General features: G+C 35.1%; 1 protein-coding gene across 1 annotated transcript; it reads right to left on the bottom strand.

Annotated features, from left to right (window-relative positions):
* Positions 1–38628: 38628 nt before the first annotated feature.
* LOC131153588 (protein TIC 100) lies at positions 38629–67726 on the bottom strand. Its single transcript, XM_058106002.1, has 11 exons — positions 66949–67726; positions 53802–53873; positions 53502–53591; positions 52748–52921; positions 44196–44286; positions 43632–43697; positions 43424–43490; positions 42192–42295; positions 41986–42112; positions 39462–40204; positions 38629–39194 (listed from the first exon to the last, which is right to left on the bottom strand). The coding sequence occupies exons 1-11, from the start codon at positions 67584–67586 to the stop codon at positions 38796–38798; spliced, it is 2571 nt and encodes an 856-aa protein (XP_057961985.1). The 5' UTR covers positions 67587–67726; the 3' UTR covers positions 38629–38795.
* Between the last annotated feature and the right edge of the window lie 4363 nt (positions 67727–72089).

Below are 72089 nucleotides of genomic sequence, written 5' to 3'. Positions count from 1 at the left end.
GAATTTTTGCCCAAAAGTCTGATTTTTGCACATTAAAGGTGGTTGGCCATATGGCTTCATCGACGAGACACATGGACTCATTAACGAACCTGAAGAAAAGAGTCTTTCAACGAAGGTGATGAGCTCGTTGATGAACCAAAAGGGTCTGAATTACCCCTCTCGGTATCACTTCGTCGACGAGACACTAAAGCTCGTCTACGAACAGTATATGGGCGTTCGTCGACAAAACCAGGGTGTTCATCGACGAATCCTGCTTTTATTTCTTTTGAATTTTCCTTTTTATTTTTCAAGTCTCTACATTCTCCCCTCATAAAATTTTGTCCTCGAAATTTTCTATCTATGCTATGCTTCATCCTCTGAGGAAAACTTGTTACTTATTTTATTAATTACCCTCACTTATGTAGAGGAATACCGTGGTTACAATTAGGGTTCTAGGAGATTACAAATATACTCATAAAAGAAAATTATCCCAAAACCAAAACACAACCTATCCTATAGCCTAATTTACAACTTATACATCATTTACCTTATACTATATAAACAGTATCAAAATAAAACTTACCTTATCCAAACTATTGCTGTTTCTTTTCCTGATTAACACCAATCTCCACTAAATAGATGTGGCAACTTCTGTCGTGTTTCCTTCTCAAGCTCCCACGACGCCTCTTCTACTGCATGATTCTTCCATTGTACTTTTACTAGTGGAATTTTCTTGGTGCTCAACTCCTATTTTTTTCTATCTAGAATATGTACTAGTGTTTCTTCATATGCTAAAGTATCTCTAAGCTCTATCTCCTCGTAGCTAATCACATGGGAGGGATTTGAGACGTATTTCCTCAATATGGAAACATGAAATACGTCATGAATCTTGGATAGAGCTGGTGGTAAGGTTAGCATGTAAGCGATTGACCACTCTTTTGAGTATCTCAAATGGGCCAATAAACCTAGGGTTCAGCTTACCCTTCTTTCCAAACCTCATAACTCCTCTCAGCGGTGCTACTTTCAAAAATACCTGATCTCCCACATCAAATTCTAACTTTTGGTGGTGAGTATTTGAATAACCTTTATGCCAACTTTAAGCTACACTTGTTTAATAAGTTGGACTTTATCATACGCTTGCTGCACCAACTCTAGTCCCAAAACTCACTTCTCACCCATTTCATCCCAGTATAGTAGAGAACAACACCTTCTACCATATAATGCCTTGTATGGTGCCACCCCAATGCTGGCCTGATTACTGTTATTATACGCGAACTCTACCAGCAGCATATACTAGGTCCAACTGTCCCCAAAATCCAGCACATATTCTTACAGCATATCTTCAAGTATCTGGATCATCCTTTCTGTCTGCCCATCAGTCTGAGGATGAAAAGTTATGCTGAATGATAACTAAGACCCTAAAGCTTGCTGCAAACTCTTCCAAAATCGTGATGTAAATCGTGGGTCTTGGTCTAAAACTATGGATACTAGCACACCATGGGGTCGAACTATCTCCTGTATGTATAACTCTACCAGTTTTTTCATTGATTAATTGGTCTTAATTAGGAGAAAATGAGCGGTCTTTATCAATCGATCAATGGCCACCCAAATGGCATTCTATCCATGCAGTGTCGGCAGTAACCCTATAACAAAATCCATGGATATATGATCTTACTTTCACTTAGGGATATGGAGTGGTTGTAACTGTCCTTTCGGTGTCTGGTGCTTAGTCTTTCTCTGCTGGCACGTCAAACACTACTCTACGAACTTAGTTATTTCCCTCTTCATGCCGCTCCACCAGAAGGACTCCTGGAGATCCCTAGGTATTCCTCGGTGCCTACTTTGGGACCGAGATGTTATAGTAGATTTTTATCAGGGGTATCAGAGTAATATGCAGTATAATAATAATAATAATAATAATAATAATAATAATAATAATAATAATAATAATAATAATAATAATAATAATAAATTGTATGAATTTTCAGGTCATTACGCATAATTTCCCTGATAACATACTTTTGGCTCATTATAGCCCATTTTCATAAATTACATATATGAATAGTGAACCTTCCTTATTGGGCCATCATAAACATCATGAATAAGCCCCATGATTGGATTGTGTGATTCGAAGACTGGACTTAGCCATGACTGACCTATCACCAAGCTAAGTCAAACATGTATGTCTGCAAGTACAATTTGCCTACCCAGCCTGGTCTAGACTCTAGGGGGGTACAACAACTCTACGCAGCCAAATTAACAATCCCCAAGGCCTGCCCTTCCACTACAATGTGGCTGCACTAACATATCATACTAGCTGCAGTACCAAGCTTCCATAAGAGCTAGTCCCTCAAGGTTCATAAATCATATATATATAATTTACATAGTAAAAACTGTAACATGATTTCATTTTCATAAATCAATATAAACTGTCATGTTCATTAATCTGTATAAAACTTGTCATCTCATAATTTGGTGTAAAACTGGCATATCATAACTCAGTGTAAAACCGGCATATCATAACTCAATATGAAACTGACATATTCATAATTCTTTATAAAACTTGTCATATCATAACTTGGTATAAAAATTGTCATTTCATAATTCTATAGAGAAACTAGTCATATCATCAAAACCATTAGGTTTAATTATGTAATAATAATAAACATTCTCATGCCACACGATTTAAGTGATATATTATAATATAAGAAACTTCCTGAGGAAAATATACTTTGTTGAAAATAGGGGTATGATCATCTCCATAATTTTATTTAACTCATAATATAGGTTTTATTGGAAAAAGGAGATGATTACCCTTACTCACTTTAGTTTTCCCCAAATACGTATATAATACCAAAACTCTCATTTTTTGTATGCCTTGTACTTAGCATTCCTGTATACATATACTTCAGTTTAATCTGTTCATATTTTGAAAATAACTGACATAATCTAATCCCCTTACCTGCTTCTGAAAAATTTGCCTACAATGTTCCCTAGAACGAACACTAGCCCTTCCTTAAATTTGACAAGGAGAGAGGTGCCAGCAAACTAAGAGGAAGGAGAGAATGATCGGAGAGCAAGAGAGAACTCCGGGTGAGCTTAGGTGAGAGAGACACGCATGAGAGTGAAAAAGGATGGTGTACTCCCAAGAGGGGGTGAATTGGGATTTTAAAATTTTCTTCAAATCCTTTTTAATAGACATTTTCTCAATCCTATTTAGTTTTAACAATTACACATGTAAGATTGATTATCAATAATAAGTACAGTAGAAGATTAAATTAGTTATCAACTTTAATGAATAAGTATACTTACTTTGAGTGCTTTATGGATTAGTCAAGAAATCTTTTAACAATTATCCAACAAACCAATCCAACCAAGGTAACCAAGATATGATTCACAATATGAAATAATAACACAATCTCAGAAATGCTTTCAAGATTCAATTTTTATGTATGTAACTAACAAAAACCCTATTATTAATACACAAGATACACTTGATTTTTCAATATGAAACACAATAGAAATTTCCAACCATTCTTCCAAAACTCAAATTTCAAACAAATCACTTTCAAGATTAAAGATCATTGTTGATTTTCTTTTAATGATTTTTGTGTCTTGGGTGTTAATCAATCAACGTGCTCTATTATGGTTTCTGCAATAAGATTTGATCAACCAACGTACTCCCTTTTGGTTTCCGCAATCCCAATATCAAATTAATTTTCAGCTTTGTTTATTTCAAAACCACACTGTGTATATGAACTGAAAAAATAAACAATCAACCTCACAGTTAATATGAACAAAAAATTAAAGAGAGTAAGGAAGAGAGTGAGACCGAGTTTTGACGAGGTTTGGCTATACCCGCATGCATCCTCGCCTTAGGCAACACACTTAAGGATTCCACTATACCACTCCTTTATGGTTGGAGCAAACCTTTTACAACACCCCTTCAATAAGATAGAGCCCTCCTCTCCAAGCGATACCCCACCCTCGGTTACATAAGAATTCCTCCTCTTACAAATCCAACGATCCAACAATCCTGAATTGTCACAAAAACAAAAAAAAAAATGGTATACAATGACACTCTCTACAATAGCAAATTAGTACAATAATTTAGCACTAAAATATACTTCAATTCAAAATAATAATTGAAAGAGTTTGAAGCCTTTAGAAGTATATCATCGTGAGTTTTTTTTTCTTGATTAAAAGAATTCAGTATAGAATCAAAATTGTGTAAGAGATTCCCAGCAAACCTCAATAGAGAATTTCATAAAGTAATTGCACAAGAGAACTTTTGAGAGTATTGAGAGTTTTAAGAGCAAAAAGGCTTGGTTGCTGTAATTGCTTGGTGTGTTTGAATCCTTAGGCTTGGGGAGGGTTTTATAGATGATTAATCAAGAGTATTTTGTGTTCTCCAAGTTACTTGGAGTGTTTCTCAAATTTTCATAACGGTTAGAATTTAAAAAATCAAATTTGGAAAGTACGAGTTGTGTTTAAAATTTAAAATCTCGATGAGTCAGTCGACTAGGAAATAGGAGTCAGACACCTATATCCATTTAAAACACTGATATTTTCAAACACAGAATGAGTAAGTTGACTGGGTCGTCTCGAGTTGTTTCAAAATCAATTCAAATATTTGTCAGTCAATTGGGAAAACCTTGTCAATCGCCTGAAAAGACAAAAAATTGATTTTTCAATTTGTTTCCAAATTCTTTTTGCTCTTTTGCTTTCCCTAAAATAATTTAAGATTTTTGAAAAGTATTTTCCAGGGTTTCTAAAAACATGGTCTCTAAGTCACTGAGATTCGTAATGAGCTTCAAATTCAATCAATTTATCATCTGAATGAAGTACTTACATTGAGATTCTCTTAAGACATTAAAACATTTTAAGCTTGTCTTTTGTTTTGTCCATCTTGACTTTGAGCTTCAAATTCTCTAAGCTTTTAGCAAGCCCACTTTGATATTCATGCTCTCATGATTTTCAAGCTTTCATTTTCCTTTTCCATGGAGTCTTGCAATCGGCTTTTGTATTCATTTGAACTTGAACTTAATGACTTGATTCCTGAAGTTTCATCACTTGCAACAAAACATGTTAAATGATATTTTATTTGTTATCATCAAAACAAGATTAGTAAGTCATATTAGGCCACCAATCTCCCCCTTTTTTATGATTACAAACAAGCAGTGCTAGCCTGACCATTATATATATATATAAGTTTGTCTAAATATATTGTCGCAAAGTCTCGAAGAGAAATTCGAAATGACGAGAAATAATAATATTTTGGCCTGTCACCATAAAAAAAAATTAATACAATTATTGATCAGTGAAAGTTTGGAGACAAAAAATATTGTTAAACTTTCCTTCACTAATTATGAACAAATACAAAAGGGAAGAGAAATTTTTGAGTATGCTACAGTATTATATCAAATATATATATAGATATATATATATATATATATATATATATATGTATGTATGTATGTATGTATGGTTGTGACGTGTTTATCCATAGTTTATGCCTAGAAATTTATAAAAAAACAAAATTCAAGATTTATTTTGATTGTGATATCGAAATAAATTTTATTTAAGTGGTACACAGTTGATTTTCAATTTATATTTTCACACAACACATAAAGAGATAATTTAAAATTTGGTGACCTTGAAAAAATGTATTTAAATTTATACACTTATTAGAAATCTTTTCTAACATAATTTTTAATTATTGTGCTTTTATTGCATGCAACCTTATTAGAAACTCATTACATGTTATTAAAACAATTCTGAATTAAGTTGCAGCTTCATATAATTAGGTTTTTAAAAACGATGATGTTCTACCATTTACCCATAGAAATAAGAAATTCGATTGTGAGGGGACTATTGGACTTTGTGACGAGCAACTTAAATTTTAAAAATTTATAACAAAAATATTATATAGAATTAGACAGTATGAGTTTTTAGTCTGAGAATTGAATTTTTATATATTTGGATAAAAATTAATAATTTTGTACTATAGTTTTTTTTCAAATTTTCACAAATCCAAATCAAAACTTGAAATCTAAACTCAGATCAAAAACTTCAAGAATCAAACTCTATACTTTTAAACACAAGATAAGTTGGGAACTTAAATATTACTTTAGTCCATAAGTTTAAACCTTATAGTTAGCTTCTTTGCCTTTTAAGGGATTTCGTTTCACATGGTCAATCGATATTTATCAGCTTAAGAGCGCAAGAAAAAATTTAGTACCCATAATGGTGCACCCAATTTCAAGAAAATCTTTATAGAAAGAAAAAAAAAAAAGTCCTGAATATGATCCATATTTAATTTATTACACTGGGGACAAAAAGAAAAAAGAGAAAAAGGGAAAAAAGAAACCCTAGCTTATTCGCTTGTAAAGAATTAAATAGTTTTCATTTCCAATAAAGGATAAAATGCTGCCTTATCTATGAATTTTTTTTCCAAAACTTTTCATATTTTATATGAAAATCTTAGAAAAAAAGTTTTTAATGTTTTTCAAACCTTCGGTACAAAACTCTGAGAAATTACTAAACAACATGACACATTATCACTACTTTTAAAATTTGTAAATAAAAGTAAAAAAAAAAAAATCACAAGCGAACAAACCCTAATTCGAACAAACTAAATCATTTTTTTGGGTGCTTGATACAAATGTAGCTACATAAACTGATTATAAGGGGGTTGCGCATGAGGATCGCTGGCGGGGTTTGGCGGGAGGCCCTTAAAAATGTCTTGCTCCGGCAAGAAATCTTTGAAGCCGGTGTGATGATCGATACCACCATGTTGAAGAACTTGATGATGAAGATGAGCATTTACGAATGCAATCTCAGCCTGGGTCTTGGCCATCTCTCTTTCTGCATTCTTTATATGCTCGAGCAGTAGAGATATGGTTCTCACACATCCATACACTGGGTCTTGTATCCTACATTGTGCCTCGAAATATAATGTTTCTGCTACTTGCCCTCTCTGGTTCACTGGGACTAGCTGGTCATTAGTAATTAACAAAAGATGAATTTAATAAAATCGATCAAATTATGCGGAAGAGAAACATGTAGTTAATCTCAAAAACTTAATTTTGAGAATTCAAGTAAATGTTTTTGCATGTAGGCTGTAGCAATGTTTTAATATTTGGGCCTACAGTGTTATTTATTTATTTTTGGTTATTTTATTCCCTCTCCGATTATTCCATTAATGCAAATTATTTTCTATGCTGTTGATTTTAAAGGGAAGATTCAATGGAATAGAAGGGGGGGAAAGAGAGAGATAAGAATAAAGTCATGGAGATGTAAAGTAACTCTGCATGCACAAGAAATCTATTAAAGCCATATATATTCTCATTTCCAATGAATCATGAAGATTGCATTGAATCTCAATAACTAGTGATTCTGTGAGTGCGTGAACTACTGCGATCATGTATATAAATACGCAATATTAATTAACCAATTATGATAGTGTTGATGAGAGAGAGAGAGAGTTTATATCATGTATACACACATAAAATTACCTGCAACATTTTTGCAACATTGCTAGCACCATAGATTCTGTGAACACATGCAAATCTTTGAGGATTATTGGAAGGAAAATAAGGAGAGAAAATGCAATCTGAAGCACATCTTCTTCTCAAATATTTGCAAGCTGCGCAGCGGCTAGAAGTCATGATTCACACCCAAAAAATCTTTGAAAAATACTCCTCACAGAGATTTTCTCTCAAACCAAAGATTTCTCGAAGCAAAGATATGATTTTCTCAATCTTATTTTCTAGGAGAAGAAATCTCATGGAGATCTTTTGTGCTGGAGGGTATTTAGTATATATATCATTGTGATAGCACGTTTGGGTGTGCAGAAAGATGCATGACTCTCTTCCAACGGCTATTTTTTAAAAAAATAAGAGCTATAAGGAAAGTTATGGCGGATTTTCTTTTTAGAGAGGGTATAAACATGGTATAGGCTGTTAGCAATATGTGCATGTCAAGAGACGTGTCTATGGGTTTATTGAAAATCCTAGAATTGAACTAATACCAAAATCTTTTTTTTTTTTTAAATAATATTAATTTTCAATTTCAAAATTTGATTATAGGTTCAATTTCAGCTTCGGTTTTGAGCTCAAACCGAATTGAAAAACTGAATATGAGATACTTTGAATTATATATTCAAATGGTTTTTCATTAATGGATGAGCTATTTCAGAATGAGAATAGCATTCCTTGAGACAGATTAATACAAGATTAATTGGCTTGAATTGAAGTTTTTTTCTTAGATTTTGTTAATTTTTTTTATTTCCTAAGAGGGAATTTTGAATACTGCAATTGGCCTAACAGGAAGAAAAATTTAAAAAGTAATAATTAAACTATTGATCTAATGTTGGAAATGTTTATCCTTTCTTGTTTGGGTGAAAATGTTTGAAATTAAAAGGGCTGAACCTTAAATTCAAATTAATTAACATATATATATATATATATATATTATTTTTATGTTTATTTTGGGGTTAACATTAATAAAAGACACTATATTTTCTTCATTTGCAAATTACTTCACTACTTTGACTCCATAATTAAAAAAAAAAACCCACTAGTTTTTTAGTTCTTATAGTTTCAAAGTAGTCCACAAATTAATTTCTGCTTGACTGCCCACTAGATATCTAAATTACCAAGATAATCCATAAATATTAATAATTTAACTTCACCAAAAAAATTAATTATATCTAAATTTTATGTATATGAAAAATATAAAATTTTCAACTTTAGAGGTTAATAATTTTTTTCACAAAATTAATATATTATGTTTGGATTGAGGAAAAGGAAAGAAAATGGAAGGATTTGGAGGAAAAGGTTTAATAGCACTTCAATTTTGTGTTTTTTTTTTTTTCAAAAAAAAAAAAAAGGATATAGATAGGAGGATTTTCAAATTCCTTTCATTTCCTTTAATTCTCTTTGCCTTAAATCTCAAAAATGAAAATTTTCTAGATCAAGTAGTTTTACATAGTAATTGATCTTCATGTAAAATTAAACTACTCCATTATTATCATACATGGTAGTATGTTATATAAAATAAAACTAAGGTTGTGTTCCTCCTATGGTTGGTTGCGAATATAGGCAAATTGTAAGATTTCGTGATAATAGAAGGATTTCGTGACACACACACACACACACAGAGAAAAGATTTGTTATCGAGGTTTGGCCAAACCAGCCTACGTCCCTGCCTTGGGCATACCTCCCAAGGATTTCACTATCCCTGCTCACTTAACCGGACGAAGCAGAAGCCGTTTACAACCTCTCCTTACGGGGCGAGGTAAACCCTAGCTCACATTCACAGGGCTAAGCCCAACCTATATAACCTCTCCTTACGAGACAAGGAATACCCCAACTCAATTACCAGGCTTAGCCCAACTGGCCCCCCTTACGAGGTAGAGACTCCCCATTTTAATTTACAGGTTGAACTCAACCGGTACATAAAAATAGTTTTTGTACAAAATATATGATTCCAATACAAGTAAAGATGTACATAGTAAAGCTCAAGAATGCACTCTCATATGATATGAAATATGCTTAGTAGAGTAAGGGTGCTTTTCTCAAAATCATATTTTCCATATTTGAAGATGATGTATAATATTAGTGCTTCAAAGATTTAAGCCCTAATAAAATTTTCTCCCAAAAATATTTTTCAAAGAATAATAAGAGAACCTAAGATTTGCTTCGAAAGAGTTTTTGCACAAATAAAAAAAAAAAAAAAAAAACAAATGATCTTTGATTAAAAAATGAAGTATGCAATGAGTACCTCAAAGATCTTCAAATCCTCAAATGAAATCTCCAAAAATATTTTCAAAATAAAGTATAGGAGATTTTAGAGTTTTAGCTCAAAAGGGGATTTGTGCAATAAAGCAAGATGAGATTATGAATCTTGTAATGGAAGTGCAAAAGATTCACAAGCAACAAAAACAAGTTCTCCTAAAAATATTTATCAAGAAAATAATCGGGAGAAACTTTAAGCCTACTCTCAAAATTTTGTTTTAAGAAATCAAAGTATATATGAGAGCAAGTGCTTTAAAAATAAATGCCCAAGTAAAATACTCTCTTCCAAAATAATTTTTGAAATGAATAAATGGAAAGAGAGTTGGAGAGAGTGTTAAAAAAAAATTTGCCCCAAAGAAAAATTTGCAAAGAAAATGTTGTTGGAGGAACTTTGATTAAAAATTAGCCCAAAATGATTAGAGAGAAAATTTGGCTAATCAAAGTTGCTAATTAAGCTAATGGAAGGGGTATTTATAAAGTTTTTAAAAATATGACCTTTTGGGGACACGCTCTGTATTTATCAAATTGTTTAATTAAAAAATTAAACGTGATTAGCTCTGGAAAATAACCGGAACCCAAGAGGTTCGGTTGATTGACGCTAGCGTCGATCGGTTGACCTCACACGGAAATTTTGAATTTCAAAGTGGTTTCGGTCGGCCGACCAAAGGGTCGATTGGTTGACCTAGGGCAATTTCCTTTCTTCATAAATTCGGTCGGCTGGCCAAATGACTGGTCGGCTGAGTCGACTGAGGCAATTTTGAACTAAAAATGTCAGTCGGCTGAGAAAGGTAAAAAAGTCAAGTTCAGAGGTCTGTCAACTGTGGAAGCTAAGCTCAAAAGATGGTCGGTCGATTGAGCCTTGTCCAACTTTGACTTCGGGCCTAAGGTGTGGTCAGTCGACTTAGGCACTTTGAACGTGCATGGGACGGTCGACCGAGGTCGGTGAAAAACTTAAGGTTGGCCCAATTTTTTACCCTAAATTATTTAATAATCTTTTCACAACATGTTCCAAGTTATAACTTTTAAACATCCCCTTAAAAATTATTTATATTATATTATATATATTACACATAGTATTTTAGTAATACTAATAATCGATTATTAGTGATGGTTTAGGAAAACCGTCACTAATAGTATTTTTATTTAAAAAATATAAAAATAATTTATTTACCTATTAGTGACGGTTTTGAAGTATTAGTGAGGGTTTTAAAACCGTCACAAATACTCTAACTTAGTAAAACCCTAAGACCCACGTGGATTTCCCATTTTCCCCCAATCTCCCTGCTTTCCTCCTCCCTCGACTTTCTTTCCTTGTCTGCGTCCTCTCTGGCCATCCTCACTGACGTCGTTGCTCAAGTGAGCTCCTCCCGCAGTCGTTGCCGCTACCGCTCTCTTGAGGTCATTCCACCGCCATTGTTACTGCCGCTCGACTAAACTATTCTTCTTCTTCTACAAATTGTGGGTTCAGCGTGTGTGAATGTGTGTGTCTGTGTGTGTGTGGGTGTCTGCATGGGTGTGTGCATGAATGTGTGCATGTGTGTGTGTGACTATGTGTGGGTGTGAGTGTGTGTGTGTTTGTGTGTGTGTGTGTGTGTGCCTGTATGTGTGTGTGTGTGCCTGTATGTGTGTGTGACAATGTGTGGGTGTGTTTGTGTGTGTATGTGTGAATGTGTGTGTCCGTGTGTGTGTGTGTGTCTGCATGGGTGTGTGTCTGTGTGTGTGTGTGTGTGCATGTGTGTGTGCGACTATGTGTGGGTGTGAGTGTGTGTGTTTGTGTGTGTGTGTGTGTGTGCGCCTGTATATGTGTGTTTGTGTGTGTGTGTGCCTGTATATGTGTGTGTGTGTGTGTGTGTGTGTGTGTGCCTATATGTGTGTGTGACTATGTGTGTGTGTGGGTGTGTGTGTGTATGTGTGTGTGTGTGCCTGTATGCGTGCGTGTGTGTGTGTGATTGTGTGTGTGTGTGTATTGAATACATCAGGGACTTGTGCTCAATTAGAGGTTCGAGGTTGAACTGAGTTCAAAATGTAGCATATGGATTTGATTAATATTTGATTTGATGGGTTAAGGTTCAATTAAGCTCAATCTAAGTAATTGAGGTTCAATTTATGAAATCGAAATTCGATTTTACCTTAATTTAAAAATGAGAGGTCAATTGTAAGTTAGTTTTGAAGGTTCATTTTGATTTTAATTTGACAATTAGAGCTTAATTAATCCTTACTTGGGGAATTTGGATTTTTTTTAGATCAATTTTGAAAGTTCTTGATTTTGAGTTTGAATATTATATAAACTCATTGCATTGTGTTTGCAAGAATTTTTGTGATTGAATTTGATGAGTTTGTGAATGTTTTGCAAATGAAAGACTAGTGGTGATTGAAGTTTAAAGTTTTTTTTTTTAATAATGTATTTTTCTAGGATTTGTTTTTTTATATTTACTTTCAGTTTATTCAGTGATGTGAATGAATGTAGGTCTTAAGCTATAGTAGGAAAGTTAGTATTTCGAAGGTGAAGATTTAATACATACACGAGTTAAGAAAAGAAACTCATTTGTTTCTGCTTTGCAATGAGATGAGAGGATGAGAATGAAGAGTGAAACGTATTGACTTAACTGGACTTTTCAATCCTGTTTTGATGATAACAAAATGAAGGATGCTTTAACATATGATGTTAAGTGATGCGTTTTAGGTAAAAGAACTCTCAAGGTTGATAAGTTGAAGCTCAATGTTAATCTAGTGAAAGTGCTTCAGAATATTGAAGGCAATGAATAACAAATAAAGAAGCTTAAGGGCAAGCAAACCCAAAGTCAAAAGTGAACCTCAAAAGGCTGAAGGAGGTTAAAGGATTTAAGAAGACAAGAACTGTTATAAGTACTTCAAAACCAAATGTCATTTAGATATGTGAAGCTCTTATAAAATCAAAAGAAACTAAGAAACACTTTGTTTTAAAAAGCTTAAAACATGTTTTTGAAATTAAAGTAACAAAGGTCTTAAAGGAAGGAAAGTGTTCAAAATAAAAAGTGAGTTTCTGATAAGCAGTGCACCTGACAGATGACTGTCTGTTTATGGACAGACGACTGACAAGTTAAAGGGTTTAATAAAAGTATTTTGGGTTTAAATTTTAACTATGACAGATGACTACCATGTCATGGTAGACGACTGCCACGTGGAGCAAATTTTAGATCTCAAAAGGAAGCTTCTTTTAAAATTTTGAATTTCAAAATTTAATCAACAATTTAATGTTTTTTCAAAATTTACGTAATTTGATATCTACAACATCTTTCAAAATTTTGAATTTCAAAATTTAGTCAACAATTTTAATGTTTTTTCAAAGTTTACCTAATTTGATGTGAATGTTGATCTTTCAAAATTTTGAAATTCAAAATTTAGTCAACAAATTAAATATTTTTTCAAAGTTTACCTAATTTGATGTGAAAGTTGATCTTTTAAATTGCCTATAAATACCTCTTTGGGTAATGAAAAAACAACACAATACTTGAAAACACAAGAAAAGAGAGAAATCAGACAAAATTTGAAATTCATCTTGTGCTGAAATTCTTCTGAAGTTCTTCTTTACTCACATCTTTTGCTGGAGAGGAATTCTACAATTCTGGTAGATTGAAAATATCAAAGTTCGATTCCGGGTTGCAATTCCATTTCTCTTTTAAACGAACCATTGAATTTATATTATATTCTTGTAGATTGTGACGATTCCAGGTTTGCTGGATCGTTGGCTAGGCAAGGGATTATCGCTTAGAGAGGTGCTGCTCTAACCTTCTGAAGGAGTGTATAAAGGTATTGTTCCACCCGATAAAGGAACAGGTTTAGTGAATCCTTTGGTGGTTTTGCCAAAGGCGAGGACGTAGGCTGTGTTGAAGCCGAACCTCGTAAAATCCTGTATCTCACTCTCTCTTTCCTTACTCTTTATTTTCAGCATATTTATATTGCGTGGATGGTTTAAATTTGAAATTATATACACTACGTTTATTTGGAAATCAAACAAACTTAAAGTTTAATTTTGATTTGGGTTGCGGAAACCGAAAGGGAGTACGTTGGTTAAACCATACTTTGCGGAAACCATACGGGAGTACGTTACTTGGTTAAAACACCTAAAGAAAATTAACTAAGAGTTTATTTGAATTCTGAATTTTGGGAAGAGTGTGGATGTGTGGTTGTAAATCATATAAAAGAAGCAAATTTATTTTAACAAGCATATCATTCAACTACAAGGCTTGATTCATATTTATAAGGCATACATAAACAAACAACCATCCTAATTTCTTACTACTGTATATCTTAATTTTGGTTTGGTTGTTTGCCTTCAAATTGTGTTTGGTTAGTTTGGATAGTGTGGTTAATTGAAAGGTTGATTGGTGATTTAGTTATTTAAGTGTTTGTGTTGTTGATTGTATAAAAGAAACCAAGTTATTGTGTGTTTGACAAATTAAACAAACAAGTAAAAGAATTAGATAAACAATAAAAGAAGTTAAGTATTCTTAAAAGGAATTAAAAAGAAAGTTTTTAAATTCCCAATTCACCCCCCTCTTGGGAAGCTATCCTAATTTCAAAACGAAATCAAGAGGTAATCTACCCATGAGAGAATGTGCCAAAACCACACTCGTGATCTATGACAAGTTGATGAAACAAGAGGTAAAGAACGGGAGCAAAATTTTAAGAGAGATTGAATACGAAAAGTCCTTAAATAGGGAAAAAGAGTAACTAAGAAGATATGGAAAAAGGACAATAAAAGGAAAAAAAAAATCTTTTTTGGTATTTTTGGAAATTTCAATTTTTTACAAAAATTGGCTTTAAAAAATTTTGACCTTTGGAAATCTTTTTTCCTTTACAATCTATTTGGATCAAGGATTTTACTTGAGAAAAGAAAATGAAAGGAAAATAAAAAAGAAATTCATTTTCCATTATATTTTTAAAACTCATTTAAAGTTTGTTTGAAGCTTATTGATGCCAAATAATGAATATGTCCTCCTCATTGTAATCACTTCCAATCAAAGAAAAAGAAAATAATATTGAAGATTTTATTGCAATTCTAAATCTAAAGGAATAATGACAAATTATAGAGCTTGTGGATAGCTTCTTAAGAAATTATAATCTATTGAAAAAATATCCTTAACCCAAGAAATTAACATTAATTCAAAAACTTGTACCATGAAGAAGAAAAAAATTTAAAGAACAATGAAAAGACACATACAAACTAGTGGAAAATTATCACAAGTTTCACTAATTAATAGTATATGCATGCATTAAATTTCTTTTAGAAGGCTTGGTATTTTTATTTGATCAACAAATATTTGGCATGTGATGAGTGATAAGTATCATATACTTCATATTAAAGGAAAAAAATTGATTGTTTTAGCTTATATTTTGAATCAAGAATGATAAATATTACAAGGTAAGAAAACTAACTAAAATATACATCATCTTACAAAAGATAGTATATCTTTCACTGAATCTGTTTCAATTCCTTGAAACTTCGAATTGAAATCGAATCATTTAAATATAACTTAAAATTTTGATTGGAATATTACAACAGGAAAATGAAGAATGTTAGTTCGGATGTCTTTTAGATGTTCCATGAGTTATTCTTTTTAGTTAGGATGTCTTTCCGGTCTATATATATGTATGATCGACTTGATATATCTAAATTTTCATTTGTGCGTTTATGTTCTATAACTTTTTGAGACAACACTGATGGATGGTTAATTTACTTAATGATTACGGCATTAACTATTGTTTGGACGTACTGATTTGAATGATATGCCTATTGATTCACTGTTTTGTATAAATGAGCATCTGCATGCTTGATGCAGAAAATGTTGTGTATGTCTTTAATTGTAGAATATACAAATGAGCATTTGCATGCTTGATGCAGACATTTTTTTTCCTGAATATACAACTGAGTATCTGTATGTTTGGTGCAAAAATTGAGAATTGCATGCTGGATAGATGACTAGGATATTGCTTGCTAGTTGAGTTGAAAGCATTTACATGTTTGATGCAGAAATTGTGAAATGCATGCTGCTTAGTTGAGTAGGATGTTACATGTCAGTTAATTGAACAAATTGAAAACTACATGTTGATTAGTTGACACTAGGTTTTTGCATGATGATTAAGCGTTGTTATGTTAAATTCAGAATATTGAATACATAAATGGAATTCATCCATTGTACAAACTGAAACCATGCACACATGCTAACACACACCAATACCTAAGCCTTATTTTGGATCCCGAATATCTTAACTGGTGTTATGTAAAACCAGTCGAGTGTCCTAATAAGTTATGAACACTTTTTGGTCTCACCTTGTTTAAAGCTTCATGTTGAACTTAAATAAGTAAGAGTATTAAAAAGGGAGTTTATCAAATATGGGAGTTGTTTAAATGATAATATTAAAATCCAAACTTCTTCGTTTATTGGCAACTGCAATACTGCTTATACCTACCTTTTTTTTTTCTAATCCAAGACTCCTAAGGTCATGCTCTATTTATTAGTTGCACCAATAGGTTCAAAGCAAGGATATGTGCTGGCATGCATCCAAGCCCATTGCTAAATAATAGGAGCAATATAAGGAAATCCTACTTATCACGAGCGGCTCATGCAAACAAAACCCATAGATACTAAATTATTAAATTTTATACATTCCTATAGTGTGTCTTCTTGGTCTGGTGGGAAACACTAACGTTTGAGATTGTGCACAGTTAGAACCCCTTCATAACAACAATGTGTACAAGACCAATGAAAGGCTGAGAACTAAATGCCACATGAAGTAAAATTTCAAATTAATTGCTATCATTTCATGTGTTCATTGAAACTTAGACCCGTTCAAGATTGGTTACTAAACATTCATGTTTCATCATACATGTGAGACAAATCAATTATTAAAATTCAATTAATTAATAGTCATACTATGTAGACTAATAATCAATTTAACATGTTAACTATTTATTTCATTTACGATTAGTGATGTTTGTATTTTAACCATTCTTGAATTGTCAAATGTGGATAGTTTAGGAAGTTGTATTTACATTGTTATCATCGTTCACGCTTTGTTCATTGTCATTATATATTTCGAGTGCATCTCTACTTGTGTTCTCTAGGTGCATAGTGGGGCGTTGTGACAATTTGTTAATGATGGAAAACTAGCAACATGTTAACTTCCCTCATCTCGTGTACTTGGAGAGCCACAAGAAGATGCTGCCGAAATTTAGAATGACTTTGACAAAGGAATTTAAGCAATTGACTGCAATGTAAATGCAACATTCCTAAATGGGATAGGATCCGTACCCTTTAGATGAAAAATGGTTGATTTTAGGATTCATGATGCATGCATCATAAACATTATGAGAATGTAATCAACACCATTTACCTGAACATGTTATGAGATCATTAATGAACATGGATAAGAGTTGAATGTAGGCTCGGGGTAGGTTTTTGGAAGAATACGTTAAAAGGGTACATGATTTCATAGAGTTCACTCGTCCTCCTGCAAACAAAGTCAATAGAATAAGGTGTCCTTACTAGAAATGTCAAAGCATGACATTCAAACACATTGATGTGGTTCATACACATTTTATTAGACTATGGAATGGAGAAAAGTTACACAACATGGGTGTTCCAAGGTGAAGATTACCAACTTCAAAGTGATGATGATGAAGATGAAGATGGGGGGCAAATATAGTAGGTGGTGATATATGTTAGCCCTAGTAGCTAAGGTCTCTCATTCCAGCTAGTTTTGATGATTTAAACACATTAGTGTCCCTCACATTATATAATCTATATTATTGAGCTCAATTCACATACACGACGACAACAAAGCAAGCACAAGGATTAGACTTATATTGAAGAAGCAATGAGCCAAGGTCATAACCAAAGCCCCCACTCATGGAAGACCCGAAGCACAACCAACGGGTGCATATATAAAGACTTATGTTATTTACATGTTTGTTGGGTTGTGTGTGAGGTACGGCTTACTTTGTAACTCTTGTGCATGTGATGTTGGTTACGCGTCAAAGTTGCGTAATTAAGTATTTAAATGCATTAATTAAATGTTATCAGTTTAATTAAATACTTAATTATGTCCAATATTTTAATCATTGAACTCATTTGGTAATTTTAAGATAATTATCCTTTTTTTTACCATAAATTTACGGATATTTTTGTTCTATTATTGCAAGATAATTTTTGAAAATTAAAGTCAAAATTAAAATGTACGTGGATAGTTCGTGAGGGAAACCGAGTCATGCATGCAAAGTGAGCCATGTACGTGAGTTGGAGTCCAAATCAAGGTCGTAAGCATGAAGAAAGGCCGTGTACATAAGTCATGCACGCATTTGTTCGAAATCGTGTGCCTGTGTAAAATTGAAGAGACTAGGCCACATGCATGTATGTGAAAAGCATGCAGAAATGGAGCTGAAGCCCAAATCAGTTAAAGCAGTGTGCTTGGGCTTGGGAACCGGGCCATGCAAGACGTGGAGTGGGTTGCCAGGAGAGTCATAGCTGGGCTGTGGCTTGAGCCAAATGCATGAGCTGGAAATTGAAGGGCCATGCAAGCTTTAAAAAAACAGTAATGGGTCGAGTGGTGCATGTGATGTGACCACGTGAAGAGAGGCCCGCCCATGCGTGAAGCCATCCCGTGCTCGTGTGGTGGAACTAAAGCAAGGGAGTTGTGCGCTGGCTTGTGGGCTTCATGAACCTGGGTGTGCGTTGGGAATGAATTAAGAGGGTAGCCTGGTTGGGTGACAAGACCACGTAGGCTGCTGTGTGCATCTCTCTCTCTCTCTCTCTCTCTCTCTCTCTCGCATTTAAAATTTGTTTATGTTATTGTTATTGTTAATTTCAAATTTGTTTTATTTAAAGTCTTTCTTTGGTATTTAAATATTTGCTGGGTTACATTTATTTTTAAGTTCAATTTATTTGAAATCTTAGTTATTATTATGTTTTAGTTATTATTTTCCATCTAAGTTGTTAAGGTGTTGAGTTCATGGCGGGATTTAGTTTTTTTAATCTGTTATTGAAGTTAAGTTTAAGTTAATTTATTTTTGTTTGAATCTATTGTTGGATTTAGTTTACTTTTCATTTAAGTTATTGATTGGGTTAAGTTTAGTTTTTGAGTTAGTGTTTAATTGAAAATTTTATGGTTGAATGCTTAATTTGAGTAATAAAGTTTTCGTCATTGAGCTTTTTTCCAAAATTTCAAATGTAAGATTTATTTCTTGCCTAATGTTTAATGTAAGATTGTTTTCTACATTTAGCTTTGTTATCATTTATCTTATTGTGTGGATGAATCACTAAGTGAGAAATATTAGTTGTGTTAATTTTTTCGTCATTTATTTACCATTACCCGTTTCTTGTCGTTAATGTTATGCATATGATGTTCGTAGTTTATGTTTTTCTTCGTTTTAATTTCGCCGCAAATTCCCAAAAATCCAGAATTACGAATCTGGACTATGTTTAGTAAAAAAAATTTCTTTTTTTCTTTCTTTTTTTTTTTTTTGTTTTACACAAGTTTGGAATTAATCTGCATTTCCTGAGGAGACGATCTGGCCTTTTGGGATAATTATTACACAACATAACTCTTATACTTTGGATAGCCTTTGCACTGTTCATTTTAGAATGAGTCAAGTTTTTGGCGTCGCTGCCGAGGAATGTCAGATTTAGTTTTAAACTAGTGGTTTTTCCTTTATTTTGATTTTTCTCATGAAAAAGAAAAAAAAAAAAGTTTTAAAGAAACTATGGCTACACCTACACCATACATTCTTATGGATTTTTTGCAGCTCACACGAACCACTGCACCATCTTGCACTGTTTTGCCTAATAATGCACCTAATTTCACAATTAAGCATGGGATGTTGTTAGTGATACCTTAATTTCATGGGATGGATTCGGAGAGCCCTTACCAGCACTTGACAGATTTTGAGTTGGCTTGTACTACCTTTATTACCAGAGCTGGCACTGATGAGTATATTAAGTTTCGTTTATTTCCTTTCTCTTTGAAGGATAAAGTGAAGATCTGGTTTAATTCTTTGAGACCAAATTCTATCTCTAGTTGGACAGATATGGAACGTGAATTTCTACATAATTTTTTTCCCTCACATAGAACTCAATTTTTGTAGAAACATATCAGTCGATTCATGCAAAGAGCTTATGAGACATTTCATGCAACCTAAGAGAGATTTAGAGATTTGGTTAACATGTGTCCTCACCATAAATTTGAATCATGGCGCCTGGTCAACTATTTATACACTACATTGACTCCTGAATCGAAAAAGTTTGTTCACACTATGTGTTCAGGAGATTTCTTCGACAAGGAACCTGATGAGACATTGGGTTTTCTTGATCATTTACATGAAAATGTTTAGCAGTGGAACACTAAGATTAACAGAAGACCAATTGTAGCTCAACTAATGAAAGCAATATATGGTGGAGGGCAGTATGAACTGCAAGATAATGTTGATGTTCAAGCACGTATGGCTGAGATCACCAGAAGATTGGATGCTATGGAGATGGAAAAGGAGAATAGTATAAAGCAACCGCATAATCAACCTCCTCAATCCTAAGCACCACCTTATCGGCCGACATATCATCAGGCTACCTTTCAGCCTCAGTATTAGCCACATTAGATTTCTCAAATCTCTTCTTTAGTAGCACACACTCCATCAAAAAAGTCTCTTAAGGATAGCATGACACAAATGGCAAATGCACTTCGGCAACTTATGCAAATTCTCTTGTCGGGGAATGTCAGAATTAGTCTCAAACTAGTGGTTTTTAATTTATTTTGATTTTTCTCATGAAAAATAAAATTAAAAAAAATTAAAAAAAAAAAAAGTTTTGAAGAAAACTGTGGTTACACTTGCACCACGCACTCTTATGGATTTTTTGCGGCCCACACGAACCATTACACCATCTTGCACTGTTTTACCTAATGATGCACCTAATTTCACGATTAAGCATGGGATGATGTTAGTGATACCTCAGTTCCACAAAATGGATTCTGAGAGTCCTTACCAGCACCTGACAGACTTTGAGTTGGCTTGCACTACTTTTATTACTAAAGTTGGAACTGATGAATTTACTAAACTTTGTTTATTTTCTTTCTCTTTAAAGGATAAAACGAAGATATGGTTTAGTTTTTTGAGGCCTAATTCTATCTCTAGTTGGACTGATATGGAACATGAATTTCTTCATAAATTTGTTCCCTTATAGAGAACTTAATTTTTGTAGGAACAGATGAGTCACTTCATGCAAAGAGCTTATGAGACCTTTCATACAAGCTGTGAAAGATTTAGAAATCTGGTTAACATGTGTCCTTACCATGGATTTTTATCATGACGTCTGGTCAACTATTTCTACACTGTGTTGACTCCTGAATCGAAACAGTTCGTCCATATTATATGTTCAGGATATTTTTTCGACAAGGAGCCTAATGACGCATTGAGTTTTATGAATTACTTGACTGAAAATGCTCAACAGTGGACTACCAAGATTAACAGAAGACCAATTGCAGCTCAATCATTGAGAGCAATACTTGGTGGAGGGCGATATGAGTTAACAGATGATGTTGATGTTCAAGCACGTCTGGCTAAAATCACAAGAAGATTAGATGCTACGGAGATGGGAAAGGAGAATAGTACAGAACAACCTCAGAATCAACCTCCTCAGTCCTATGCACCACCTACTCAACCAACATATCATCAGGCTACCTTTCAACATCAGTATCAGCCACATTAGATTTCTCAGATTTATTCTTTAGCAGCACCTACTCCACCAAAGAAGTCTATTGAGGATAGCATGGCACAGATGGCAAATACACTTCAGCAATTCATGGCAAGCCAAAATGTGATCAACACTCATACTTCTCATGTGCAGTTGTGTGCTTCGATGTGATAGAATTTAATATAATATTTGCATGAGATGTGAGCATGTTTTAGACAATTGGTCCACCCTTGGGAAAGTGTTAGTATTGAGCTCAGAGCATATTAAATTCTTTATTTGTAAATGTTACATGCTAATTTTTTTCTTTTTGAGGATATGGAACATGTAGGATGTAGTGCAAATCATAGTTTAAATCAAAAGGGAACTTTATCCATTTCACTTAGTTGTAACCAAGGGAAGGATGTTGAAAGTCTTGTTAAACACACACAACACAGGTTAGGAGACTTAGAAAGACTACCTTAGATTGTTTTTGGTTGATGTATACTTCAGTTGTTTGGGACTCTAAAGAACCATATTCTAATAGCTTAGAAATAAAAAAGATAAAAAAGAAAAAGTTTGAAGCAAATGAAAATAAGAAACAAGTCAGGGATCAATTACAAAAAGAAAAGAAGAAAAAGAGAGAAAAAAAAAAAGAGAAATAAAAAGAGGAAAACGATTGTGTATTGGAAATGACTACCTATTACTGGCGTCCTAACTAAATAATAAAGTGAGTATCTTTTAAAGTGTAGTAGCATGAAAGCCACTATTGTACATTCATACACTGGAAATGGCTACCTACTACTGAGGTCCTAACTAAACAAAAAAATGGGAACATTTTAAAGTGTAATAGTATGAAAGTCGCCAATACAATGGTTTTGAATTAGAGTAAGACCGTACGATTGTCTTAGATTAATTGTTGTAATTGAAACCGCTAATGTCTTTTGGTAGTCAATTTTGGAATTCTAGCCTTATTCTCATGCACGTGAGTTTTGTTACATTCCATTACCTTGGTTGACTTACTAAATGATGTATAAATCTCTCAATTGATACTTAACTTAGGTTAATCTGTTTCCTGTATTCCTAAACTCATTAAGCATCTTTCATGGCATGTGATTTTCATGAGTATTAAAATTTTAGTTACTACTCTTCTGATGTGATTACATTCATGTTATTTGATAGAGACTAGCAAAACGTTAGTTGGGGGGTGTGATTATACGTTGACATTGCGTAATTAAGTATTTAAAAGCATTAATTAAGTGTTACCATTTTAATTAAATACTTAATTATGTCCAATATTTTAATCATTGAGCTCATTTGATAATTTTAAGATAATTATCCTATTTTTGTCGTAAATTTAAGGATATTTGTGCTTTATTATTGCAAGACAATTTTTGCAAATTAAAGCCGAAATTAAAATGTACGTGGGTCATGCGTGAGAGAAACGTAGTCATGCATGCAAAGTGAGTCATGTATGTGAGCTAGAGTCCAAGTCAAGGTCGTGAGCATAAAAAAATGTCGTGTACGTGAGCTATGCACATAACCATGCCATGCACGCATTTGTTTGAAGTCGTGTGCGTGTGTAAAATTGAAGAGACCAGGCCACATGCATGCATGTGAAAAGCATGCAGAAATGGAGCTGAAGCCCAAATCAATTAAAGTCGTGTGCTTGGGCTTGGGAATCGGGTCATGCAAGACGTGAAGTGGGCTAGTAGGAGATTCATAGCTAGGTCGTGGTTTGTCTTGGAGAGCCAAATGAATGCATGAGCTGGAAATTGAAGGGCCATGCAAGCTTCAAAAAAAGTAATGGGCCGAGTGGTGCATGTGATGTGACCCCGGGAAGAGAGGCCCATACGTGAAGCCATCCCATTCCTGTGAGGTGGAACTAAAGCAAGGGAGTCGTGTGCTGGCTTGTGGGCTTCATGAACCTAGGTTGTGCGCTGGGAATGAATTAAGAGGGCAGCCTAGTTGGGTGACAAGACCACGTAGGAGGGTCTCGGGTTGCATCCATGTAGGCCCAAATGGAGAAGGCCCGTGCATGAGAATGCGCTAGAAGATACTAAAGCATGCGCTAAGTTGGCCATGCGATTGAGGAGCATTTTAATAAAAAGGTGTGCTAGGCTCACTTTTGGGGAGTTTTTTCCTTTTTAGGGTTTTAATAGGCTAGGGTTTGAGAGTTTTTAGTGAGAACAGCATCTCTCTCTCTCTCTCTCTCTCCCTCCCTTTAATTAATTAGTTTTGCTCCTTGTTATTTACTTTATTATTAGTTTAAGTTAATTATTGCACTGAATATTCATATTTTAAAGTTATTGTTGGGTCTCCTGCATTTAAACATTTGTTTATGTTATTGTTATTGTTAATTTCAGTTTTGTTTTTGAAATCTTAGTGTAAAGCTAGTCACTTCCCAAATGAGCATTCGCTTCTTTAAATGCTCAAAGTTTTGACGTTATTTCCTTTATGTGGCCCCAACTGCACAGTTGTGATGTTAAAACTACTCCTAGATCGATTGAACGTTGTGACTCGATGTCCGGTCGCCTTCAGCTTCCTTTTTTGCATCGCTAGCAAGATATGTAGAGTGAATGCATTTCCTCCAAATATAGCGTTACGATCAGCCTCCCGTTGGCTATTAAAATAATGTGTAACACGATAAAATGTTAGTTACACAAGGGTCATTATTGGAAGGCAACGAGCACCTTTTAGGACGGCGTTGAAACATTCCACAAGGTTAGTGGTCATTGTTGACCTTATAGGTCACACCCAATTTTGATAATTACAAATACTTAGGTATTTGATGGCTTTTGAGTGTATGTGCAGGTTCGTTTTAGCATATCAAGTAATGGCACATGAAAGCAAAGCATGAAGACCCTGAGAATTCTCTTTCATTTTGTAAATTCAATTAATGTAATACAGGTATGTAATAGTAACTAGGTATATGGTCTGTAATAATCTTTGTATGTCATGCATGTAGGTTTTTGTAAGCTCAATATGACCACAGGGACTAAATGACTTCGGTCGACCGACACTGAATTTTTCTAGTATGATAGAAAGACCTTAGGTCCCTACACAAATGCACAAAATAGTCCCCATATCACATATATTTATCAGGGAAAATAATTGAATTAAAAATTAGACTTAATAGGCAAATATGTGAGAGTCAAGCGACCGAACCCCTGGAGTTCAAAATTCCTTAGGCGCTCGAAATGCTGGAAAGTTAGCAGTTTGACCTTGGTTCGGGCTACCGAACCAGAATGAATGCATCGCCCTTAGGTGCTTGAACCCTTTGAAAAAGACATTTCACCAACTCGGGCTGCCGAGCATTTTAGTTCAAATAGGCCCCAAGCGACTGAACACGTGCGTTTGGGCTGCCGAACCTAGGACCGAGCATCCAAACTTACGAAAAAAAGTTTCTAACTTTTGTTTGGTCTACAGAACCTACACTTGGGCCGCCAAACCATTTTAAGGACTTTTATTCCTGAGTCTGTTCAGGCGACCGAACCACGATTTAGCCACTCGAACCTCAACGAGTTAAAATTGTTTTAACTATGGTAAAATTGGGTTAAGTGTGTTTAAACATTTTGAATCTTTTCTAATAATTCCCAACAAATCCCAAACGGTTATAATTTTACCTCAGCCTATAAATATAGGTTCATTTGTGAGGATTAGTGTGAGATTAGCAAAAATCATTAGCCAAAAATCTTCTCTTTTGAAAACACTCTTATTGTCTAAATACTCTCAAATTTTCATTCCTTTGTTACATTCTGAGATTGTGAGAGCTTATAAAGTGTGATTACGATTGCTAGTGACTGCTAAAACTCCCAGTATGCTTGTGTGATTGAGATATTATTTTTGGAGAGTTTAGCTTAGGTTCATCCCACAAATTTTCATACTATAAATCTTGTGTTGGGATAACCTAGTAAGCTTAGGATATTTGCATTGTTATTGCAAGTGTCCAATAGCTTTGTTTTTGGTTGTGCAAAGATATCTTCAAACAAGAAAAATATTTTCAAACTAGTAGTGTGCCTATTTCATTGAAGAAAATCTTCTTGAACTAGTTTGAATATCAAATTGATATCTTTGGAATACTGATTTGCTATTGATTTGTGCTTTGCTTAAATTCCAAGGTATTGCTTGTTTAGAACACTCTTGAACATTATTGTGATCATATCTTGTTGAGTGTTATTTGCACATATATACACATCACTGAGCTTAAATTTACCTATATTGTTGATGTGTATGTGATTGCACTTATATTGGGTACATATCTGCTTTACATGAAAGCATAAACATTGTACCATTTTATTATGAACTTACTATTGTATTTTCAGGTGTGGCCTGAGGGGGCAGTAATTCAGACCGGGAAGAATTGTGTAGGTTAAGGTCAGCCCTGTGTTAATTGACCTAGTTGTAAAAGTTGAGGTCAGCCCTGTGCTAATTGACCTGGTTGTTTAGGTGCCACTCCACCCGTTAAGTAAGCCTATAGTGGTAATCCTTGTGTTTGTTAGTCAAGGCGGGGACGTAGGCAATTTGGCCGAACCTCGTTAACATATCGCATATGTTGTTTACCTTTCTGCACTTTACTATTACTACATGTGTTTATTAATTGCATAAATTGACCCTAGGCTTGTGTAATACTGATATTAGTGACTTGACCTAGAAGATAAAATTTTTAAATACTAATTCACCCCTCCCCCCTCTTGGGAATACACCAAAACTAATAGTCATATTCTCATACCTTTTTCCATCGTCGTGGCACTAAATCCGCATATGAGGAGGGATCTGATCGAAAAACGACTTCATTGGTTCCCTACCCTCATTGAATATCCTCTCCATCACTATGTCAAATTTTCTTACCTGATGATTCCTTCCCGTTCACTCAGTCATATGCTTAAGATTGAAACTTTGTACTTTCGTATTAAACTTACTAACCACATGTCGAAGGCAGAATCGGTGGTGGGCACGTGGTGGTTGCCAATTAGGATTGCATTGCACTGCAGCGAGAATTTCTAGATGCCAACCTGATATAAGGCAAATTTCGTCTCTATCGGTAATGGAACGAACACAACACAGAAACCAATTCCATGTGTCCAGACTTTCCTCTTGGACAATAGCAAATGTAAGGGAAAATATTTGCCTATTTACATTCGAGCACGTCGCAATTTGGGGTTTGCCTTTGTACTTACCATACAAGTGTGTCCCGTCCACACATATAACATGAGGATAGTGACGAAAACCATAAATAGATGTTGTAAATTACCAAAATACGAATACAAATGTTACAATGTTCTTGCTACCTAGAACAGGAGTACACCTCCACTTGACTATAGTCCCAAGATTGTACGCGAACATCGCTTCCATCCACTTCACCAACGTTTGATAGGATGTCTCCCAATCGCAGAATACTTGGGTAGTTACATTCTATTTGCCCAACCAAACATTCTTATACGAGATCGAATAACTGAAGCGACGATCTATCAACTCTTTCAATGCAGCGATTGATGTCGAAGCATCTCCCCTTATCATATTCACTATCTCCCTAACAATGAGAGACAATGTGATTTGGTTATGGTCATGCAAGAGAAGTTCATTCAAACACGTGTGCGGACCACCATATTGGGTGATTTCGAATAATCGGTGTTTCATCTGATACATTGCATGCACTCTCCATCCGCAATCGAACTCTTTACACCTAGCAACCCATAACTCTAGAGTAGATCGCACAATGTGGAATTTATGGTGGGTTTAAAAGTGATACATTCGCACTACCACTATCAATTGATCCTTCGACCCGAATAGCATCCCCCTACTCAACTCAAAGGATTCATCCCAACAAGTCACGCGTTTAGGAAGCTCCTCTATCGCAGTTGAATCTGCAGCATCTACGTTAATATAACCGTACATCAAAGGTTCGTCCATAAACTGGGCGTCGTACGTGGCATCATTCGTTTCATGGCGGGTCGGTTCACATCATCGGGGAACTCATTTAACACTTCACCTGTTTCTTGATCGTACGTGTTTTCATCTTGAAAACTAATATCGTTCATAATGTTCATTCCCTCGTCCAATGCGAACGATCATGGACCCTCTATTGGAACTTCTTCGCAACCTCCCTGCGAATATGTGTCAGGAACAGGTGTTTCGTACGTCGATGGCTCGAACAAAGATCTCGGATATTTGTTAAAATTCACCGTAGGCATACCTCCAACCTCCGCACTCATATTTATATGACGTGTTTGTTAGGTGTCTTCCTCCACTTCACGCAAATGCTCGGCAGGCACCTCTAGCTGCCTATCCATAGCGACACCCATTTGAGGAATGGTTTCGACATATAACTGCATAATTAAATATGACCTACGCAGTGTGCATCCAACACAATGCGCATACCATAATCATCATATATAGGAACAACCTCGGAGAGGATTGTATCATTGAACCCTCGCAAAGGGTATCTTGCAGTCACCCACAATGCATATTGATCTGCATCAATATGCAAATATTTCTATATTTAAGTATATAATTTATTTAATTTACACATATGGCCAATTCGAATTGGTCGAACCGGATGAGTACTATAACTAACACCTTCTACTCCGGTAATAATCCCCCCCGCCCCCCCATATACAGCAACACTGTCACCGGAACACTGCTTGAGCTTCCTGCCATTTAGATCGACCCTCGAGATATAGTAAAGACCTATGAAAAACAAAATTGTATATATAAGCACATCGCATAAGACATTGGTTCATTTATGCTAAGCTAACCAACTATAATCACGACTCAATTCATTATGCAGTAATCCTTTAAAATAAAATTAAGCATGCAACATTTGTTAAGGATGCGGGCACATGGTTGTCCTCATCTGTTAAACTCATAAATTACCTTAACTATCTACCTCTGATAAGGAGACTTACGTATGTATGATGATAAATCTTAACCATTTACCTTGACAAAGAAACTCACGTTCCCATAATGGAAAGAAGTAGTTAGCCATGTCCAAACAAAGGGAATCTACGCCTTTAAGATAGTTATGAAAAAAGGAACCAAATAACAAAAAGAGGGTAAGTTCACGAACTATAGATAGATTCACTCTCTCCATTTTTCTCACTTTCTCTCTTTCACACTTTGACCTGAGAAGTATTGGCTAACTTAGGCATCAAAAAGATCTCCCCGATACCATGAGGATCTCCCAAGAGCCTAATCTTAATTTTTATAGATTAGAAGTGAAAAAGATTCTCCACCAACCTTCAACTTAATCAACCTCTAAAGTGGCAATCTATTTTAAGCATCAAAAGAATTGGCGAGCGCACTAGGGATGACATAGTCATCCCTACAACCTCAAATATGCAGTCAACAAAGTCAAACAAATATGCTTTCAAAGAAGAAAACCAACCTCCTAACTGAGTCACTTGAAGTTAAAAGGTAGGTGGTCCTCTACACCCCACACCATCAAAACTAGTGACTCACGATCAATTCACCACATTCCAAAGGAGGATTGAAGGGAACCTAGAGGAGATTCTTCAGAACCAATAAGCACCATCACCACATCACATGACCACTATGGCTCCTAGAAGAGAAGAAGAATTATTGACCGACTCAATTCCTTCAGTAGTTGTTGTTTCAATAAAAGAGCATTTTGATGAAACGAGCATGGCAATAGGTTACTCCTCAATCATCAATGAAAAGTTTAAAGAGATGAATGAACGATTCAAGAAGATGGCCAAGGAGACGCAAAAATAATATTTAGAGCAATAATCTTGTTATTAACATATATTTAAATATTTTCTATTAAAAAATAATATAAGATTATTATTTTTAATTAACAATAATCTTCTTATTAATGTATATTTATAGCATATTACTATGATATTAAATTATGATAAAAATAAATATTACTAATTAAATTCAACATATTAATTTATTTAATGTTAATTTAAATTAATAAATAGTTCTTGTTCAATTCACAATTGAATTATAATAACTAATATGTCATAAAACTTAGTAAAATAATATATAGTAATTTTTAAATATATTTGGAATAAAAATAATAATATTTTTATACTTAGAAACTTAAAAGCTAATTATTTTAATTTTTAATAAAAATTTAATAATTTTCTATTAGTTAAAATAATATAATATTATTTATTAATTAACAATAATATTATTAATTAAATTAGTATTTTTAATTTTTAATATTAATTTAAATTAATAAATAATTCTTATTCATCACTACATAATTGAATTAAGTTTCATTAATAATTAATATATTATAATATATAATAAAATAGTTTATGATTATCTTCAATCATATAATATATAATTTTTAAAGTTTTATATATCACACGCAATTTTTATAAATGTTAAATCATTCATATAAATTTTTCAATATTTGTCAATTATGTTGAACAAATAATATAAACTAATGTGTTAAATTATGATATTATTGTTAAAAATAAGTATCACAGAAGAGCATATCAATCTTACTAGTTGTCATTATACTCACACAAACATGTATATATTTTACTCCAAAAAATTAATGACATAGCGATGAGCAAGCATACATGTATTTATAAAAACTTAGCTTTGGGGGCTTATGTGTTCAGGGTTTCTTAGGGTCACTTCAAGGAAAGGTAGGTGGGTGGGTGTATGCGTGTGTGTGTGTGTGTGTGTGTGTGTGAGAGTGAGAGAGAGAGAGAGAGAGAGAGAGAGAGAGTTTAGCCATCGTCTCTATTTTTTTATTCTTAGAAAAATTGTTTGCTTATGTCAAGATTTAGTTTGTAGTTCATGAACTGCTGGTTTAATGTATGTAATTTACCAAAGCATTTATCAAGGGTTTTGATTGGTGTTCATGTTGAATCTATTTGATAAACATATTGCATTATTTTATTTTTCTTTGCTTGATTTTGATTTGCTGTTATGATTATTATTATTAAGTGTTATTGTTTAATATATTATAATAAGAATTTTTATAAATGCATTTCAAATTACAAGGATAAAAGTATTTGCTAACTACATTCATGAACCTTATTAACATTACATTAGAATATTCATGTTATATTGAATATGATGAATTTTTATTTCCATCAATCTTGAGAATCATGTCAAACAAAAAAATATTTTCATGAGATAGTAATTTTATTTTTCAGGTATAATATTCTTAGCAAAACAATTCTATGAACACACTTAAAATAAACTAAACCAAATCCCCACAAAAAAGTTTAATCAGTACACCAGCAAGTTGAAATGTAAATTTTACATACAAATTTTGGCATAAATATAGCATATGAATTTCGACATACATACAGCATACGAATTTTGGCATACATACAGCATACTAAAAAATAAATTTCACATAAAACATAGCAAATGAAATGAATCAAGAAAAACTCTAACCATAAATTTGGGTGTTTCCAAATGAAGCCTTCAAACGGAAAATTGAAAGAGTTACGTGGTAACTTATAAGGCACAATAAACTTTTATCAATCCAACTAACAAACTTTTCAATCAAAAATATGAATTTCCATTTTATCAACAAAGAGCAAACTATGGAAATCCACTAACCACATCTCCTCTGTTTATATAGGTATTCCTCAACATTAGCATCCTCCCATTTGACAAGCAACGGTCACCTACAACACATCCGACCTATACTACCCTCTACCTCAACAACGGTCATCTGCTCCTCTCGCTCTGCAACATCTACGTAGCCATAGGTACCCTACTCTTTGTTCACACACAAAAGGGAAGGAGAAAGGGCTATTTAAGGGATGAAACAAATCTCGCTGGATCAAGTAGCGAGATTTGCCACGCATCCAACGACAGATGGATGAGCGAATTAGCACGCATCCAAAGCCGCATCATTTTCCCAAACACCGAGATTACGTCAAAGCCATTCTGAGAATTATTTTCCCAAATACGGTTTTATTTAATATTTTTTTAAAAAAGAAAAATATAAACCGAAAAAAATTTCTCTCATCCGAACCACACTATTCCATCTTTTCGTAATTTGGAGGCATGTGTTGTGCCACTTGGCTGCTTTAAACTTGCCTGGACTGCTACCTTCCCACACCAACTAGGATTAGGCCGCCCAGCCATTGGCTCACTTCATCCACTCTCTCCTCTGTTCTTCCTCTCATCCACATCCCCATTCTTCCGCAACTGGCTCCCCTTTGAAATGACCCTTATTTTGTTTTTTTGTTTTTTCAAAAACTCCTTTCATAATTATGGAAAACAAAACAATTTTAAACTTTCCTTTTGAATTTGATTATGAAAAAATAAATATAAAACCAACCAATAAATAAAAATTATAGTTTGCAATTTAACACTCACTTTAAAATTTTTAAAATTGTGTTGAAGTATATTTTTATTTTTAGTAATATTTTATGTAAGAAATATATATATATATATATATATATATATATATAATTAATTCACCCCCCCCCCCTTTTTATCCTTTTTCTTTTGAAGAATCTCTTATTCAAATGGACCCAAGAGGGCACAAGGACTACTAAGCTGTCTGATTTGGAGAATGACATGATTGAAAATTTTATCTTCAAAAATAAATTGCACTCTCTGTTGAAATTCATATTATTAATATATATATATATATATATACACACACATATAAATGCTTGCATCATAATGGATTGAAAAAGAATTCTACATTTTTGTCCCTTTAAAAAGTACAAGTATTAAAGATTTTAAAACTTTTAGGTTATGCTTGAAAGTATGAATTTCAAGTTTCAAATTTTAATTTGTGTAAATTTAAACATGTTAAAAAAATATGTTTTTATTTATTTATTTATTGTGGCTTTTATCACAGCCGTTGAATCGTCTCTAAATCCAACGGTTGTGTAATGTCATATATATGTTTATAAGTCATGGAAAAAAGAGTATATTGTTTGTCATTTTGTGTAAGGAGAGCTAGAGGGGGCTTTCTTTCTAGGAAAATTTTTTCTTCACTGGTTTGACAGGTGAAGGGGTATACAAGGGATCTGAGATCGAGGAGAGTCTGATCAAATCTTGTACTGTCATCGTTTCATAGTGGATTTTTTCTCCAGGTACACGCTCCGTGGACGTAGGCAATCTTGTCGAACCACGTAAAATCTCTCATCTACATTTTTTTCGTGAATGTTCTTTGTGCTATTTATTTTGTTGATCGGAAGATTAAAATCGTTGCGCGTCAACAAGTGGTATCAGAACACAGTTTCGATTGGGTATAGATCTGATAGATCAGATTAGATCGAAAGAAATTTTTTGGATACTTTTCCCGCGGGAGTGCTCAAAATCAAAGTGGTTCGTTCAGATCGGATTGAAGTACGCGGATTCAAATCAGATGCCAAAAAATTATTCTGAAATGTTTTCAATTGAAGGTTGATCATTTTTCAATTGAAGGTGTGGAAAAAAAATTGAAATAAAAAAAAAAATCCACAGATAAAAAACATGAAAAATAGTGCCAGAATTGGGTGATAGACCCAGATTCAGAATCGAGCCAGGTATGGAACGCAATGGGTTGACACGCGAGTTAAGAGGCTGGGTTGTTGGTCGGATCCAAGTAGAACCCGCCAGGTCAAGGCGTGGGTCAACATTCGGGTCATCTAGAACACGTGCGAGTTGCACGTGCAATGGATCAGGGATCCAGGTCGAGCGGAACGGGTCGGGTCGAGGTGCGAATCCTCCCCGTGGAGCGTTGATGTCACGCTGACGTCTGACGTCATCCTGACAAGTGCTGACGTCAGAGGAGAGAAAAAAAAAGGAGAAAGAAAAAAAAATTAAATGGCAAGTACTTCGACGGCCAAGTTCGAGGTGGAGCCCTTTAATGGAAAAAATAATTTCAGTTTGTGACAAAACACTGTGAAGGATGTGATGGTCCAATTGGGACTAACTATGGCACTGTAAAGGAAAGACAATAAGCTAGAGACCATGTCAGATGATCAATGGGAGGAGCTGAAAATGAAAGCAATAAGTACCATTTGCTTAAGTTTAGCTCCATAAATTAAATACAATGTGTTAAATGAAACATCACCAACTGAGCTTTAGAAAAAATTGGAAAATATTTATATATCGAAGTCCTTAGCTAATAGATTGTATTTGAAGAAACAATTGAATCAGTTATGGATGATTGAGGGCACAAAAGTTAGAGACCACTTCAATTATTTCAATAAAATAATCACGCAGTTGCTGAGTATTGACGTAAAAATTGAGGAAGATAAAACACTGACTTTGTTGTATTCACTTCCCAGTTCACTTGATACTTTGAAAACCGCACTACTGCTAGGTAAGGAGACTCTTACAGATGATGAGGTAACTACGACCATTCTACACATTGATAATTTTCACAAACGAGGTTATCCCACAAGGAGAAGGGTTCGTGGCAAAGGGTGAGTCTAGCCAATAGCGGGGCAAGAGTTCTTGCAAGGGTAATTGGAATTGAGAGAAATCTCGATCCAAGTCCAGGAGTAAGAATGGGAACTAGAGGAGTAGTTGTTTTTATTGTGAAAAAGAAGGGCACATGAAGAAAGACTGTTTAAAGAGAAAAAGAGATTTAGAGGAAAAGAACAGGAAGAAGACTGAGCAGGCTATTGTAGTGGAGAGCAGTTCATTAGTTTTTTATGGGAATCTTTTGGCTATTACTATAGGTTCCAGTTACTTAGCCAATACCTGGACTTTGGATTCGGCGTGCTCATATCATATGTGTCCATACAGGGACTGGTTTGACTCCAACGAACCAATCTCTAGGATGACGTTGATGGGTAATGATGCTTCTTGTGGTATTCTTGGTATTGGAACAATCAGAATTAGGATGTTTGATGGTGTGGTTAGAACCATAAGGAATGTGAGGCATGTTACAGATCTAAAAAAGAATCTGATTTCCTTGGGTTTTTTGGACAGTAATGGTTTCTCTTTTCCAACTAAGGATGGTGTACTGAAAGTGGCTAAAGGTTCACTAGTAATAATGAAGGGTCATCTAAGGAACAATTTGTACACTCTAGTGGGTAGCACAGTGACAGTAGAGCTACAGCTAGTACCTCTTCAGATACAAATACAGATGATACTACTCTGTAGCATATGAGGCTGGGTCACATGAGTGAGCGTGGTTTGCAGGAGCTGCACAGGCGGAACTTACTAGGAGGTAATTCTTATTGTAAGCTTAAGTTCTGTAAATATTATTTGTTTGGTAAACAGCACAGGATGAGTTTCAAAACAAGAAAGCATACAAGCAAGGAGGTGCCGGAGTACATTCATTTAGATGTATGGGGTCCAATACAGGTACAGACTCACAGCGATGCTATTTATTTTGTCTTATTTATTGATGATTTTTCCAGAAAAGTCTGGATGTATTTTCTGAAACACAGGAGTGAGGTATTCAATAAGTTCAGAGAATGGAAAACTCAGGTAGAGAAACAAATAGGGAAACGAGTGAAGTTTCTGATATCTGAAAATGGACTGGAGTACAAAAACGGCCAGTTAATTGACTTATGTAAGGAAGAGGAGATCACTAGACACTATACAGTTTCACATGGGCTATAGCAAAATGGGGTGGCTAAAAGGATGAACAAAATATTACTAGAGAGGGCAAGATGTATAAGGATTCAGGCTAATCTGCCTAAGTCATTCTAGGCATAAGCAGTGAGTATGGCATGCTATCTAGTAAACAGGTCTCCTTCTGCAGCTATTGACGCAAAGATTCCTGAGGAGGTATGGACAGGTAAGCCAATAGATTACTCAGTGTTGAGAATATTTGGTTGTCCATCGTATGTGCATGTGCAGGTCCAAGAAAGATCAAAGTTGGACTCTAAGTCCAAACTGTGCGTATTTCTTGGTTTGTGGGACCCTATAGCACGGAAGGTGGTCATTAGCAGGAATGTGGTTTTCGATGAGGAAGCCATGTTGAAGGAGAATACTAATAAGAAGGTGGAGTCTGATTCAGCGGGAGTACCTATTTAGGTGGAGCTAAACAGTATTCAGAATTCAGGTATGGGTAATACTCAGACTACTGTTGTTGATTCTGTTGCACAGGATACAATGAGACAGGCCATAGTTCCTCAGGAAATTTCTCAGACAGGTGATAGACATGAGCCTACAAGGCTAACCACCGGCAGAGAAAGGAGGAATGTTAAGCCTATGGTCAGGTATGGATTTGAGGACTTAGTTGCATTTACTATGATTACTAGTAGTGGAGATCCTTCTGATTTCAGGAAGCAGTTCAGAGTTCTGAATGAGATAGTTGGCTTGGAGCCATTGTTCAGGAGATGAAGTCTCTTCATAAGAATAACACTTGGGTGTTCGTTCAAAAGCCCAAGGACAAGAAGCTAATTGGTTATAAATGGGTTTTCAGACAAAAAGAACCTACTTCAGAATTAGAAGAGATAAAATATAAGGTCCGGTTAGTAGCAAAAGGATACAAACGAGAAGAAGGTATAGATTATACCTTTTGTTAAGCATGCTTCTATTAGATCCTTGCTAGCATTGGTTGTCATGCATGATTTAGATCTAGAACAGATGGATGTAAAGACAATTTTCCTTCATGGTGAGTTGAAGGAAGATATCTTTATGGATCAACCGAAAGGGTTTGTGGAACAAGGTAAAGAACACATGATATATAAGTTGAATAAGTCTCTTTATGGTTTAAAGCAATCCCCTAGGCAATGGTATAAGAGATTTGATTCTTATATGTTGAGGATTGAGTATGTTAGAAGCAGTTATGGCAGTTGTGTTTACTTCAAATTGCTTAATAGTGGTGTATATGTGATCCTTATGCTATATGTGGATGACATGTTGATTGCCTCTAACAGTACTGATGAATTGAATGTGTTGAAAGCTAGGTTACATGATGAGTTTGAGATTAAGGATCTTGATGCAGCTAAAAAGATCCTTGGCATGGAAATCAGGAGGGACAGATAACAGAAAAAGTTGTTGTTGTCACAGGGTAAGTATATTGAGAAGGTGCTGGAAAGGTTTAATATGGATAAGGCTAAACCGGTAAGTACACCTCTAGCTACTCATTTTCAATTGTCTACTAAATTGTGTCCTTTTACTGATGAGGATAAGTTGGATATGGCTAATGTGTCTTATGCCAGTGCAGTAGGGAGTCTGACGTATGTTATGGTATGTAGTAGACCAAACTTGTCATATGCAGTTAGTTTAGTAAGCAAATATATAGCTAATCCAGGTAGAATGCATTGAAATGCGATGAAATGGATTTTCAGATATTTGTGTGGCACTTCTGATTATGGTATCTTGTTTGAAAGTACTGATGATTGTAATGTTCCCGGTTATAAGGACTCCAATTATGCAGGTGATTTGGATACGAGGAGGTCTACTTCTGGATTCATTTTTACCATGGCAGGAGGTTCCATTAGTTGGAAGGCTATGTTGCAACCTACTATAGCTTTGTCTACTACAGAAGCTGAATACATAACTTTGGTAGAGGCAGGTAAGGAGGCTTTGTGGTTAACTGGACTGATTTAGGAATTTGGTGATATGCAAGATAGGTTACACGTATTCTGTGATAGTTAGAGTGTGATCCACTTGGTAAGGAATCAGGTCTACCATTCTCGCACGAAGCATATTGACGAGTGGTACCATGCAGTTAGAAGTTGGGTTGAAGGTGGTAAGTTCCAGTTATTGAAGATCTACACAGATGGAAATGCTGCAGATATGCTCACGAAGTCTGTTACATTAGCTAAGTTCAAGCGCTATCTAGACTTAGTTAATGTAGCCTCTTGTTGATTGTTGACAAAGCATCCCAAAGCGTGGAGATGGAATGTTGTGCTTGGTTGTGATTAAAAGTCAAGATGGAGATTATTAAAAAAAAAAAAAAAATTTATTTATTGTGATTTTTATCACAACCGTTGGATCGTCTCTAAATTCAATGGTTGTGTAGTGTCATATATATGTTTGTAAGTCATGAGAAAAAGAGTATATTGTGTATCATTTTAGGCAAGGAGAGTTAGAGGGGGCTTTCTCTCTACGAAGATTTTTTCTTCACTAGTTTGACAAGTGAAAGGATGTATAGGAAATCTGGGATCAGGGAGAGTTCGATCAGATCTTGTACTACCATCATTTCATAATAGATTTTTCTCCAGATACACGCTCCGCGGACGTAGGCAATCTTATCGAACCACGTAAAACCTTCCGTCTACATTTTTTCTGTGAATGTTCTTTGTGCTAATTATTTTATTGATCGGAAGATTAAAATCGCTACGCGTCAACAAGACATAACACAATAAAATATTATATTAAATTCTGCATAAATTTACACATTAAAATTAGAGGTACATATATAGTTTGAGCTCCTACATACACACCAGTAGATTAGAGATTTGTCAGTAAATCATCTCGGAAGAATTGGGGTGGAAATTTTCTGTGGAAAGAAGGGATTGAATCTTTCAGAGGGAATACCCAGCTCCTATGGCTGGACCATTTTCTTTTTGGTTCTTTTCCTTTTTTGTCTCATGCAAAAGGGGTCCATTATTGATGAGAACTATTCATAAGAGGCGCCTAAACTACACAATCACATCTAGCCTTACCCTACCGCCACCCTGTCTGCAGTTTTCTTTATGAAATTCTGTAATTTCTGCTTGCAACATTCTGTATTGCTGAGCAGGTTTGGTCTCTGAGCCGTCTTGTGCCTACATTTCTTGGCAACGATTCATATGATTGATGTTCACATAGATTGCCTCCTTCCACCCCCCACACTTTCTTGTGAACTGGATGAAAATTGATTCCTCTTCCTCCTGTCTCTTTTTTCCAATGGAATACCAATCATCTTGTAAATAAGAAGGAAAAATCATGGGAAGCTACACGTATGATTAGTATCAGACATCCAATTATGTCAATTCTTCTATGAGGAGGTTAGCCTTTTCTAGCACATTGAAGTTGATTGCCACTATAAAAGAGCAAGTCATATACAAACTCATTACAACCACTTACATGAAATTTGAGTTTCAACTTACTGATTTGCTCGTGTAAAATTCATATTGGTTTTTAGTTAAGGGATTGTAATATTCCTCTCCATAACTCTAAGGTTGTGTTTCAAGTTTCAAAATTATGTCAATTTATGCAAAACTCAATAAAATTTTATATTATAATCTATCCGAATCCATGCAAATCCCAATACAGGGTCTAAACTGAAAAATCCTAATCAAGTTCCCTTTTTAAATGGAACCAGAAAACTTAACATTTTATTTTTATTTTTAAAAATTTTCAGTGTCATTGCTCAGTTTAGACAGGCAGGACAAAATACATGCAACAAAATTGGCCAACAGAATAGTATGACAAGCCATTAACTCTTGATACACGTCTTGAGAGGCAACAGAGATCAATATATAGTAGTTTTTGTATATGATTCCAGATTATATGTAGGGGTATGCAAGGACAGTATATTGTATGAATCTATTATTGGCACTGCATGCTGCTGGCTATGGCTGAGTGATTTATACCTTTCTAGGCTTCTTTTGGGCTCTACAGGAAATGAAAAACCCATTAATTGCCGGGACAATGCATGCAACTGAGTCATCCTCTCATTTCTTGTCCTAAATTTATGACGGGGTTGCTTTGCAGCTCTCAAGATTCCACAGCGGCCCTGTGCAAGAGGGAAATTCACAGAGTCAAATGCTTCCGAGCAGCGAACGGGATTTTGAGTACACAAACTAGGAGCCTTAGGTAGTGGTTTTCCCCCTCTCCACGACATAAATGATTGTTGTAACCTTGATGGAACCTGCAAATCCAAGGATTAAAAAAAATGTATTTACAAGATTCTCCAAGAGGCAAACAGAAAATTAATTACTTAAGAAATGAAATCAGTTTCCAGGTTCACACAAAATGGTGAAACAAGAAAAAAAGTCATGAAAAAACAAAAACAAACAAATATGTTTCCAAATCAAATGAGCTGGATTTTCACATCAAGTTTGACTTCAGCCCGTGTTCAATACTTGGTCATGAAGACTGGAATTTAACAAAGAATCTCAGGGACTGTAGAACTGACCGTCAAAACAAAGCTAGGAGCGAATGACAATGAAGATGTGGCAAAAGGAAAATTCCCAGGCTTTTTCCCATTCTGATCCTTTTTTTGGTCCGTGTCTCGGCCAACAGACCCAAAGCTCGATGGTGCGATATCGTCATCTTCATCTTCATCTTCCTCTTCCCCCTTTTCTTCTTCTTCCTCTTGAAATGAAGTTTTTTCATCTATCTTGGCCAGTTCAGAAGTAGAAGTACTTTCATCATCCACCAAACCCATTTCCATTTTCTTCTCTTCCTCTTTCTGTTTCATTTTCAATTCCTCTTCCAAGTCTTGCATGGCCTCCTCCAGGCACAGTTCTGCCTCCACTAATTCAAGCTCTTTTTCTATCACCCTTATCTTCATCTCACTAGCTTTCTTCTTCTCCTCAACCCATTTCTGTATTTTTTCACACATTGGTTTGGATGCATTCTCCACAGCTTTTATCAAACGCTTCCATATGGTCTCCTTCTCCACAATTCCACCTCGTCCATAGAATTCATCAAACCCAAGGGGGAGGAACTGAACCTTCTCTGGGTCCACATCTTCACCATCTTTCAGATGTGGCTGCCAAAATAACCGAACCCCATGCTTCTCATCCTCAATATAATTAATTATCCGTCCAGTTGGTGTGTGTAGAATGAGGGGATCTTCAGTATATATGAGCTTTGATGGATCTTCAGGATCAGGCTCTGGTTCCTTGTTAATGAGAATAAATTCTGGGGTCTCATCTGATGAAACAACATTATATAAATCAAGTGAAAAAAAAATATCCACTAAAAAAGACCTGGACACAGCCAGCAGCAGATTTAAGAAAAAAAAATGTGAGCACTAACAAAAGAGCACGACAAGTGAAACCAGAATAGAGAAAATATTAAATGCCAAACAACTTAATTGTTCAAGTGAAAATGACCAGTATACTTCGCATTTTCTGTGTTTCTTTTGCTCCAAAAGCTGCTAGTGGCTCATGACAACTGTGTGACAAGACATGAACAAAACATCTTAAACCACTTGATACCTCATTCAGGTGACAAAAAATTGGGGCAGGGTATGGAAGATCTAAGTTAATCTTATCACAAAAGGACATTAAACTGTTAACGCCCAAGGAGTCCATGAGTAGACTTGATACATATAGGTGAGCACCAACTTGACCCAAAAGCCGAAGTCTATTGGGTTTTGGGCCCAACCATGTATATAAGCACCCATCATCCACTCAATTTTTTCAATATGGGACAAACTCATAAATGGAATTCTCAACTATCTCCCCCTCACTTGTGAGTTTCAATTACTCTCCCTTGAACGGAAACCGTCTCTCTTATGGGAGTAAACTCAATTCTCCAACAATGGCTCAAGTGGGCCTTGACACCGCGCCTTACGTGCCTCGGATTGCATTCCACATGCCTCCGAACCAATCCTATCTCCCACGTCTTGACTATATTCGGATCCATCTTCCATGATTAGATGATCCTTATTAGCCTCGGTCACACACTTAGTCCTCCAACTATTAGCACGTCAGAAAAATTAGCCTCCCGCCTCCACTTTTTCTATAATGTCGCTTACTAAGAGTTACAAACTGTCGATTCTAATACCACTTGTTAGCGCCAGAGGAGTCCATGGGTAGACTTGATACACATGAGTGAGCACCAACTTGACCTAAAAGCTTAAGTCTATTGGGTCTTTTGGACCCAATCATGTATATAAGCATCCATCATCTACTTAATTTTTTCAATGTGAGACAAACTCACAAGTGAAATTCTCAACATAAACAAGCATATTTATGGTCACAAAAAGATGGGAGGGAAAAAAGGAACATATTTCCTTTAAGTTGACAACCATAAAAAAATTTGAAATAAAATTAAACGAGAAACCATAAGAAGATACTTTTCTTTCTAGATCTTCTGCTTTTGTAATTGAAGATGCTATTGCTTGTTCCTTGCTGACAGAGGGAAGAGAAGAAACTCGAAATGTTAACAAAATTTGAGCTCAGAAGGCTACCAAGATTCAATTCAAATTTCTCTTTTTATCCTCCATTTCAGCTACAACACGACGGAGGGAAAGGGTCTCTTCCAGTTATTGGAGACATGGCACCGCTGGGGGTGGGGGTGGGTGTGGGGAGTTTTTGGAGCACTGACCATGGTTCTGTGTTTATATGTTTACAGCAGCACCATAAATTCAAACACTGATAAACTCAACAAGCAGCAAAACATGAATGAAAACCAAGGTAACCTTCATTGGCACAGAATAAGTATGGTTCATCTTCCATTACAGAAAACTGCGTCAAGAATTTTATTTATCTGTTCAAGCATTTTTAACCTTCTAGTTCTTTCAGGAAACTAAACCAAGTTTAAATCCTGGTGCAAGGGAAACACAGAAAAGGTCAAGTGATGTTGTCCACCAAGGTAACCGTCCAACCATAACATTTTTTTGGATAGAACATTCAAAGTTCCAATCATATCATTAACCTGGCATGAGCAGACCCCTACAAGAGTAAAAAAGACGAGATCATTAATACCTTTTGACCACCAATGTTCAAGTTCTGCAGGCATGGGTAGTCTTAGAGGAGCTCTATAGAAGGAGTTCAACCACATTTCCCTTTCCTGATCCACCTCATGCACATATGTTTTCCAATAATCAGGGACCTGCCATTTGTGCAAATTCATTTCTCATTACTTGCATCTTCTAATAATTCAATAAGAGTCCAAATAAAATTTAACTTACTTCGTAAAACTGGTTTATAAAGCCTGGTGCCATCCACACATCATCCTCCTCGTATAAATAGGGATGTTGAGGATCACTATATAGACCCTTTTCTTCTCTAACCACTACATAAGTAAAGCAAATGAAGCATAAAAAGGAAAACAATCAGGATCATAGATATATCTACATTTAACCATCAGGAACATAGGTATATCAACATTTCTAACATTTACAAATCTCCAATTTGTCCAAATGGAAAATAAATCATGAGGAAAAAAAATGCATCCATACTGTTGGATTAGACGTGTATCACACAGCTTAGTAAGTGCTAGGCAACTACAATGTACTCAAAAGTGTTGCAATTAATGAGGTGAATGGGAGGTGTATAATGATCCTATTTTCAAAAAGAAGCCTCCACATAAATAGAAAAAGAAATAATTTTTCTCCAAGTTGAGTATTTATTAAGACAATCATCAATGGTCATCTTTCATATAGCCTTTAATTTGCCCAAGCCTATAGCATTGTATGATGACGTCATTGAAACCAATCAATTCCACCTATCCAATATTTAATAATTGGAACTAGAAAATCATAGCCACTCTAGAGATCAATTCAATTCCAAAATGAAATTATGACATAATTTTAAAAAATGGTTTTTAGAGCAATTCCAAATGAATTTCAAGGTCAATCCAAGCAACAAAACTTGATTATTTTTTTTTAAATTCTAATGAACTGTAATTCAGCATAACACAAATTCCGATAAGTCTAACTAAACACAGCCCAAAGTCATTTATCAAAATTCCAAACGTGCCCTTTCTATGCAACTGCAAGTAAAAAAGATGAAGCAATTTAAATGCTATGTAAAAAAACAATAAATTGTGCACAGATCCTGGAAAGCACAATTAACACTCCATCCCTATATGACATGCAATGATGCAAATGTCCCAGTAGCACGCATTAAATGAGATGCCATGAAATGTTCAGACTCATAACTAGGCCACCTGATGTACATTTGCCTTTAGAATGAAGACAATATTTCCCAAAAAAAAATGCACAACCAAGTTTGCACTATCCTTGCTCCACAGCCTCCACATAGCATCGAATTTCCACCCTAAGTAATCACCTCAACTACATTCACAGCAACAATTTTCCAGTTTCTAAATGGTACATGCTTTGCAACAGCTCACAATTATTAGTTATTTATTTTTATTTTTTTTAAAACAATAGTTGCTCAGGACAAAAAAGAAACATACTTCCATCAGGCTTGTTAACAAACATTCGAGCTTTAGCAGCAGCTACATCTGCTATACCTGCATGCAGCTGATACAACATAATGTAAGAGAAACACATTGGCCGACAGGATGTGTTATTGTCAATAAAAATAAAAAATAAATAAAATATCAATTGAAAAATTAAAAAAAAAAAAAAACAGAATATATCAGATGATGAAAATTGTAATACTGCTGAAGTATCTTCATCACAGCCATAAGTATCCTCCTCCAGTAGCTCTCCGAAATAGAACCTACCCTGCATACAAAATTTGCCAGTAGCTGAAGTTGGACTGGGCAAAGATGTTGGGAGAAGAGTACCAAAAAAGACAGATAATCTACATCATAGACATTATCCTCATGTTTAATGCCCATCATCCCTGCTGTTAATGAATAGTTTAATGCAGGCAACATGCATGCCATTCTAATGATTGGAACAGGACTCTGTGTTGTAGGAGAAACAAGTGGTCCTCCACAACTATTTGACAATGTGTTGAAAGACATGCCAAATGTTAAACTTCAAGGAAGGCCCATAATAGCTAATGATGAGCTAAGCTGGCTCCATCTTACAGTTGATAATGGAACGGGTTAGAAGAAAGCACAGTTCTCAAGTAGAAAATTACGGAGAATTTATAGATTTATTGTTCACAGTTTTTTAATAGAACTATCACATGCATAGTCTATAAAAAATAATAAAAACAGTATTAGCTATTCAGATTTAGCCCCTATGAAGATGGGTTATCTATCCTGCACCTACATATATGATGCGTTCATTGACTTGATACACACCACAACCATGCATTCTGCTATGCTTCCATTGACCAGCATACCGGTACCGACCTTTTTCCCTGTGAGAGAAGCAGCATCAACAATGAACCCAAAATAACAAAATGCGGAGAGCCATTATTTTGGAAATAAGAAAAATTGCATGAAACAACATATTTTTTGGATCTAAAGAGAACGGATTAAAAGAGGAAGAATGCATAAACTAAAAGGAACAAAAGAACAAAATTAAGAAAACAAAATCTTAATAGAAAACAGCACTCCAATCACACAGAACATCTTGGAAAGACAAACCCTTGAAACAACCAGCAACAACAGCAATACTGAAGCCAAATACTGAATCATATTCCAAACCAAAAGCCAAAGGCCTTATCCCCTGTGGATGGCAACCAGGTGAAAGGACCAACCTGAAAGTGCAGTTTCATTACCAAGGGCGAGGAAGATAGGAAAAGGCCTCCACAGGCTATAACTGCCTATCGATATAAGTCTTCTTCCCATTGAAAATACAGGTGTTCCTTCCCAACCAAAAACCTCACAACACAGAATACAGCCCACAACTCCAATAGTTTTATCTGTCTTTACTCCTTTCGAGACCTAAAAAAGAAATGGCCACCATATTCTCCAACTCGAGACACCCAACTTTCCCAAATAACCCCCAACAAGATTGCTCCAAATCTTCCAGGAAAAAGAACAACACAAAAGCAAATGAGAGGCAGATCCAAAACTATCAAAACAAAGAAAACACAATTTCAGGCATAAAGCCTTAGAAGACCTCCTAATCTGCAACATATTGTTAGTGTTAACTCTACCAATAACACTCAATCAAATAAGCCTTAATGGGTTTACTTGCAAATTTGGTCACCAAACATGTCACTTAACTTCAATTTGGTTATTGAACTTCAATTTGATGCAATTCATGCACTCAAGTTCTAGAATTGATCTAGATATGTTAAATGGGTGGATATGGGTCAAGGTGGGTAGGTCAAAATGGGTTGGGTCATTTGTGACCTAGTTACCCATTTAAGATCCATTTATATAAAATGTTTGACCCTACCCATTTAAACATGGGTCAACCCATTTACTCATTTCATTTTGAAACATATGAAAAACCAATGGTTGAATATTACGTGAAACTTATAGCTTCAAACATTATTATTGCCACGTCGTCCTGCCATCTTTGAAGGTTTAAAATATGTACGTAATTGTGCAATTACGTAATTACGAATTGTAATTACATACATGCATGCATGCATATTAATTGTTTGAATAATTGAACCAAACCAAATGCATACTCATAATTCCATAATTATGTACATATTTGAATTGAGGTGTCTATAATTATGAAATTACGCATATAGATTTCAAAATTATGGTATTGATTATGTAATTATGTAGTTTAATTTTAATTGATAGGTGTAACCAATACTATAACTACATTTCTATATAATAATGGACATATCTAAACCGCACCAATTACGTAATTATTTACATACATGCATGCATATTAATTGCTTTGAATAATTGAACCAAACCAATGGCATACATTCATAATTGCATAGTTACGTACATATTTGAAGGTGTCCATAATTATAAAATTATGTACATAGATTTCCAACTTACAAATATTGATTACGTAATTATGCAATTTAATTTTAATTGATATTTGTAACTAATATTATAATTACATACCCACATAACTACGGACAATGACATATCTAAACCGAACCAATTACGTAATTATGTACACACATGCATATTAATAATTGGTTTGGATAGCCAAACCAAACTAATTATGTACATATATAATAGCATAACTATGCACATATTCAAACCAAGATGTCCATGATTACAAAATTATGTACATTGGGTCTAAATTGGTCATTTGGTCACCCATTTATGACCCATATAATTACATGGTGTGTCCTAATCCATTTATTTATGATGCATATGGTATGGGTTGTGATTGTCACCATTAAATTGATCCAGTTCGATTCAAAACCTAACGCCCATTAGGAGCACTTGATGGGAGATGAAGAGGTGCCCTGGCATCCCAGTCAGCCTCCCACAATGCCCACTCATCAATTTAGTTAGCTTTGAACAGGAATGTGCCACTGCTTCATCAAGCCCCTATTATTATTGAAGAACAGTAGCACACTAACCCTAACACTTGTGGACATTTCTAAGGTGGTCAACACGATGGGGGTAGCATGGTTGTGCAATTATCTTCAATGTAATAATTCCCAAATTAAAGAAAACAGGTGGGAGAGCCCTACTCCCTCCCTTGTTTCTGATAGCCATGGGGAAAAAATATATATATCAGACGGCCCAGCTCCCTGGACATTGCTTTGACTTTTCTGGAAAGCCTATCACCAGCTTCGGTGGAGCCTCCACCGTTTTTGGCAACAAGACAGTCCATGACCCCCTTTCTCTTATTCTTTGAATTTTATTGAGAGCGTACATTGTTTACACCTTTGGATTTCACAGGCAGATGAGATGGGAGATCTCAAACTCCGTGGAAAGGGGGGACGATGCTGATGAAAGGAGTATTAAGTAGAGGGTGGGAAAGTGGAGGGTGAAAGGGATGAGGATGAAAGCAATATCACCGGAGCAGAGGATGGCAAGCGAGTGAAGGTAGGTAGTGAGGTTCAGAGCAAAGAGAAAACAGTTGGAGAAACAGAGGGTTTAGCTGGGACGAGGACAATGATGGTGGAGAGGGGAGTGGGACAGGTGCGGAGAAGGGAGAGGACATATTCAGCATTGGAGAGGGAGATGTTGGGCGGCAGAAGGGAGACAAGGGGTGCAGGCTATGGAATATCTGAGGGTTTAGGGAGAGAACCTGCTGTTGGGATCCATGTTGGGGTGGAGGGAGTTGGAGTCCGCCGTTGGCGAAATCTTGGAGGTCCTCCTAATGGCTGTTATGGTACATTACAGTCACATAACAGCTGTTACAGACTGTTATAGTCCGTTGCAGGACGTTACAAGGCGTTACAGTGTTAGATTGGCTATGAATGACTAAAATATGTTCTTGAGTCCTTTGCATTTTTTTTCTCTTTTTCCTTTATTGAAGCTTAGAAACTCAATTTTAAGTTGTTTTACTTAGTAATTTTGTTATAAATAAGAAATTAATTTTTAGGCTTATTTTCCATGACATTTTTTCTCATTAAATTACATATGCTTATATTCTTTGATCTTTCAATTCTATTTCATTTTTTTTTTTTGTGTTTTTCTTACACCTAATTTTGAAAACAAAAATACATTCTATTGCTATGCAATTTTGTCCTTTTTTAACACATTAACATTCTATATTTATTTTTTGGATAATGAAAATCCCATTAAAGGCTAAGAGTACAAGAAATGGCATTCTATATTTTTATATTTCTTTATACCTATGATTTATTAGTTTAAACTTGTGCAAATTTGTTTTTGTTTAACACATCAACATTCTATATTTATTTTTTGGATAACAAAAATTCTATTAAAAGCTAAAAGAATACAAAATATGGCATTCCATATTTTATATTTCTGTATACTTATATTTTATTAGTTTAAACTTCACTTATAGTCAATAAAATCGTGAAAAGTAGCAAACGTGTGCTTCTTCTCGCCCAACAAACAAGCAAACAAACAAATACAATTTGTAAACGACTTGCAGACAATTCAAAAATTGAAAACTTGAATTCATTACGTATATCATGGCAAGAGATAGCTATAACATTACAAAGTTCAAATTATTTTCAAGATCTAAAATACCATTCTCAATTATTCTGGAAAAGTTGAGGTTCAAGAGTTTTAGAAATCAACTCATATTACAACATTCCTTTTTATATAAACATGTAATTATAATATTCTAGCCAAATCTAACATGAGAATCACAACCAAAATGTGTAAGCCTCAACTAAAAAGGCGCAATAGGCATGACTTTTGTACAAATGCATAAGCCTCAACATGTAATGTGTTAGCCTTTTTGGAATTTGGTACTATAGATAGAACCTTAAGGCATTTTATGCAACCCTCGCCTTGAGGCAAGCCTCAATTGAGCCTTTTAAAACAGTGAGACAAACAGCCCCTCATCCAAGTCTACCCATACCCAACCCCTTTCCTCTGCAAAGCCTTATCTGAAAACTCCCAACTAACTGCATCATAAGCCTTCTCAAAATCCAATTTGAACACAATACCTCACCCCTTACTCCTCACATCCTCCACAACCTCATTAGCCACTAAAATCACACCCATAATCTTCCTTCCCCCAACAAAAGTATTCTATTACTGAACTCAGCCTATTTGCTAGCACCTACACGATAATCTTATATGCACTAGTAACCAAACTAATAGGCCAAAAATCAGAAACATTAGTAGATCCACCTTTTTAGGCACCAAGCTAATGAAATGGAGTTAGCCCCCATTTGGGGGCACTTAAAAAAAAGTCCTTATAGCACTTATCACTTAAAATAAACACTTTTACCCCGAAAAATAAAAAATAAAAAATAAAAAAAAGAAAGTGGTGTTTGCCTTATATTACAACAAACACTTATTGCAAAAATTGCTTTTTCATAACAACTTTTTTTAGAATTATGTAAGTAAATTTTGAAAAGCAATCTAAGATAGCTTTTTGACCACTAATAAGTGGCATTGTTCTTACATGGGACCAATTTTGTAAATATAAGACAATTCGGTGACTATTTTATAATTTAAAAAATACATTAGAAGATAGCCATATACTATTTTATAATGTATTAAAATATATTAATTATTTATTACATATAATTCAATTTTGGAATAAAGAAGAAGAACCACCGATTAATTTAAATTAATCTTAAAAATTAAAAATATGAATTTAATTAATAATATTATCTTAACATAAGCTAACATGATAATCATATGTTACAAATATAAATTAAGAACAAAATTATTGTTAATCAAAAAATAATATTATATTATTTTTAATTATAAAATGTTTTAATATTAATTAAAAATAACAGTTAAAAATTATTAATTGTTTAATTAAAAATTAACCATATATTATTTTATTATGCATTATAACCTATTAATTATTAATAAAATATAATTAAATTTTGGAATGAATAAAAAAACCCATCTATAAATCTAAATTAACATTAATTAAACTAAAAATATTAATTTAGTTATTAACACTATTTTTAACCTAAATTAATGTGATAATCATATGTTATAAATATACATAACAAGATTATTGCTAATTAATAAATAAAAATATCATAGTATTTTAGCTAATAGAAAATATATATAACCTATTAATTATTAATAAAATATAATTAAATTCTGGAATGAATAAAAAAAACCATCTATAAATCTAAATTAACATTAAATAAACTAAAAATATTAATTTAGTTATTAATACTACTTTCAACATAAATTAATGTGATAATCATATGTTATAAATATACATAACAAGATTATTGCTAATTAATAAATAACAATATCATATTATTTTAGCTAATAGAAAATATTTAATTTTTAATTAGAAAATTAATATAATTATTGTTTAATTTTTAATTATATAATATTAATATTTTTATTTAAATATATTTAAAAATAACAATATGTTATTTTTCTAATTCAATTCTGGATTGGACAAGAACTATATAATTTAAATTAACATTAAATAAATTAAAATTTTGAATTTAATTAATAATATTATTTTTATCATAATTTTAAATGATAGTAATATGTTATAAATATACATTAATAACAAGATTATTGTTAATTAAAAATAATAATTATAGATTCTTTTAATAGAAAATATTTAAATTTTAATTATAAAAAATTAAAATAATTATTAATGAAATTGTTAATTAGAAAATATTAATATTTGTAATCTAAAATATGTTTAAAAATAATCATATAGTACACTATAATAAAAATAAGTATTCAAATACTATTTATTTTAAATACAACCAAATACCACTTACAACTTTCAGTACTTTTCCATTTCAACACTTACTAAATTTAGCATTTTTTTTCAAAAATACTTCTGCATAAGTGGTTCCAATTGATCCCTTAATATTCTTGCCCAAAACTCCATTAAAGAAACATTTCTTAAAAATCTTCATTAAATCCACTCTAATCACATCCGAACAATCTTGAGAATATATATCTATCTATATATATATATCAAAACCATCAAGACCTAGAGCCTTATCCCCATGGTTTTAAATCACACTAGCGGGAGCGTAACGTAACGATAACGAGTGTAACGAGAAGTGGGAGTAGCAGATGTTACATAACGGGAAGCGGGTGTAACTGCCATGAATTTTTTTCAAGCATGCATAACCTTGCGCATATTAGCGTACTTGCATGTTTTAAGCTTTTAACCCTTCTTAGAAAGAGTTTTAGTGTATTTTGGATCCTTTAATTTGACTAATTTATTTGGTAAGGGCAATAAGTTTACATTTGTTTAAACCACCAATGATAGAAAAATTATGTGTGTGTGCATATTTATACTTCTCATTGTTCTTATCTATGATAAATTCTTATGTGTGCTAAATTAATTAATAAAACAAAATGCATTATACATTCCAATAATCTATTAGACACATAAGACATACAAATAATATAAATATAGAAAACCTAAAAAAGAACAAAAATATCAAATTACTAATATTATCAAAATAAAATATTTTCCTAACACGTTTGTATTTTCAAATTGTTAATTAATGTATCTCTTATGAGTATTTAAAAAAATAGTAAATTTTGTATCATTGTCATCCTCAATATAATCTTTTCCCCCTCTCGCCACATGGTATATTGAGAATGATTTATGAAAGAGAGGGTAATAGTCCTGTAGCGATTACGTAACGACCGTAACAGCCTTTACGTAACAGTCGCAGTCTGTAATGGCCATTACAAACGTGATTTTTTTTCCCACCGATTTCGCGGTGTGTAACGGTATCAATTACCCAAAAAATCGTTACGTAACAGCGTTATGTAACGGTTGCGGCCATTATTTAAAACCATGCTTATCCCTATCCATCCCAAATGCAACCTTCCTAATCTCACTTCCCTTAAAAGGTTTCTCCACCAAAGACTTCTGATCCACATAAATGGGATTCCACTCCAACCCCTCTATAATTGCCCAAGCAACATTTGTGCCATTCCCCTTAGAGAAAAAAAATGCATAAAAAAGACTACCTAGCTATTACCACATGATCAAAAGTGACCTCCCCCACCCTCACCTCCAACTGCCTAATGACATTCTTTGTCCTCTTACCATTAGCCGAAGAACGAAAAATTTTAGCGCTACAATCACCCTTTCTAACCATAAAAATACCTCCTCTAACTTTATTTTTTTGAACCTCCTCCTCCAATAAATTCTTCTACTCTTTACTATCCAAAAACTCCAATTCTCCCAAAATGCTGTTTTTCCTTTCTTTTCTTTTTTTTAAATTCTAATGTCTCCAAACTTCAATATTCCACTCCTTTGCCACTTCCTTTAACTCCTTTAGCTTTCTCATGAACACAAAACCCTTCCAACCCTTATGTAGTTATACGCCCCTTAGTCCAGGTATCCCTTACCAAAGGAATAAGAGACTTATGATCCAACAACATATTTCAAACATAAAAGGCATAGGACCCTACTAAATCTTTCTAGACTCCACCAAAATTGGAAAATGATAAAATAGACCTAGATAAAACAACTTGAGAAGAGTTGGATATTCATCTTCCCAATCGCCACCAAATAAGAACATATCTAAATGACTCACTATCACTCTCTCCTCACTCATCGACCGAAAAAAAGAGTATCTCTAAAAGGGCCGGATCCGAGCCTATAAATGAGCCCAAACAAGTCTATCTATGACTTGTTCACGAGCCTAAACGAGCCGAGCTCAACCTTGCTCAAAGTCAGCTCATTTAATAAACAAGCCCTAAAAATAGGCTTGGAAATCATAAATGAACAAGCCACCCCTAAAATATAGGCTTGGAAATCACTTGTCTAAGCAAATGAACAAGCCAGCCCTTACCAAGCTCCTGACAAATGAATTGGTTCATTGGCAGCCCTACTTCCACATAGCAAGCCGCTACTGTTCCTTTGCCTTTCACTAATATTACAGAGCTCAGTTTTTGTTATCAAAAAAAAAAAGATTACATAGTTTTCTTCTTTTCTTTACTAAAAGTATGTGTCGCCAGATTTTTATTATCACAAGAAAGCATATTTTTTCTTCAAAAGAACAAACCTTTTCTTGGTGTTTTTCTCTCCTTTAAAATTGTTCTGGCTCTTTCCTTTTTTCAACATATTTCTATCACAGCCTTCTTTTTTCTCTTTTTTTATGTTTTTATCCTCTTTATAAATTGGCATCTTGCTGCACTTCGGTTAGTGTTTTTTTAGCATCAAGCACCTCGCACAATACTATGCAAGGTTAGCAACACCTTGAAAGCATCTTTCACCTTTGACTACATTGGAATTGAACATAAAATGGAAGAAGGCAAAAGGTTAGAAACACTATGATTATGATCAAGCAGAGAAACACATCAAACAGAAAGATAGCTTACGGTTTGCTGCCAAACTGTCTGACCCACTCATCGTTCTCGTAAAATGGGGTAATATACTCCCCCCCAACTAAACGGATGCTATCTTCAATATCCATCTCCAACCATTCTTTGTCTTTTGGGGGCATGAAATCTCTTGATATTATTTTACCCTCAGCACGCATCTTCGCTTCAAGCCTGGGAACATGATAAGATGACTCATTTGAATAGCATTACAAGAAAAATCAATGCTTGGATTCTAACTGCTCAGTTTTATTATAGGCATGTTTGAGCAGCTTTACTCACTTTTTAGTTTTAATGATAATAATTTCTAATCTATCATACAACATTAGAAGGGGAGCCTTGGTGCAGCAGTAGAGTTTTCTTCATGTGACCTGGAGGTCACGCGTTCAAGGCATGGAAACAGCCTCTTGAAAAAATGCAAGATAAGGCTGCATACTATAGACCCATTGCGGTCTGCTCCTTCCCCCAGGAGCTTTGTGCACTGAACTGCTTTTTTTTTTTTTTTTTCCCATACAAGAATTTAGTATGAACAACTTTGTAGCTGGAGAATGATCCTTGAAAAAAAGCTTCAAATAACTTCCATCTTAAAGTGATTTTCTGCTCAAAATCAATTCCAAAGACAAGAATCTGGTCTGTCAACCACGTTGTTTAAGGCTAGCCCATGAATAATTTGGCACCATGAAATCGCTTTCAATTGGATTTATCCCAAACAGACTATGACTACATTGGTAAAATATACAAATCATAAACATACTTGGAACCTGGCACAGGTTCAATGTCGGGTATTTCAACTTCAACAACCCCATGACCCTCCATGTTGTTTTGAAGCCATTCACCTTCATACCTGTAAACAGGAATTGTTTCATAATAAGCACTGTAACTTTAAAAAATTGACTTGATACACATATTAAGCTTCACAAGCAATAACTTAAATACTTCCAAAAAAAAAGGTGCACGCACACACACATGCAAATCCAAAGGAAAAATATGTCCATGCACTCCTCTAGTTTCAATATTTGTAAACATGTAGCAGCTGCTAAGAGAATCAACAAACCTGACCAGCCCATGTTCAGCAACATAAACACCTTTCCCATGTGCCAAATCATCCCATACAGTACCCTCATACCTTGACATAGAAGAAATGTCAATAGAAAAGAAGATGATAAAGGGGAGGGGAAATATGCAGTAAATATGAATGCAACATGATAAACGGCATGATTTTTTCTTCCTAGGAGGAGCCCTTATCATCCTTGTACATTCTCCTATATCTCAATAAAGCTTCTTTTTCAATCCAAAATTAATGATAAAAAGCAAATAAACAAACCACTGCCAGTTAAATTGACTGCCAAGTTCAGAATCCCTCCAACTGGAACAAGAATGAAAGAAACGCTAACAGAAGAAAACCCTTTTTAAACCAACTCTAGAAGTTTCCTTATCCAATCAAATCCATCATTCATCAATTTTGAGTTCCAGGTAAATCAAAAGTAACCCATATGGCCATATGAATAGAAAATTGAGCAAGTATAATATTCACTCATATAAAGGAATATAAATTGAAAACACGGACTAATGAGAGCATAGAACCGAGAAGATGCCAGCTAGCATTCAAATGAAGTCTCTAGGGAGTTGTCACATATGATATGGAAGAATACAGAGAGAAATTCTATGGCATTTTTTAATTGACAATTGCAATTGTATATTGCTTTCATCATGGATAAAGGAGGGGGCTCCTTCCATTTCTGTACCCCAGTTAACTTTGGACAACATTTCTTTTCAAAAAATAATACTCGCTCATTATAATAGGTAATAACAGAAATGAAAACATGCTACTGGATAGGTGATCTGATGCACTGTTACTCTTTAACTAAATAAAAAGTAACCATATGAATGAAAGAAATCCTAAAAAATGAAGGTGAAGAAAGGCCAGCAGGGATCAGCAAAGTTGCAATGTTCAGTGAATTACAAAGGTAGAGATCTTAAAACGAGTTTCCCTAATTAGATTCTGTCAGTCCTTTTTTCCTTTTCCTTTGTTTCTTTTGCTTTTTTTTTGGTGGGGGGGGGTGTAATTTGCCTTCTTCTTCCTTAACATAATTCAATTTCTATAAAATAAAATAAAAATCTCCTAAAAAGAATTAACAAATCACCTGATAAAAAAGAATTATTCAATTAAAATCACCCATCAAAACGTTGCATACATAGAGGCTCTGTATGGCATCAATAAAAAGGACAACAATTTCAGTTTAAAATGTAACTCAAAAGATTTGGGCAATGGGTATCCATATGATTACAAATTTACAAAAAATTTTGCCAAAACAACTCATAAAAACTACTATTTGATCAAAATTATGGCCATTACATGATAAAAAATTACACTACATGGAGATGAGTGTTAGGCATGGATGCATGAATAACGCTAGACTCATCGAATCTAGTAATCTTGAATCTAAGGGCACAAGAGATAGCAGGAAAAAATTAAAGTCTGCGCATAGCATAACCTGTCCAAAACAGTGCCTTACTTGCATTACACAAACCAGGAATTACCCCTCTCTGAATTCAATGGAGACATCTATAGCGTGCGTACTAAAGAATATGCATGTTGAAGGCATATATCAAGCCCATATTAGTTTTTCATGCATCGTATGGGAACATGTACATATTTTGAACCATCATCATCTTGCAGATAAACCACTGATTCAACACACAATATGAAGAAACATAAAGAATAGGCTGGCATGTAGACCTGTCCCCCCCCCCCCCCACCACACCAATTTTGATCATCCTAAGTAATGGTTATCTAGAACAACAACAACAACAACAAACCAAGCCATAAGTCCAACTAGGTGGGGTGGACTACATGAACCTTTTTCCGCCAATTTACACAATCATGGGAAATTTCCTACAGCAATTTTAAGGGCTACTAAATCCTTACACACTATCTTATTCCAAGTTAATTTAGGTCTACCCCTACCCCTTCTATTGTCACTAACTATAACTAGCTCACTCCTCAATGGTGCATTATTTGGCCTATATTGCACATACCCAAACCATTTGAGTCGCCTCTCACTTACAATTGCTTAACTTACCGCAAATATGTTAATTCCTTAATTTATCTTTTAACATTATACCACTTATATACCTCAACAACTTTTACTTTTCGAATAAGTTGTTTCTATGTCATGATTATATAAATTTTAAAAATATATTGTTGTTATTGTTGTTGTTGTGTATAAAATTTGGAGGAATATGACGAGTATCTAATAAAGGCCAATATAAAATTTATTGCATAACTATCATTATCATCATCACCATCATCATCATCATCTTAATAATAATAATACTTGCAAAAATATATTAGAACATTTATTAAATAAGAAATTCAAAAATAAAATATAGAAGTTTTGCAGAACATACTCCTCAATCCTATTGATCTATTTGACTAGCAGCTTGGTAGCTTTGTCTTTGATATATGATTGGTTATGTTAGCTTGGAACTATGGCCCGAATACCTTGAACACCGCACTGAGAATTGGGATAGGATAAACCCTGATTCCCCTTCTCTATCTGCCATTTTGAGGCATTTTTAATTTCATTTAGCCATTTTTGGCCACTTCAAGGTGACTTGTAATTGTTTGAAATGGTTTGAAACAATCTAGAGAGGTTTCAAACTTTTTAAAAGAAAATCGAGAAAACCCCCATCTTTTTAAAGTTTTCCTCTTTTTTCTTGTTTTGGGTATTTTTCATTGGCCTCATTTGTGTTTTTCTTCATTTTAATAAATTAAAATTTTAAAAAATTATTTATTTATTTATTTATTTAGCGTGTGGCAACATGTGCTAGCACGTGGTTGCCCATGTAGGCATGCACCAACCAACTAAAACAACACCGTTTAAGGACATTCAATTTAACATAAAAAAATAAGTAAGCGCGTGCATAAAATGGCATTGTTCAATTTATTCACTGTTTTTTAAAAAATAATATAAAGGGAGGCAAATACAATTGTCTTTTCCCTGCACACAAACCCCCATTTGGTCACTTGTTCCCCATTGTCCAGTACCTAAACCGCCATAATTTCCAGCAATGGTCCCCCACGTGCCTCAGGCACTGCATTTCCCATTTTCCCTTCCACGTTTTCTTTTTCCCCTTCCTTCCTCCAGACTCCCAAGCCATCCCAAACCGTGAAAGTCCCCCAACCCCCATCCAACACCCAGCCTGAGACCCCATTTCTCTTGCCATGGCAACTTCATCCAGCACTCTCGCCCACCAACTCCATGACCCATCTAATCCCCCATCTACCCGTGTCTTGGTTTTTTTTCTTCTAATTTTATTCGCTTCTACTTTTTTTCCTTTTTTCCTCTTCTATATAAGGATCCCAACACTCTTGAGGAAGGGGACCCTTCGGCTATTGGAAACCTCTCGGTCATCTCTCTTTCTACCTCTCCCTCCTCTCATTTCCCTCCCTCTCTGTGTCTCTCTATACTGTATTTCACGACTGAGTTTGGGTTTTGTGGGCAATTGTTAATGCATGTGATTCTATGAACTGTATGTGAATGATGGTTATGGTGCATTTATGCATGTACGCAATGCATGTGTGCGCATGAATGAATAAGTGCAAGCATGCATGTCTATATGCATGTGTGGGTGCGTGCGCATATATGGGAACGTGCATGTGCAGGAGTATTTGCATGCATAAGTGCATGGAGGCATGCGTTTGCATGTATGTTAGATGTATCTTTAGATTCTTTACATGTTTGTTTGCAGGCATGCATGAATATGTATATACATGTGCAAGAATATATGTATGTGAACATGCATGTGTAGATATGAATGCATGCATATGGACATGTGCACATGATGAGTATGCATGCATGCGAGGATACGAACAAGTGCATGATGATCTTAGTGCATGCATTTGTACATGTGTGTTAGTGTTTGCAATTTTGCATGTGTAGTGGATGTGTTAATGCGTTAATGTGCATGCATATAGTCTAGTTGTAAATGCATGTAAGGCATGTGTTGATGTGCATACATAAATTCATGATGCGTATGTAGGTGTGTATGTGTCAATGCATGTACATGAATGCTATAGTAGGCACAGTGTGTAAGTAAATGTATGATGGGAATGTGTGTACATGCATATGACTTAGCAACTTAGCATATTACGTGCAGGTGCATGCATATGTGTGTGTATGAGTGCATGTATGAATGTTCAAGTATGTAGGCGTGCATATGTTTGGAAATGCATGAATGACATATGAATGTAAATGTACGTGCAAGTGCTAGCATGCATGATTAGGTATATGTGCGATTGCATACGATTTAATATGAACGCCTGACAAGTGCATGTTTGCATGTATGTTATACATGTGAGTGTATTTGTTGGTGACTTGGAGCATGAAAGCATATGTTTACATCTAAGCCAGATATGCATGTATGGGTGTCTTTGTATGCGAGCATGGATATGTTAGGATGAATGTGATTTTGCACGTATCAATGAATGTGCTGGTAATTGGTATATGTGCACGAGTATGTGTGTATTGTGTGAGTGAGTGTATCTACACATGCATACATGTATACTTAACTTGTATTGTTATAAGTATTACTGTTATAATTGCATGTTTCCAATTCTAGGTGTTTGTTGTTATCTTTATAGTGTTAGTTCACCCAAAAAAAATTTGTTCAACCAATTTTTTGTGACATTATTTTACCATATTTTACGTGTAAAAACTCCCCAATGATAGAGAACTAGAGATGAGGCATTTTAAGCCTCACCTATTTAACTCTTAGAGAAATTTGTTTAGTTCACTCACTTTGAGCTACCTTGGTGGTTGTATAAGAAAATGTGTGGCATTTTATGCATGGTTTACGTATCTTCTCTTTTGTTAGCATTTCTATTTGCATTTTTTTCTATGTTCTACATGAGTGTTACTCTTTTCTACTCGTTGAATTGTTAATTGTTAATTAATCCGACAATGGAACTTGAAAGTGGGGCAATGGCGTCCTTTTAAGACTCCCGAAGTGATAGCAATCTTCACAATAGGAGTATTCAATATTTAAAAGGCTGGCAAATCAAATATACATGGAAGATTTAAAGAATCTTGTTTAGTTAAATTCAAAAGGGTAATCATTGGTTAATCAAATACTGTCACAAAAAACTGGTTGAACAATTTTTGGGTGAACTAACACAATAAAGATAACAGAAAACACCTAGAATAGTAGGGTTATTCATTGGTTAATCAGATACTGTTGGTGGAATAGGTGTGTCAGTGGCACTGATACCTTCCCCTCACATAACCATACTCTCAAACCCTACTCTTGTTACATACATGAAGACAACTAGTTCTTGCACCTATGCAGTAGTAATTAGGTTATCTAACCGCCCTTAGGACAAAACAGGTTAGTGGTGACTCTGTTGAACCTTAAAAACCCATAATCTCACATTTCAAATCACTTGGATCAGCCGACATCCAGGTCAATGCAGTTCCTCCTTCAGAATGAGCTCAACAAGTTAAATAAATTAGAAGCAAACTGTAAGAAAATTCAAGGAAAAAACACCATTAAATCTAACAAAACAAATATAAACCGAAAACAAAACCATCAAATGAAAGCCACAAACACCATTGTTTTATTTGAAAAGAAAAGGGTAAAAAGCAGCTAACACCATAAACTACATTAAAAAATAAAGCCTATCGCGTTCTTCAATCATTGACTATAAGCCTAACATATAGCAATAGTCAATTATGTAAAAGTTAACCCACATTAAAAAAAAATAAAGGAATGTAAGTAACACAATGGATGGGAAAACTATTTTTAATTAAAAAAAAAGTATATTCATAGACAAAGAATGTGCAAAACAAGGGAATAAGAAGCCATGACAGAACATCCTTTTTTACATATATTAAAAAAAAAACACGAAACTAGAAAAACAAAACAATTCATGCAAAATAGCAAACCCATCCCACAGACCATCTTCAAAACACACTCCCATGAAACAACCAGCAGCAACTGCCCATAAAGAAGCCAAATACTGAATATTACCCAAAACCAAAACCCAAGAAGTCTTCTTCCCCTTAAAAATGTGATTGTTCCTTTCCATTCAAATACCCCACAACACAACAAACAAACCATATTTCCATATAGCAAGCATACTTGTCTTTACTCCTGCCAAAACCCAAAAAGAAATAGCTAGTATTATCCTACACAGTCTAGACAAACCCAACTTTCCCCAATTAAACCAAACAGCTTGTTCCAAATCCTCCAAGAGAAAGAATAATGCAAAAAAACAAATAGAGGCAGATTCAGAACTATCAAAACAAAGAACATACGCATCCGAGTTAATAACCTTCAATTTGCAATAGATTATTAGTGTTGACTCTATTAAGATCAACCAACCAAATAAACACCTTAGGTTCCTTTTGTTATCATTTCAATCTTCTATTATTGTTTTTGTATGGTGAAGAAACAAATTATGAAAACGCATTTGTTTATATTGCCAGTTTTCTATTTCTATTGTTAGTTTTCAGTTGTTTTTGAAAAAATTGAAAACTAGATTTTATGGTTCAATTGCTTGCAATCATCAATTTAATATTTAGAATTAGCTTTGGTGGATTAAATCATACACTTTACACATAATTTTAAATTAAAATCAAAATTAAATGATAATCTGAATTTAAAATATGATTAAAAAATATCCACAAAAATTCAAAAAATATTTAAAAACAATAAAAATCATTTTAAAAAATATTTTACTATTTTTAATTGTCATGTACAAAAAGATTGCTCTTGTAAAGTGAATTATGAAATATAATAATTACATAATTTTCCAACTATCATGCACAATAAGATTATTTGTATAAAGTGAATTTTTGAAATGCAATAATTAAGAAAATTTCTTAAAATAATTTTTATTTTTATTATAATATTCTTAATTTGTATTATGTTTGTACTTTATTATTTTAATCATATTTTCTAATTGTTATTTGAGTCGAGGACAAAAATGAACATTTGTTTGATCAAGTTTTTAAATTGTTTTAGTTTTAGAAACATTAACCAAATAGGTTGTTGGTTTTTTATTTTTAGTTTCCATCTCTAGTTATCAATTTTTGTTTTCGCTTTTCATTTTCATAATTTTTTTAAAGTGATATCAATCGCCCCTTTATTTAAGAGGGAATTTTGACCTTCCAAATTATATGAAAGAAAGAAAAGGACATGTTCTCCAAGGTCAGAAACTCAAAGAAAGAATTGTAAGAAAATTCTCCAAAAGACTCCAACACTCACTCCCTCACAACCTCCCTAGGACACAACCGTCCAACAAACTGAACAAAAAACAAGAAATAACCCCATTACATAATGAAGAAAGATGGTAAAACGATGAAAAGACATGAAATGAGTTGAACCTCCGCCCAAGGGACTTCCTAGAAACATGTACATCCCATTATTCGCCCCAAAATTGGTGTAAGGAATAAAACATGAATAAAGCTGAGATATAAATCACCAAGCACTCTCAAAAGAAGATCTAAAACCTATATTGGTATCCAATGCATTTTCTTGTGTGCAAAATTTACTTTTATGTCTCCTTACATCCTCCACAACCTCATTAGCAACTAAAATAGCATCTACAATCAAGCACTCTAAGCCTAAGAAATTGAACTTCTTATTATTAAACTCAACCTATCCGCAAGCACCTTTGCAATAATCTTATATACATTGGCAACTAGACTAACAGGCCGAAAATTAGCAACATGAATAGATTTACCCTTCCTAGGCAATAAAGTGATGAAGGTAGAATTAATGCCCAAGTTCAAAATATGACTAAAGAACTCCTTAACAATCTCCACTAAATCCGCTCTATCAGCATTCCAAAAAATCCTAGAAAAAATCCATATTGAACCTATCCAGACCCAGAGCCTTATCCCTATCCATCTCAAAAACAATCTGCCTGACCTCACTTTTGTCAAAAGATCTCCCCAAACAAGACTGCTGTCAAAGAAATGGGATTCCACTCCAAGCCCTTAATCACCGGCCTTCCTCCATCCTCCTTAGAAGAAAAGATTTGCAAAAAAATATATAAACTCGCTAGCTATCACACCAGGATCAGATATAGCATCTCCCTTACTCATCTCCAACTCCCTAATAACACCCCTTCTCCTCTTACTATTAATCAAACTATGAAAGAATTTAGAATTACAATCACCCTTCCCAGCCCGTTTGTTTGTAGTCTTGGCCTCAAACTCCCCACTTCCCTTAAAATAACCTCCTTTAACTCATTTATTAAACCTGCTCTCTTGACCACCAAAAGCATCCCTTCCTCCTTTTTCCTATCTAGTAAATCTAATTCCCCCAAATACTATTTTTTCTTAATCTATTATCTCAAAAATCCTTCAAATTCCACCTCTTCAATACAACCTAAAGCCTTTTGAGATTTCTTATAAATCAGACAGGCTAAAATCCTCCCACCCCCCATCAACCTCCTAATTCTAGGAATCTCCCACCAAAGAGAGAAGAGACTTATGATCCAACTGCATATTTTCAAACATAAAATGCATAAGACCCCATCTAACCGTTCTAGACTCTAATAAAATAGGAAAACGATCATACATAAGCCTAGACAAAACCACTTGTGAATGATTCAAACATTCATCTTACCAAACACCATTAAATAAGAACCTATCGAAACGACTAGCAACAAACAAAACCACTCGCGAATGATTTGGAAATTCATCTTACCACTCACCACGAAATAAGAACCTATCCAAATGGCTAGCAACAACCCTTTCCCACCCACTAACCAAGAAAATAAAGTGGTATCCATTTGAAAGTCCCTTAACCAACACTCCCAAACCTATCAAAATTACTCATAGTAGAAGTGATTCCCCCCCCACCTTCTCTTCCCCCTAGGGAACCTACCCACGTTAAAACCCCCCTACTAACCACCTAAGCGAACAAAGCCCAAAAACCGCATAAAGTTCCTCCCAAAAAAAAGTAAAATGATCCAAGTGCTAGCCTAGAAGGACCAAAAACAAATAAAACCCACCACTAACCCCTACCTCTAATATCTAACAAAACAGATATGCAAAAGAAATCCACCAAACTATCAATATTATATAGATGGAACAATGTCCCAAATAATCCACCACTGGCCCCTACATCTAATATCTAACAAGACTGATAAGGAATGGAAATTCACTAAACAATCAATCTTACAAATGCAATGAGCGCCCCAAATAATCCACCCCCACACCTTGGCCATCTGGCAGCCCCTTTGGAAAGGAAGAAATTCCCCTCCCGAATACTCCTAACTATCCTCCTATCCACTTTTTCAAATTTCTTCAACAAAAACAATATCAGGGGCATTTCAACTCAAAACTTCCTTAATGAGCCTTGTCATCCTCACATCCCCTAGTCCTCTCACATTTCAACTAATTATCTTCGTAATTTACCCAACCCCAAAAAAGAAAAAAACAAAACAAAACAAAACAAAACAACAACCTTACCCCCTATAATTGATAGAATTAGCTAAGTTGTTCAATTCCTTTTGCAGCTTCTTTTTCTTCCTCTCATAGGAACTAGGAGAACCCACCACCTTCAATTCCTTCTTTAAAGAATTCACTACCTTAACATCCATCCCCTCGAGGAGTTCTTGTAGGTAATGATTTTCCCTCTCACTCCCAATGAGTTAAAGGCCAAGATCCCCCTTATTAGAATCCTCCCTTTGTCTTAAATTATTAACCTTAGTTTCCAGCATATTAGGAATGGGCATGATACCTTTTTGAGAATTTAGAACCATTATATTCCCCATATACGATCCAATCACAGCATCATCACCAGCGGCAGCCACATTAGAGATAGCAATCCAAGTGAGAAGGGACAGCAGTAGGACCACAATCCAAGTGAGGAGAAAATGCCAAAGATCCCTCCTCAATTACATTTTCTACTTGGATCCTATTTATTATTTAAATGGCAAACAGCAACCCGTGCTTCTTAATATGAACACCTACGTCCATTATTGTGCATTTGACTCCTCAAATAATTTCCAAGGAGAACTTAAAAATCATCCTCATTATCCACCCCATTTTCTTCCATCAAATCCAATAGAAGGCCCTTATCATCATCACTTAAACTCTCCAAATCTTCATCTGATTCTAATCCTTATCATCAACACCCCAAAATCCAAGACCTCCTCTTGATTACATGATGCTCCTATAGAATAAAATAAATTATGCATCGTTTTCTATACAGGAACATTACGCTGAATGCGTTGAAGACCTCTTTATTATCAGCAATTATCAGATTCATTTGACAATCAACATGAATCACATGAGTTCCTTCAACTCATGAATTCCCATTTGTAAGAACCCTTTGACCCTCACAAATTGCAGTCCCTTTCTTCCCCCAGCACATTCACATCTTGCATATTATGTCTCATCTACTTGTTCACTTCCAGCTTCAATTCTTTCTGTGTTTTCTACATACTCTGAACTCTGCAATAGTCTATTGTTCATTTCTGAAACTCCCAGGTCCCAAGTCCCAACCTTTCCAATCCAGCTTCAAGAGGTTTAGCCAACCCCTTCTTACTATAAATACCCAACCCATCACCCAATAAATTACCTGACCCAACTGCTCCAGCAGCTTCCTCAGTATCCAACCCACTACATACCTTAAGTCTCAATTCTGCATTAGTAATCTCAGGACCAACATGCTGTTTCACAGCCCAAGCTTCATAACCCTCCAACATGGGCTCTTTAAACCCCTTCTGATTTTGTAGTACAACCCATAACTTATTCCCATTCCAATTAGACCTAATATGTGAAGGCAATCCTCCCTAATCCTACTCTGTCTACCATTCTCCCTTTCAATCAGATTAAAATCCCTGATTTCTCTGCAGAAATCTCACCACACCATCTCAACCACCACAAGTTGTTCCCTTGCCAGAAACTTGAAATCTTCCATTGGGGGTTGGCAAAGAACATTGGCATAAGATAATCACTGGAAAATATTCTGTTTTCTCCATTCCTCACAGCTGCCAATGTTTCTCAAACCCCACTTGCGATAGAACAAACCTTTTCCTAGATTTCTCTTCATCACCACTTCCCTACCAATGGAAAGCTCTGACAAAGCATTCCAAAATTTCCACCAAACTTCTGCTTCTTTCCTTCTGGAATTAAATTTCTCCTCTCTCCTTCACTTTTTCCAAACACAAGAAACAATCCCCTTGATTGAACAGCTTTGACAGTAACAAAACCTCCTCCATTCCTAAAAAATGTTCCCCTTGAACCCTTGTCAAATTCACAAGGTTCAGGGCTTAACCAATTCATGCATTTCAACAGCCTTTGAAATTCATTCGCATTAAACAGCAAGAAAAAGTACAGCTGCCTGCAAACTCCCATATACGCACCAAACCACCCTTCAAATTATTCAAGCTGAAAATCTTCTTATCTGCATATCAATGGTGGTTTCTGGCATCACTGGTGGTATCATCCAAAGACACCACAACCCAGAACAATCATACAGGTTTTCTGTAATCCTGCTCTCACCAAGAAATCAATGGAATTCATATGCTATACCATCACCCTACCTCGTGTCAAAGAATACTTCAGAAACAAAATACCGCATCAATTCAAATAACCCAACCCACAATGAAGATAACTTGCCGGAATCAATGGTGTATGGTTCATCTCTCACATGTCGCCTCTCACATCGCCTATCGTAACATCTTTAGGCAGGAAAAGACATACATAAAAGCATGAGCAATAAAAAAATCCCACTGTCAACTAAGCTTAAAAAGAAGGTAATTTCCTACGCTTCACACAGTAAATAACAAATTATAAGATATGAACTCCCATGGGAAAAATCTAGCTAATCCATTTGAGGAATTCTCCATATCATCAAGCCATTCCATCACAGATTTGGAGTTCTACATGTTACAATGTACATTAAATTAAAGGCCTTAGTAGTAATTTAGAGAAAAATAATTATAGGTTCAGCATTTTCATGGGTGGCAATCTAGTTGGCCGGATGTCTGGAAAATAAAATTGATCAGTCCAGCACTGAGGCAGAATACCGAAGTTTTGCACATGCAGATGCAGAACCATTTTGGATACAAAACTCACTTTGTGAACTTTTTATTCCTCTCACAAATGCACCATCTCACCTCCGTGACAATTTTGGAGCCACCAATCTCACACTTAAACCAATAATTAACTCTCTTAGGAAACATGCAAACTTGATTATCATTTTGTTCGGGAGAAAAGTAGCTAAGGGAGATCTTCTGTGTCTCTGTCTCTGTCTGCGTGTGTTTTTTTTTCAGTTGGGGGGGGGGGGGGGGTTGGATCTCTACACTTAGGTCAGTTTGGATTGTTTTGGAAAAGGAAAAGAAAAAAGGAAACATGCAAACCCTGATTATCATTTTGTTCATGAGAAAAGTAGCTAAGGGAGATCTTTTGTGTCTGTGTCTCTGTGTGTGTGTGTGTGTGTGTGTGTTTTTTTTTGGGAAGTGGGGTGTGGATCTCTACACTTAGGTCAGTTTGGATTGTTGGGGAAAAGGAAAAGAAAAAAAAAATACAATGGAAATTCATTTTTCTATTGTATTTTCACTCTATATCAAACACTATTAAAAGCTGAACTCCAGCAAAAAACTTGTTCAGATCACTATGATATAAATCCTTACCGAGACCAAGACTGGGGAAAGGATTCATATAACCGACCCCACCTAGTGAGACTTAATGTTTGGTTTGTTGTTGTTGTTGTATTTGATACAATTAAAAATGAAAAGTTGTTCTAATATGATTAAAAATTATGAAAAATCAAATGTTAAAAATGTATAAAATCATTTTTTTCATTTTGCTCGTTGATTTGGTATTTTCTATTTTCTTTCTCACTTTCCTTGATAACTAACATGAGGAAGTGAACTTTTTTGTATTTTCCTTTCCTTTTCTATCCCTAAAATTTTCCTAGTTCTAAATGAGATCTTAAGGCTACGGGTTTAGCCCACAGTGATACTGTATTCAAATTTGAATATTCAAAAAACATTCTTCCTCCATTATCTCTTGTGTTTCCAACCACACAAAAAATTCAAAAAAAAAAAAAAAACACACACACACACACACACTCCCCTAAGGGATGTATCAAAAAAGGAAAACAAAAAAAGGGTATGAAGCGTATAGTATGATATGAACCCAATAACAAAGGACAATAAATTCAATACGTACGAGCTCCCATCAAGGAAAATGTAGCTGACCCATTTCAGAAACTCCTCAATCCTGTCGAGCTCTTCAATGACGGCCTTCGGATTCGATATGTCGTAGTGGTTATCGGGTATTACCGGGTACGATTTCCTGTACGGCAAGTAGAAGGGCGCAATGGGCGGGTCTCTGCCAGCCCTAATCTCCTCCCTCACCACATCCCAGTCATCCTCATCTGCCCAAACCGGGTCCCACCCGGGTTTGGTCATCTCAAGCGGAGCATCCGCCCACAGCTCCTTCAGATCCTCCTCTCTCCAGTTCTCCGGGTCTTTGGGGAAATCGAAGAGGTCTTCGTAGTACACGTACTTCCTGTCTTCTTCATCCTCTGTCTTCTTTAGTCTCTTGCTGTCGAGGACCTTCGAGAACCGTCTGATGTTGGCCTCGGCCGAGTTGTCGTCGTCCGCCGACTCGGCCGCTTGTCCAGGTCGGACATAGATGAGCTCGTCCGAGGCAGAGGACTCATCGGAGTCCGAATCAGACTCCTCCGAGGAAGATGACGATGATGATTCAACTGGTTCTTCTTCCTCCCCCTCCTCTTCTTCTTCTTCACTTTCACTTTCATTTTCTTGTTGCTTAGTGGGCTCGGTTGAGTCTTCAACAGCCATTGCTCACGTCTGAAAAATTGGAAGGAATTCGAGAGGGAAGATGAAGAAGAAAGAGTGGGAGTAGAGAAGATAAGGCACAGGGTTTTGGGTTTTCGGGCTTTTGTCTCACGCTCGAAACTTTGCTCGAGCGCCAAATCTGCGAGTTTTTTCCATTTTAATATTATTTTATAATAAAATATAAAATAATATTTTATTTGAAAAAAAAATTTCCACTTATGTAATCTTACAAATTGGTGTTGCGAAATTTAAACAAATCTTGTAATCTTCCCCTTTTTTTTTTCTTTTTCACGTGCAACCTACACTTCTTTCCAAACCTCCCTCCTCTGCCGGCGAGAAAAGTAGGCCTGGAAAAACGGGTTATAACCCGTCGAGTCACCCGGACCAGCCCATTTAAAACGAGACCAAGTTTGAGAAAGTTAACCCATTTAATAATTGGGCGGGTCATGGGTCAACTCGTTTATAAACGGGTTAAGTGGGTTTGGGTGGGTCACCCGCGTTAATTCGCTGTTTCAACCCCTTCTCGGTTCAGCCCCCCTTCACTTCACTTCACGCCTCACGGTTCACAATCACACAGTTACACTTCAAAAAAAAAAAAAAAAAACCTAAGGCTAAGTAAAGTTCCCGACTCCTTGACCCTAACCTGCGTCGCGCCTCTCCAGTCTCCTCGTCTGGGTCGTCACTGACCTCTCGGCTCTCATCTCTCACTCTCTCTGTCTCTCAGATTGTCAATCGTCTCCAGCTCTCCTTTCCAATCTCCAGTCCAGCAGTCCTAAGTCTCCTTTCCTCTCCTCTGGTGACCGGTGCACTGTGTCACGGGCTAAGCTTGTTCAGGGCATTATGCTTGCCTATGACCGCTTATCTCGTGTGTTTGGGATGGGTTTCCATCATGTAAATACTAGTGTAGGGTTATTTTCTAGTATTTATTTCATTGTAAGCCAAATAAGGCAGTATGACTCCTCGGTCACTTTGATGTTTCCTAGTGCTAGAGTGAGAATAGCCTAGAAAGCTCTTTAGGGGAGGGTGAGTGTTCATCAATCATTGTAAAACTCACTAGCAATTGTCAACGTGCTTAGCCTACTTGCCTCCCTCGCTAAGTACAACATGTCAACGAAGGATTTGTTAATGAATTACGTTTGCTTCAATATTTACTGCTTGGTTGCCACGGCTTTCATGAATTGATTATTATTTCCGTTGCTATCTGATTGAATGTTAATGAAAGTGCTTCGTGGATGAATGTTAGTAAACAATAGGCTGGCTAGTTAAGCAGGAGTGCTTTAGCTAGCGCCGCACGGCCCTTCACAACGGTGTGAAAAAGGCGGACCGTGACACACTGCTACGTGCCCGACCTGCCAATCGTCTTCTCCTGCGAACGATCCACTCGGATCACTCCACACCTTGAGCAAATCGAGTCGCTGACTCCTCCAGGCGCTATGGACCACTGCCACAAGCGTCAATCCCCCCTCCGGCCTCCCCTAGCTCCACAGACCACTTCTCCACACCTCCAGGCTCCAGCGTCCAACTGCTCCACTCACACCTTGTGTTTTTTTTAATTTTATATTTTTTAAAAAATGTATTCATGGGATGTATTATTTTTTTAATTCTTTTTATTTATAAATTAATAAATATAATGCAATTTTTTTTATAAAAAAAATGTCATTTTATATGAAATTTTGAAAAATTTTAAAATAAAAAAATTTTTTTTTTTTAAATGGGTGACCCGTTACCCGTCCGTTTATTAAACGGGCGGGTTAGGGTTGACATGTGTGTGATCCGTTTAATACCGACCCGTTTATGACCAGCCCCGTTTATGACCCGGCCAATTAGTGACCCGCCCAAGCCCGGCCCGCCCGCCCGTTTTGCCAGGCCTAGAGAGAAGGCCCAGCTCCCCCTCTCTGCCCATCCGTCGTCGTCCACGAACACCACGACACGAGGCGAGAGGCAGAATCGAAAGGGAATGGGAAGTGGGTCATCGCCAAAATCCCACTTTGGGCAATTTGCCACTATGGTGCACTTCATAAATTCGATTGGGAATTGTGGGCAGAAAAGAAAACAGTCTTGCTACAAATAGCTTTAAAACTCAAAACACTCGAATTGACATGTTCTTCTCTCCGAGGTTTAATTCTAGGAGTGAGAAGAGAAAGGCGAGAAACTGGAAAGTCCTCCTTGTTTTCCTTTATCGATGATGTAGCCGGAAAAACAGAGTACTATTTAAATGGTATAAATGCTCTTCCTCTAGCACTTAATTTACGTAAGCCTAAAAATGGAAAAAAAATTTCCAAATAATGTATTAGTTTATTATTTATTATTAAATAATATTAAAATGGGGAAAAAAACTCCCAAATCTACGGCAGCAAACAAACTTGTAAGCAATTAGGAAAGAAAAAAAGACCGGCAAAATATTAAAATAAAAATAAATGAAAAAGCAATGAAATCATTCAATTTGTAAAATTGGCCCAAATTTTTTATGCTAAGCACACTCGACCAAAATAGATAATTCTAAGCTATCAAATATGAAGTTCTAAAAAAAATTAAGAAAACTAACTATTTTTTTCCCTTGGTAAAGTTAAAAAAACCACAACCCTTTACGGAGAAACAAAATAAGAGCTACCAACAGATTTGACCAAACTGGAATAACTCCCAAACTACCATACCTAGTTAGTTGGTCAAGAGTTAGACCTGACAAAGCGAATCGGGTCGAATAATCCGCAATGGATAAGGCGGATTATCGGGTGAAAAAATTATGCGTATAATAATTTAAATTTTGGGAAAGAATTAAATGATTCCTGCAAACCCAAAACAGACCCAATAAAGACATCACCTCTTACTTCAATTCTCACAAGTGTGCAATTTCTTTATAGATCAGCTGCACTTCAAGCATTGGGAGAGTGTAATTTCTGTTGAGGACATGCGTAATGCTCTGTCCAAGAATCTGCAACGCACCAATGAAACATATATTAATACCTACTAGTAGATGTTGTCTGAAAGTTATTACTCTAGCAATAGATTAGCCAAGGTTGTTCATAATTTTTTAGGCAAGTTTACTACACTAGGAATTATTGAGGAATTGCCCAACTAGAGAGAGTATGTAGACAATTCCTATCCATTTTGCTCACATTATTGGCGACATCATCATTGTTCTGTTGTACAGCGCAGTCAGAAACAACCCAAAGTTCAGCCCAACTCCAAAGGATGCAAGAGCTGCCAATCCTTGGTTCATCGTTTGGTAATCCAAGTTCAGAGTTGGGATCAAGTTATTTGTTATTTTTCCTAGGAATTTTTATTTCCATTTTCTAATTAAATGACAGCAAGGGACATCCCGAAGCTGGATGTATGCAAATTAACTAGATTTTTCTCGCAGATGTGCATGTCCAAATCTACATAATTTGAAATCTAAAATCCAAAATCCAAGTTCCCAAACACATAACAACATTTGTTAAAGCTTAATATATATTGTTAGCCCACAACCTAATAGTTTAAGCTTTTAGGTAAAGTGGTAATCTAACATGATATCAGAACTCTGGTTATCAAATAGATCCTGGGTTCTAATCTTATCGCCCGTCTTTATTCTGTGACATTATTTGTCATTTGTTAAAGTTTGATATACATTGTTAGCTTACAACCTAATAGCTTAAGCTTTTAGGTAAAGTAGTAATCTAACAACACTCTTTATAATAACTATACTACAAAAAAAAAAAAAAAACAATTATAGATTACATGCAATGTGCAACAACTTCTGGAACAGCTCTCAACTTGTTGCTAGAAACATTCAGAACCTTTAAATGAGGCAAAAATTATGAAGTTTGGGAGTGATCCAAAAGGTTGGGTGAGACATTTAGTGTAGTGACTCGAATTTTATATAGCGGAAGATCTCAAATTCATTACCCCAGAGTATTAAAAATCTTTACTACCACAATATCTCCAATATCAAAATTAACATCCCTAAAAATTCTAAACAATAAGAACATAACTAATTTAATATTTATTCTAAAAAACTCTTCTATCTCACCCACACTTCCGCTGCATTGCTCTGATTTCGATTATGCTCCTCAAGGTATTTGAAATGTAAGATAATAATGGGATGAGACACCTCTCAGTAAGTAATGATTAGATTAATATCAGTGTGTGACTGACATAAGATTTATAGTATAAAAATATATTTAATAATTTTAACTATAATAGAAATTTCTTTTATAAATTTTAGATCACATAACTATAAATAGAAATATGTACTTTTTTTCCAAAACAACATTTAAGCCCATTAAATGGCTCTGATCACATAAATATATAAATATGTATAAAAGACTCCCTTTTGGCCTATGCATATCTTGTTTAATCCCTCTGACCAAGTTGCGCGGCCTAAAGACTAGATTTAACTTCGTTGGCCGACCAAAGTTAAATCAAAATATTATGTCTGTAAGTACAATTTGTCTAACACATCCTGGTCCGGAAACAGGTGTGTACTCCCCTACTCAGGCCAAATCTACTATCTACCGCAACACTTTC

Source organism: Malania oleifera, chromosome 4 (assembly GCF_029873635.1).
Source record: "Malania oleifera isolate guangnan ecotype guangnan chromosome 4, ASM2987363v1, whole genome shotgun sequence".
Lineage (NCBI taxonomy): Eukaryota > Viridiplantae > Streptophyta > Magnoliopsida > Santalales > Ximeniaceae > Malania > Malania oleifera.
The sequence above is the reverse complement of the archived record's forward strand: the minus strand, read 5'-3'. Positions and strand labels throughout refer to the sequence as shown.

Coding starts and splice junctions, on each gene's coding strand:
- LOC131153588 (XM_058106002.1), bottom strand. CDS start 67,586: ATGGCTGTTGAAGACTCAACCGAGCCCACTAAGCAACAAGAAAATGAA. Junction 53,592..53,801: donor GCTGAACATGGGCTGGTCAG/GTTTGTTGATTC, acceptor TCCTGTTTACAG/GTATGAAGGTGAATGGCTTC. Junction 39,195..39,461: donor CTCCTAGCTTTGTTTTGACG/GTCAGTTCTACA, acceptor TTGGATTTGCAG/GTTCCATCAAGGTTACAACA.